Source organism: Seriola lalandi, unplaced genomic scaffold (genome assembly GCF_002814215.2).
Source record: "Seriola lalandi dorsalis isolate HSWRI2012SDOR001 ecotype SW California unplaced genomic scaffold, Sedor1 jcf7180002054703, whole genome shotgun sequence".
NCBI lineage: Eukaryota > Metazoa > Chordata > Actinopteri > Carangiformes > Carangidae > Seriola > Seriola lalandi.
In genome coordinates, this window is record NW_019525256.1 from 1 (window position 1) to 72089 (window position 72089).

Below are 72089 nucleotides of genomic sequence, written 5' to 3' on the forward strand. Positions count from 1 at the left end.
CATTTTATAGGATGGCATAAAAATGTCAAAAAAGGTCAGAGTATAGTATGGCAAAAAATTCAAAATAACATCAGAATATATTAAGGCATAAAAGGTCATTAAAACGTCATGGTATGCCAAGGCATTAAGCTGCATAGTATAGTAAGGCATAAATATGTCAAAAAACATCATTTCATAGGATGGCATAAAAATGTCAAAAAAGGTCAGAGCATAGTATGGCAAAAAATTCAAAATAACATCAGAATATATTAAGGCATAAAAGGTCATAAAAACATCATAGTATGGCAAGGAATTAAGCTACATAGTATAGTAAGGCATAAATATGCCAAAAAACATCATTTCATAGGATGGCATAAAAATGTCAAAAAAGGTCATAGCATAGTATGGCAAAAAATTCAAAAAAACATCAGAATATATTAAGGCATAAAAGGTCATAAAAACATCATAGTATGGCAAGGCATGAACCTACATAGTACAGTAGGCCAAAAAAAATCATATTATAGGATGGCTTAAAAATGTCAAAAAAGGTCATAGTATAGTATGGCAAAAAATTAAAAAAAACATCAGAATATATTAAGGCATAAAAGGTCATAAAAACGTCATAGTATGTCAAGGAATTAAGCTACATAGTATAGTAAGGCATAAATATGCCAAAAAACATCATTTTATAGGATGGCATAAAAATGTCAAAAAAGGTCAAAGTATAGTATGGCAAAAAATTCAAAAAAACATCATAATATATTAAGGCATAAAAGGCCATAAAAACGTCATAGTATGGCAAGGCATCAACCTACATAGTATAGTAAGGTATAAAAATGATAAAAAAAAACATCATAGTATAATAAGGCAAAAAATGTCAAAAAACGTCATTGTATAGTAAGGCATAAAAATACTTTTTACTTTTACGTTTTATGCCTTACTATACTGTGTTGTTTTCATGCCTTACTATAATATGTCTTTTTAATAGGGAGGCAGGGTAGAACTGTCACCTCACAGTGTGAAGACCCTTCGTTTGAATTCCAGTTTGGGCCCTTTCTTTGTGGAGTTTGCATGCTCTCCCTCTTAGTGGGTTCCCTCCATGTACTACGGCTTCCTCCCATAGTGCAAAGACATGCCGATAGGTTAATTGTGACTCTTCTTTCTTTTTGTACTATGACGGTTTTACTGACATACTATACTATAACTTTTTATGCTTTACCATACTATGACTTTTTTATGACTTACTATATTATGACTTTTTATGCCTTCACATACTATCACTTTTTATGCCCTACTAAACTGAGTTTTTTATGACGTACTATACTATGACATTTTTATGCCCGAGTATACTATGACCTATGACATACATATGACATATATGTCCCTATATTAAAAGTGATGTTACCATGTGTTAAGGGGATACTGTATATTATTATGACATATATACATCCTCTGGATATATGAAGATATACGTTTGTAACATATATGAAATACTCATAGTAAAATGCAACTTTATTAAAACAACATGCTTATTAAAATTCTTTGTGTTTGCATATGATTTTCTAAATAATTTCTTAGTAAATTTAAACAAATGTGTCTATCTTTTATATTCACATATATAACATCAACATATACTGAATGGTGTTGGGATGGATATATAGCTATGTAACATATGTGTATAATATAAACAGACCTACTAAAATACATGTTTCTCTAAGCTAATCATATGTCAATTTATGATATTGTTCCAATTTCTAACAGGATTAATGTGTAATTTTTACATATAGGCTATACTTTAAATGCAGATATGATTTTACTTCATATGTACATATATTTCATATATGGACATTCAACACATGGACATACTGTATATTACATTTGTGTATGGGTATTCCTGAATGTAAATTCAGATCTGATATGTTAATAAACCATTTGGTTGAATACATTACAAAGTCAGTCTCTTTGTTTTGGAGTGGTGGCGGGGTTGTTGGGGCCTTGCAATGTTGAGACTAAACCTATGCCCTTGAGCCTCACTAAGTAGTGTTTACCTGACTGAGGATGCAGCCTGTTTTGCCGTCAGTCTTCTCCACTAGACTGAAAATCGGAAAATTCCAGTTGTTGAGTTGACTCATCACAGGCTCCAGGCCTGGCATCACTAGAGCCTCCAGGGCCAAGATCGGTTTATCCTGACAGGTAAGGTTTGGGGATGACAGAGGAGCGGTGACAGTAAGTAAAGGTTACATCATTGTGAAAATTCAATTGTTGAAACTCCTCATTCACTCTTATGGAGAAAGAAATGCATCTTCCTTGTGCAGAAATCCATTATCTTTATTTTTTGTTTTTTGGAAGAATCTTGAAGCATATTTTAAAGCTCACTATAGATAACAGAGACTTCTTAATGCCAAATGAAACCTTTTTGATCACCTACCTCTGGTGATGGCAGCAGAGGGTGAAGAAGAATGCCTTCTGTTGGATACTCCCTGCACCCTTCCCTTGCTTCAGGTGGCTTCTTGCTTACTTCTCCCTCCTCTTCATTCTGTGCAAAGTCGCTGCTGTCACTGTGGTTGGTCTCATAGGTGCTGTCGTAGGTGCTGTCATAGTCTGATGAAGCCACTGCGCGCTCATCTGGGGGGAACATTTACATTTTACATTTTACAAATATGCACTTTAATTTAACTATCCTGGTTACTGTTTAAAATTACAATGAGGACAAGTGTGGAGAAGGTCAGTATGAGTGAATCAAATTATAAACTGGGAGAATATGGTTGTAAAACATATTGTTTTCTTAATTAAGATTTACAGATGTGTCTGTTGAACTAGAAACTTCAACTTCTTAACTGGTTTTACTGCACTCTATCGAACAGGCAATTTTAAACCTTCAAGGTGACTGGGTTTATGCTTATTATTATCATGTTTTCCAGCTGAAGTGGACAGGTATGTGTAATACTGAATATAAGCCAAGAGCTTGCAGGCTGTACTCTGCTGTTTACCTGGATGGGGTATTCTGTCTCCTTTGTCGACAGATTCTACCCCATGGTTTAGTCGATTGTTGAACGGCCGGCCACAGCTGAGAGAAACAGAGCAGAGAAACACTGGCATGTTCAAAGAACAAACTCTGGTCCATCCTGTTCATTCTCTCTAGTCTGCTTATTGAAACAGCTCCTGTCCTCTCAGTAAAGACTAATGAGGTGACTTATTTCCACACAAATGTACACTCATACACATATATACTGTATAGGCACAGATGTTTTCAAAGCCGTATTCCAGTATTAGTGAATTTGATCTTTAAGATGTAATCTGATGTGTGATTGGATGCATGTTACCTGCCGCAGAGTGATGGAGGCCGCCAATGAGGGGTGGTGGAGCTTGGGGCGCTCTGGCTATGAGTTAAGGCTCTGTGATGGCTCTTCGGGGCCACAGAGCCAGGATCCCGCTCTGTTAGTGGCCCAGTCGGCTCAGGAAGCTGCACGGAACATGTCTTTATCGTAGGGCTGGAGACAGGAGTGCCCTGGACGGGAGGAGATGGGCACGGAGAGCCCAGAGGTGATACGTTGGAGGGGGGGAAACCTGAAAAAGATTGTTTTCAATTTTAAAACAAAAAAGTGATGTAAACAAAGACCTCTAATACCTTACTCAGTATACTCAACTGTTACTCAGTGTGTGAAGTAGGTTTGTACACACACACCTGGTCTTCCCAGTGGTTTGCTGTAGAGATGGTTGGAGGTGACGGAGGCAGCACAGGAGGCAGACATGGAGCGGCTCTTCGAGATGGTCATCATCACTGAGTTGTTCCATGATTCACTGGTTTGATGTAAGAAAACAGTCAGATAAATAAGTTACAGTAACTCTGTAACATCATCTTGATTTGTTTCAACTCAATCTTATTTTGTTCCTCTTGGTTCCAGTGAGTGTGTGAGTCAGTCAGTGAATGACGGTACCTGTCTGTGGTGTGTTTGATGCTGGCTGAGCGGTCTCGGCATACAGGGCCCGGCTCGATGGTGGGCAGCCCTGTAGCTGAGGTGGTTGTGGTCCACGTTGATGAGATTCTCCTCAGCAACCCTGGGGGCAGACTCCGCCTTAGACGCTGTAATGCAGATACACACAAGGCATGTAAACACATTCACAGAACTTTCACAGACGTGGATGAGACAAGAAAAGTCTTTTCACTTTTGCTCAATTTCTCCATATCCACTGACATTTAATAATCACAACTTTTGATAATCTGAAAAATATAATTTTAATGATTTCCAAATATTACAATGTCATGTCCCATAGGCTGTAGCTCTGTTTATTAGACATTTCAGCCTTAGGCCTATGTTTAAAATAGCAAATAGACCTAATTTTCTAGAGCAATTGTTGTGCCTCCTTTTCTCCTCCATCAAAAAAGTACAGACATCAAACTAGAAAGATGCCATATTTTTTCTTCCAGCTCATTCCTGTTTTTTTCATAAGCATATGGAAGACAGAATGGTGAGTGGAAAGGAGACATGTCTATTTTCCCTGTGGTGTATATCTATCCAATGTTGTAAACTTTGTTGTAAAGCCATGGGCTAAATTCAGTTATTTGTCAGCTTGTATCTTTGTACAGTTGGTATGTTTTTCTAAAATATTCTCTCTCTCGATCTCTCTCTCTCTCTCTCTCTCTCTCTCTCCCCCTCCCTCTCTCTCTCTCTCTCGCTGTCAAAAAAGCACACAAACACACACACAGATCACATGGTGAGAGAAGAATACAGAGGGCAGCAGAGGTTCAAATTTCACAAACTACAGAAATAAAAAAAAATGTTAATCTCTCTTTATCTATCCACTTCTTAGGCAGACAACTACACAAACAAGCATCACTGACATCCAAATGCACAGATACACACACATGACCTCACATTCCTTTGTGGTTTGCTTCTCTCCTACAGTGAAGGAAAAATCTAATCAAAGACCTCTAATAGTGTGTGAAAGAGTGACATATGAGGACAGAGAGAAAGGGCACATGCTGTTAATGCTCTGAACGTCGTGTCTGCTTTTGCTACTGTGAATTTTATTTTTGTTGGTAATATAGTTTAAGTGCAGGTCTGAAACACTCTGCTCTACATTATTATGCAACAATAATGTGGCTGACAAAAAAATAAAAGTAGTCATGATGCTCACTATGATGGATTGCTACATGTGATCTTTCATTAAGTCTCTGTCATATAGTCTAAGTCAAAAACTTGAGTAAAAAATGGCCCCAGGTCACCAACATTTCTGACTACCTTTATGTAACTGCTATTTCTGTCCTTACTTCAGAGCCGTACAACAGGGCAGCACAAGTCAGCTGAATCACCAACTTTAACCCATTGCCACATGCAGACTCACAAATCCCCAATGAGCTGAAATGAGGCAGCATCTCACCGAGTTCCACTACATGGGGCGAGCATTTGAGTGCACTCAGGCAGCGTTAAAGCTGCTAGTCACTTTCCTGGTAGGCTACCCTGCATTGCATCACACGCTTTATTTAGTTTCCTTACAGCCTTAAGTGCCTGCATATATTTTGAAGCACCAGTCTTGTAAAACATTAAAAAGCCCCCTGGAAGCCTGTGCGTCATTGTTAGCTACATTAGAGCCCCACACTACGCCAGGAGTGAGGGAAGAAATGGGGGTGATGTATGCAGGATGAAGTATACCTGGGCATACGTGTTTGTATATGTCCTGCAGCATACAACGAGAATAGAGCAAAAGGCAACAACGATACAGCTGGTTATATGAACACAACACATCTAACTTCTCTCATTCACAGATATTCTCCTTTACTGGTTGTGATGTTTGCTTCCAACTGGGAAACATTCTTCAACTTTAAAGGGGAACTTCACCGATTTCACACATCAAAATCTGTTTACCAGACTTGGAGAGTATTACTGTATACATGAAAAAAGTTGTATAAAGCCTTTTGGGCTCCAGAGGGAGCTGTGTGAAGTCTCATGAATTGCTCTGGTTGGGTCTGAAGACTGCAAGTTTAAAAATGAAAAAAAATCTGGAGCTGTAGAGTTAGAAAGAAATGAGGTTACCAGACTTCAGTTGCCTGCTCCTCATCTCTGCTTGAGGCTACCTGCTTGGGGCTTAGCTAGCTTAACACATCCAAATCTCTGACTAAACTGTCAGTAGTTGAGTTGCACTCTGGGTAATATAAGCGCCAGGTTTTGAAAAGGCAGAAAAATGCTTTCATATAACACTGTAAAACTGGGTGTTATATGAGTTCAATACTAATTTGATGGAGTACTCTGAATAGTGGTATCTAATCAATGGCACACATGTTGGAATAATTGCTTAATGTGAATGATCCAAAGGCCCATGGAGGTGAAGATAAGAAAAAAAAGCAAAAAATTAGACAGAATAAACTTTTTTTTCTTGTTTTTGTTGTTTTCTTGTTCCTAGTAGCTGGTGAATTTCCGGTTTGCATCCTTAATCCTTGGAATTTCAAATTGACATTCAGCCACTGGACAGTATCTCAAACACCTAATGAAAGACAAACTTTTACCTTTGGAATGGCAAGTCTCTCTGTTTTTTCGGGCCCCTCCTCAGAGTCAGAGCAGATGTGTGTGTCTGCAGGGATGCGGGGCCGGTGCAGTGGCTGGAGGCTGAACTGGGTGCTGAGGAGGTTGCTGACGGCCTTCAGAGAGCTGCAGGTGTTAGGGGGCAGCGAGGGGTCTGCCAGCAGGTCTGAGATCAAACCATGGGCCTCACCCATCACCGCGATGTCCACTACCACACTGGTGCCCGAAGACTAGAAGAGAATGTAAGAGGGAAGGAGGGGCGGTGAAAGACAATCAGATAATCATTCTTTGGTCTAATGCAATGATGATGCAGTGATCAAACATCACACCAAGACAGTATGGTTGCCCTTGTACTAGAGACAGCACATGTACCCCTGGACTGTAGGAGACTAAATCAAACATCTTACAGTTAAAAATAAGTAGTATGTAGCGTGTTGGGAGACAGCTACTCGGGTTGAACATAATAGGTAAGTACGGAGTACTGACTATGAAAATATAATTAATAGACATCCTACAACTACAACCACTCCTGCCGATAGTTAGCTGACAACGATTCAACATATTGACTGATAAGCCCAAAGGCTCATCTGTGTCAAAGGTCAACCATGTGTGGTTTCAATAATGGATTCCACTGTTAATGTCAGCATGTGCTAATCAGCTCCTCTTTAGTTTATAATCAATTTCTTCACACTCTGAAACCACACACACACACACGCACACACACACACACACAGATACACACACAATTATTATTCATGTACAGTATGTAAAAGTGCATGCATGCTAATTTAGCATATAGTAAGTAAAGTCAGTCCATATAAATGAGTCTGGAGGAAGTTAAAGACACAATTTGTCCATGAAAATTAACAAATCTCCTAACGACGCAATCAGGAAAATGTGTTTTTTTTTTTTAATAATCTAAAAAAATTTGGAAAAAAGGTTCTAACAAACTTCCCTTGAAAAGATGCAAGGCAACTGAAGACCTGAACCAATGAAAAAAAAATTCCGAAGGAAGATAATTGTTTAAATTGTGTTTTTAAAGATTTAAGATTAAGATTTAAAGATGAGTCTCATAAGACTCAGTTACTGAACTACAATATCCTCCAAAATATTTTAGGTAACAACGAATTTCCTGTTTCCGCTGTAAAAGGTGAGGGCAGCCCGAAGCTTTCCGGTGTATTTATACCCTCCACCTTTATTTAGAAACCCTACACAGCTGCAAGTGTCACTCCACACAGAGTTACACTTAGTCACAGAGTGGGAGGGTCTAGGGGCCAGATTGGAATCAGGCCTTATTATCAGTTACAGTGCAGTGTCTCGGTGTGGTTGACGTGGTTTTAAAGCAAACTTTATGCCAGGACCCTGACAGAGATGCAGCAACCTGCTCAGTCTACAGGAGGTGGTGTTGGAGGTGGTTCCAAAAGTCCTGCAGGGCGTCTGGTTGCCTTTTCCAAACACCCCCTCCAAATTGCCCCCCCCCCCCCTGCTGAAGATTTGAATGAGGAGCCTGGTCTGGAGGAGGATAGTGAATCAAACAGAGGAACAGACTGCTGTATTTACACAAGCAATTCCTCTGACCACCAATGCGGAACTTCTTGTCAACTGTAAAAAAAGCTGTATCCCTTTTCATTGTTGGCTTTTCATACACCAGACTTCTTAGAAAAAAATAATATTTATTCTGAATGAAGTAAAAGATCCGGATCTGCACCAAAATTGAATGGGGTTTTCCCTGGCCCATGACCCATCCCTCCACCAAGTTTGGTGCAAGTCTGTTCAGCACTTTTTGTGTAATCCTGCTGACAAATTAAAAAAAACAAACGCATACCTCCGCCAAGGCCAACCAATCCTACACATGTCTGTCAGATCTAGATTAGGCATTATCTGAAGTCATAGATCTCAACACCATAAATATGCCTCTATTTTTTTTTTTTACATCAAGATCCAAACATTATTTCCTGAGAAATTCATTAAAGTGTAAAAGAATGCCCTGTCTCACAGCGTTAGGAACAGTGATCTGGCCTTTTAACCGGATTTGCACCAAAATATAATGGGTTCTTCCTTGGCCCGTGCCATATCCCATTTCCAAGTTCGGTGCAAATCGGTTCAGTACTTTTTGTGTAATCCGGCTGACAAACAAACAAACCAACAAAAAGACAGGTGAAAACATAACCTCCTAGTTAGAGGTAATAATAGGAGAGCTGAATCAAGACATTCAAACTTGCCCTGATGTTTTCTCATCTTCCACCCTCACTCTCCTCCCACATCCTCTTCTCTTCCCCACTGTGCCAACTCATGAAGCAAATGAGCACACATGATCAGCCTTTACTCCCCCATCTGCCTGTCCCCTGAGGCTAATACTCTGGGCTTAACGACTCGCAGCAACCTCTCCTTTTGCCACTCTGCTTGTATCTGTTCCAAACTTTTTCACTTCGGTTGCGATTTCATTCAGTGGTTTTTCATATCCTGAGCCTTGAAGTTCTCTACTTGTACACCTTTTACCCACTCTACTCTATTGTGGTCCTCAGTTAGCTCAAGCTATCAGTTTTTCTCCTGCTCACATCCATATCTGTGCCAGGGGTAGAGCTTAATCTTTGTAGAAGAAGATAAAGATAAGTGGTCAGTGTAAAGGGGGAACATAAAAGGTAACAAGAGCAGGACCACCCCTCTGTATTCAAACAAAGTGACAGGTGATTCTCATAATCTGCTTCCTTAAACAGATTGTATTAGCTCTTCAAACATGTCAGGGCTCAGGGCTGTGATGTGATGAGTAAATGTGCATCAAGCACAAAGGAAGATAGTTTCCTGGAAGAGCACATGTCTGTATGTGTGCATGAACGAGTGTGCATGTGTCACCTCAACCTGAACAAAACCCATTAGACCACTCCAGAGCTTTATGACATCCTGCTATTGTGACATTCACCCATTACCTGGCAGTAATGGACTCTGTTCAGCTAATGTCAGGGAGAGAGCGAGATAGAGGGAGCTTGAATGTGTGTGTGTGTGTGTGTGTGTGTGTGTGTGTGTGTGTGTGTGTGTGTGTGTGTGTGTGTGTGTGTGTGTTTCAGCTGTTTTTACGGCACTTTTCTCTGTTAGAATACTTCTGATATTTATTTTTGCAGATTTTTGCATTTTAACTTAGAGTTAAAAAAAACAACCTCCAGTGTGCATGTGAATTTGCAAGTGCATTCAGTGCAACGTGCACTAGCACTTGAGCTATGGAGCGCTACAAAGTGCTGTTCTGGTAGAGCCACGGTGGAAAGGCAAGGCAAGGGAGAAGGTTATCGATTCCTCCCAGCATAAAGGCCCACAGGAGACAGCAGGGGGAGCAATGGTCAATGAGTAAATCAACAGTGGGCGCACGTAGATGAGTGTACACACGCACACACACACACACACACACAGACATGCATGTACCAGAGTTGCCCCTTGGGATCAGTCTGTCAGGCTTTCAGGGTAATACAGTACATGCTGCACACAGAAAGATGAGTCATAACCCGCAACAAATGCAGTGCACTGTAACAGAAGACAATATTAAACACTGCTCTGTGATGATGTACACAGATAAGTAAAATAAGATCTGTGTACATTAAGCCTCTAAGAATAGAACAACTGATTTGAATCACTCTCCAGGCCAGTGTTAGGCATTTAGATGGATACATACAATATGTGGTCACACTTTTACTGCATCCACAAAAACAGCTTTACAATAGTTATTGCTGGACTATTCATTGATTAAGATTGCATTATATATTTTTTTGGCCATGAAAAGTAAGAAAGCAGCAGAGAATTAAATCCTACACCACTGGAAATCTCCTTTATCATTTCTCTTACTTCATTAAAGGTGATTACCAAGGAGCTTGAATAAGCAAGTCCACACAGAAAAAGGGAACCTGCACTTGAAAATTATGTGAAGACAGCCCATGCGTTTAAAATGCTGTGTTATGTTTTCAGTTATCATCCCTGAACCATGCGTACTGTGTGACTGTTCCCTTTGAGCACACATGCATGTCTGTGCTATTATCATAGGGATGCACATTATCACAAAACTAAAGTTTAATCCAATTCAACAGAAATGGTGATGATTCAGATACCAAACAAGATTTTCAATGCTGACACTGGCTCTGAAACATAACGGCATCCCCCTTACTCTCTCCCTCTCTCTCTCTATTATTTTTTCCTCAAGTTTCCTTTTTCTTGTAGTCTTCTTCTTTTTCCTCTTGCGTATCTACTATTTCCCACTATGTCCGTTTTCCCTCTCTCCCACCACCCCTCAGCTATCTCCTGAGAGGCATTTAGGAGATATGTAGCCAGTTCAGGCATAAAGGCAGATGGTGAAAGCAGAGCGAGAGAGAGAGATAAAGAGAAAAAAGAGATAGAGCGAGAGAAAGGGAGCAATAGACACGGAGGAGCTGAGTCCACGGGCAGGCCATGGTCAGTCAAGTGAAAAAGAGAACAGCTCACTCTTGCAGGCCAGCTGAGCTCCTCCGCAGTCTCATCTACACTGTAAATACAGCACTACAGTGTGGGTCTGCCCATTGTCTCTGTACTACTACACCTATTGTACAGACAAAAAGTATCAAATATGTAGAATGCCTTTACACCTCTCTCAGCTTTAAGAATGAATGCTGAAGCAGTAGTAGCCAGCAAAGCATGCCAGAGGCCAAGTTCGTGTTCTGAATACAGGAGGATGCTTGCAGAATAGAAAACAGTTGCAGGATTGCACAGCAGGATTGCCTCACAGTTGCGAGGCTATTAATCCTTAACAAATGTATTTATTGATTTGTTAATAATGACTAGCAGGCCTGCAAGCCAGCTGAGATGTGTTGTTACTGGAGTTTGCTGAGGCGGCCAAGATGGCCGCATTTGTTTGTAACTGTCATTTTTGCAATAAATCTCGCTTCCTCTGATTTTCACGATGAGTTAGAATGATGCATAATCAATAGATATTGATGTAACTGTTCTTTCAGTTTGAGTTGAAGATTGCAAAAATACAAAATGCATAAATAGTGTTGTCTTGTGATAACACACAGATATAATGCATATAGGTGCCACATCCACCCTTACAGGACATGCTGCTCAACAAATGGCACCCATCTAAAAACAATAGTGACAGTGAATCTTTCAACAGTGGCGTCACTCTCCTGCTCCTCAACACCAGTCTCTCACATGTGTAACTGACCTCAAAACTAGGCTGTATCAAGAAGCTTAATTTAGACTTTGCTTCAAGTTGTCCTATTTAAACCATCTCATCATTACTGATTAAATGGCTTTCCTTTTTCTGCACACATGTGCGCACACACACACACACACACACACACACACACACACACACACACACACACACACACACACAAAGCAAAGCAAAGCACATGTAAATGCACATACATGCACATGTAGACAGCGGGGAATGTCTCCAATTAAACAAATACTGAACCTGTTTAGGAGGATGTGTATTGTCCTGATGGCGTCCCATGATACTTGCTGAGTGCCTCCTCTGCATCATTTGTGTTCAGTTTGAACACAACCACTCAAACTAGATTCCAATAGATGATACAATAGCTTTATGCTCACTTTCCTTCCTTCCAACTGTGGTTCAAATGTCACAGTGCTAAGAGTCTCAATCCAAAGCAACTGACATTTCAATAATGTAGCCCACAAACACTTCCTCGCACTCTCCTCTCCTCAGCTCTCCTCTCCTCTGCTGTTTCATGAACCTCCCTCTGTCCTCTCCACCCACCCCTGCCTCTGCATCTGCCAATGGCAAATGTTCACCAGTGGTTCGGTGATGAGAAGACCTGCAGTACACAGAAATCAGTTGTATTGAAAATACCTGGTTGCTAGGATACAGTGCATTGGGACAAAGATCAAAGTGACTCATCTATGGACCATAACATAGTTGTTTGGGGCTCAGTTGGCCACAGTTATGCTACGCCTACCACTTGTCAAGTGTTTCCGGTGATAGCAGGTGATGCATGACAACCGAGCCACGAGACCTGAGTATTATCATTACAGAGCTTTCTACAACAGGAAACTGAGGTACATATTGATTTATTAAAAGTCTATTAAGATGGTAGGTTTGTTGTTGCTGAATCTGAACAGGTTTGCTAGCATAAAGGCACTCTTGTATTTTTACTACCAGTAGCCTCTACCCCAGTCACAGGTTTCCACCAGCATAGTCTGAGAACCACTAAACTAAGATCAGCTGATAATCCAATATTTTTATATTAACATTTATTCAATGAAACTGTTGCTAGTATCACTGATACTACTGAAAATCAACACCTAACTTTTCTGATCTGTGCAAGTTTCAGCAGCTTTTCAGGCATTAGGTATTGTAATCATCTGGACAAGCCAAAACCAAAACAATGCTGCCTTCTATAAAACCATAGGCAGCAACTAGTAACACACGGGCTAACTCTGCTCGCAATCTGCCCATAGAGAAAAAATGGCATAGAGACTAAATAATGTCACATTATTTAGTAAGCCAAAGAGAACTGCAAAAAAGAAAAGTGAAATTGACTTAATTCAACAATCTAACAGGTAGGCATGAAGATGATTCCCACTAGTCATAACATGTATATGCACGCTATTGTGAGTTTGTTGTGATGTGTTTCTGCCCCCTAGTGGTAAAAGAATTACATAAAGCCACTTAAAACAGTTTCCATTTATGGCCAAATATGCTATAATGTTGTTCTCTCATCTCATTGTCTCAAAAAATGAATTAAAATTTGTTGTTTTAAAATGTCCTGCAGTAACAAGTAAAGTGCTACTCTACTGCAATAAGCCAAGGACAACACATACATCTCTCACACAACACACACATCCTTCCTCCCCTTTCCCTCTTGGCTGCACTGACCTGGGATCTGCTCAAAGCTCTCTTGTAGTCCCATTCTGGCTGGCACATAATCTGGAGACAGAAGAATAAAAACAGAATTTACTGTCAGAAACCTGCTCACTCCGTGACTCTGTAGAGTACTATCTGAGCACAGAACCTCTTTCACTTCTTTTGTCTTTCCTTTACTTACGCCTCCCTACATCCCTCTCTCTGTTAACCCAATGAAACAAATGCAGGTGCGGCCGTTGAGGAAAAAAGAAAAGGACACATCACAAGCTCAGATGGGCTTATGGCTCCCCGGACACCCCACCCAACACCACCCTGTGGTGCTCCTCTCAGTGCAATGACTTTTCATTTTTCTTCAATATGAGAAAAGTGTAATTTAATTTCACAGACAGGCGATGAGTTTCTGATGGGGTTTTATGGTTGCTTTGAAACTTTTGGATGGCACCTTTAACAAAGCTGGAAAGCCTGGTTTCAGGCTTTGTTCTGAGCTAGACTAAACACAACACATCCCAGACTGGACACATAAGGATGAATTTGATAGTCTTCACTGATAAAATGACCACCAAGGGTACTTCCCAAAATATAAAAGGGTTCAATTAAAGCTGTAATAGACAGCTAGTGGCAATAAATGTCAGCAAGAGGTAACGGTTTGAATTTAGACACATAGAATAAAGTGTACACTCCTCCCACATACATTTCATGTTTGTAACAGCTGGTGTAGAGGGGATGAAATGGAGAACTAACAGCTGCTCTTTCGGAAGAAGTTGAGCTTTTTGCACAAGTTTTGATTAATCATTTCATGTATGAAGAGATGGCTTTGTGCTGGTTAATCATATCTGACAGCAGAAGTTAATTTGGAAGTTATGGCATCTCAGTTAGGATCAGCAGGATGTTCTTTTTCTGTTGCATCCCCACTGTGCGATACGGCCAGATAAAATGAGTTTATTTTTGTATTGTAAAAATTTGTGTAGTGTAGCTTTAAACTGCACTGCATTCAATTATTTTTGTTCCTTGCCTAACAGGGCCTGTCACCACAACTAGGAACAAATGTTGACATAATAATCACCAGCTTGTGACCTTCTTAACGTCCTGTCACTGGATTTAAAATAAATAACATAACATAAAATAACAAAGCCAATGGAAGTGCATTGTGGTTTTTTTGCAAGTATTGAACAAGTCTTGTACCAGACCAAAATTACACCAAGCAAATGGATGACATGCATCATGCATACCTTCTCACAACAGACAGAATGGACAGAATGCCCGAAGCCCCCACAGCTGCTTGTGTTTGTTTTGAAAATAGCAGGTGAATAAACCATTCACATTTTGACTTATAGTGGGTGGTACCTAAAATCATTGCCCTAGGACTTTCCCATGGCTTCGGGCCAGAGTCATGACAAGGGAGAAACTGTCATAATTTTTTCAAATTTTTGTGCTTCCTGTCTTCACTCGCCCTCCTAGGGTGAAAGCTCAACAGAACATTGTGGAGACACTTCCAATTTGTAGGTAGCAAACTAACCAAAACAAGCATACCTAAGGTCCCCCAGCCGGAACTTGAAAAATTGTTGTCATGTTGGAAAAAGCGAAGAAGAAGAAGTTGCCTACTGGTGAGTATTGTAACAGTAGTCTACAGGAAGGACATATAATTATTTGTTGTCCTCAGAACCAGCAGGAAGATTTTCAAATACAGACTGGAAAAACATTGTATCAAACTTGATGGGGCTATATTTATTTTTTTTGGAAAAGACCGGACTTAGCAGAAGAATGTAATTTACTAGGATCATTTTGATCCACACTCAGAAGGTGGCAGTAATGCACCTAAAAGCTGTTTGTCAACCGTGAAAAAAAACAACATCAGAGGAAGAAGGAGAAGAACAAGAAATAAAGAAGAAGTTGCCCGACTATCTGCAATGGAATACTTTTATGAAAAAACCATTATAGCTTTTGATCTGTGGATCCTTACAGACTGAGAGAATATAAATAATCAAGGAACAGACAGACAATCCGACTTCACCGCCACTTCAAAGGTATGGAGTCGCCAATGTTTCACTGTCTTGCTTGTTTGGTGGGTTGTGAATTCTCAGCCATCATCACCAGACAGTTGTTGCAGCTTGACATACGTTTCATTTTTAGTCAGTGAAAGTGACGTTGTGTGACTCCTGTCCATCATGCAGTCCAGTGCAGTGGCCTGTGCCCTCGCAGAAGTCAAGGGAGACAGCCACAGTAGAGCTGCTATTTTCTCCAATCAAATATTAATTCTGACAATCAAATGTCTGGATTTTTTACAATTGGATTACACAGTTTAATTGAATTTAGAAGAATTGTTGACAGCGTTAGAGCAATTAGCTAGGTTCCTCTTAAAATATCAAAATGATATGGAGTGGCTTTTTGAGAGGCTAGCAAATTTTACAGACAAAAGCTAAGAGCTTTGTTTTGTGGCATGGACAACTCACATAATTATGTTAATTAGCTTCAGCTGGTCATGAAGCTCATTTGTGATTTCAGCTGGACATAAATAAGATTGCCCTGTTCAATTACATTGAATGTGGTTAGAACAAGTACTCTAATCTTTTATTCAAACAAACATTAACCAGTCTCAATGGCATCCATATGAAGGCAAGCTTGACATATTTATTCTTAAGGTTTAAACATAGCTTTGGCTGTATCCTCTACTTAAGTGATGACATAAGGTCAATGTGCAGAATGTTTCACGTACAAAAAGAAATGCCTAATTTAATAATAGATATTGCCTAATTCTTGATAATAATAATAATTATTTAATTACTGGTCCCAGGCCTAGTGTGCATGTCAGTGTGTGTCTGTGAGTGTGTGCTGCGTCTGTGGACTGCCCTAGCTGTCATAGTTCATAGGCTGATGTCATAAAATGAGATGACCTGACAGTGCAACTGTCATCCACAGGAGATGACTTTGCATCTTGAATGGCAGATGAGATAATCTGTCTAATACAGCGGATTCATGTTTTATGTGAGCCCCTCAGGATGGGAGGGAGGTTGTTTGGAAGAATAAAAGCACTGTAATGCTGAATCACATTGAGCTTCTTGATCATGTAAAACATATGTGCTTCATTTTTAAATACTGTGTGAGTCTTTTTTGTTTATAACGCTTGTTGAAGAGTTGGGTCAGTAAACAAGGTGTTATATTAAAGTAAGGATGCAGTCAAAGTGCCACACCATGGCAGAAATCAGACCTGAGAAAACCAAATGAGTGTCCTTTCTTTCTATCACAATCTACACACACATTTCAGCTTCTGTCAATCCTATCCTCCTCTGTGCTCTGCTGTCCCGTGATGGCCTCCATTACGCTTCAAAAGCACTTCTCAAGTCAAGTATATAAGAGGCTGGGAAATTACAGAGACCTAATGCACATCTGAGCCACATAATCTTTGACAGCTCCATCATTCAGTCTTAAGTAGACTGCTACTAATTTCGCTCATGCAAATATAAGCATAGCTTAACGGTATCCTCACGCAAGAATTTGTGTCATAAAAAAAAGAAACCTAAACATTATGTGCAAGTAGGGGTGGTTCATCTTAACCCACATACCTGCATTTTATATTGCTGGGATAGTCAACACATGCATAAACACACTGCACACTGCAGGGGGAGCTCTTTTTATTCACATGACCACTGCCAGTCTCAGGGGTGTTTTTGTGGTATGCAGAACTTAAATCTGTTCATGGGGACAAGCCTTGTGTGCTAAAGCGGCACAATTAAACTAAAAGCGAAACAAACACCAAAATGCATTTAAAAATTTTATACAATTATACAGTTAATGTCATATTTTTTATACATAACCTGAATGGACACAAATACCCTCTGAATTCACAACAGTCATTACATTTATGGACAGACTTATGAAAACACCTTTTTATAATGCCTTTCCATTAAAATTTTTCAGGTCCTAAGAAGGTCCCAGCATCCACTGAACTGCACCCTTGACAATTAGTTCACCAGTCCATGACAATACAAACACAGACACCAAAACTTTTTATTTACCTTAGTACCTTTAATTTAACCTGATTTGCATGTATTTGTAATTTAAAGAAAATTAGCACTTAAAGTACCACTTATCCAAACTTTGTCGCGCTACAAACCATTTATAAATTATCATCAGTTACAAATTAGGGATTTTTCCTAGGGAGACATTAATAATCAAATTCTCCCATGTAAACAAGAATGTAAGAAATAAGACATAAAATACCAATACTGTTTGTTAATCTTGACTACTTATAAATGAACATTAAAAATTAGTCTACGAATGCATATCCTTCATCAGTCGTATCATTACAAGGTAAATATTATTCAAAACCATAATAATCGCAACCATGATGTTGTGACCCACTCCTCCTTAAAAAGAAAACTAGAATTACCACCTCGCAGTTGTATGCCTCGCCCATGCAGACAAGTTTCAGGTTACATCCCTGTTATCAACATTCATTTAAAATATCCATTTATGTAAAACTTTTTCATAATTGCTGTGTGAATTCTTGATATGGCTAAAAATGTATTTTGTGCGGTCACAGAGAGCTTGACCTTTGACCACCAAAATTTTATCAGTTTGTTCTTGAGTCCAAGTGAATGTTTGTGCCAATTTTGAGGGGATTTTCTTTGAGGAGTTCCAGAGATATCGCGTTCACAAGTCCAAAATCGTATTTTCTCGCCATGACCTTAACATTTTACCTTAAACCACCAAAATTTTGTAGCCTTGTAGCCTTATAACCCTAACCCCTAACTCAAATGCACTAACTCCCTAGTCACCATTTCTGATTGGTAGGTTTGTAGCTGTGTTCTGATTGGTCAGTTTGTAGACACACTCTGATTGGTCAGTTTGTAGCTACGTTCTGATCGGTCAATTTGTGGCCATGCTCTGATTGTTGATTTGTAGCCATGTTGGTTGACTTGTAGCAATGTGTATCAACCAATCAGAACGTGGCTACAAACCAACCAATCAGAATACAGTTAAAAACAAACCAATAAAAATATGACTACACACCAACCAATCAGAATACGGCTCCAAACAACCAAAAAAATCAGAATACAGCTACAAATCAACAAAACAACTGCCTGAGAGCTAAAAATAAAAATAAATTTCTCAGCTGCCCAAAAACATTAAAGAAAACAAAATTAATACTTTAAATAAATATGATGAAATATGACGTATTTCATTGTGTATTTTGACAACACCTACCCCTTTTTTCCTGAAACTGCTCTTCAAGTACTGAACATGAAATCCACTCTGGCAATATTAAGCCATTCGGGATTATTTACAGGAGTTGTAGATCTTGTTCACACCATGTGACCTGTCCTTAACCCTGGGTTCTTATTTAAACTAACAGCAGTGAGTGTGTAACTGAGCATGTTATGACTTCCAGTGATAAAGCCATGTAAGGGATAAAGGGACAAAAGATCTGACTGGATGAATGTCTGTGAGTCTGTCTTTAAACATGCACACCCACACACTTGCATACACGCAAAGGCACAAGCACACACACATTAACACACAGACTCTCTGTTTGTCACGACTCAGACACTCCACTCCTGAAGAACCCAGCAAGCCGGACCCAAACCCCTACTGGCCAGCAACTGTTCTTACTAGATCCCATCTGAGGCAGAAAAAGAGAGAGGAGGAGAGACATAACACTGAGAGAGACAGAGAAAGAGTGATGATGATAAATTGAAATTTAAAGAATCATTTCCTCATCTCTCCTTATCTAATCTCGCCACCTTTGATTTCATCAAGTGATATAGTAGCATTTGTAGAAGTAAAATAAAAATGAATAAAAAATAATAATAAATGATGCTGCTCTGTTTTACCCTGATGGATAGTGATAAATATTTTAATTTTTGATTACTGGTTCTGATTACTGGGCAAATCATTATTATGATATTAATACAAATGTATTCCAGAGATCAATGCTGTGGCTAATTTGTGCAAAATGGTACAATTGTGCATTACATTAGACAAAGCAATTTTACCACAAAAATGTTATGTGAAATTTGCTTGAAATCATTCATTCATAATTTTTGCCCTGCACTTCTGTGATAGATAAGGTAAGATGATCTGAGGGAAGGCTCATCCCTGTGTTATAGTGCTGTTGCTCAATACCTTAATTCTGTTGTACCTCATAGGGCAGCAGATTGTTTCATTCATGGTACAGCACATAATGTTTTCTATAAAAACTGATTCATCGTGACCCCAAGAATCACCATTTACCCACTCAACACAGCGAGCTTGCCAAATGGATTTGGCAAAGCTTGCCTGTGTATGCATGGTTTGGCCTGTGCGTGTTTATGAAAGTGCGTGTGTGTGTGTGTGTGTGTGTGTTAGAGAGAGAGAGAGCAAGAGAGAGAGACAGTTGGGACTCCTGGACTGGATGATGATGACTCACCCACCCACACACTCACGCACGTGAATTCAGATATGCTCTCATCATCGTCATCACTCAAAACCATGTTAACGCCGCTCACTGACGTTAATTGTTCCCAATCAGTGTATCAGGGGTCCTGTCAATGCACTGTGAAACCAGACCACACCAGCGATTGCTTATTGATCTCATTACACGCTCGCGTCACTCGGTCAAGCAAGTGTTTGTGTGTGTGCATGTGTGAGGTGCAGACTGACATCCATTAGACCTGTATACCCTAGCCAACAACGCTACAGCTATTTAAAACTAAGAATGCTATAAGCATGTAATAAATAACCACGTGAGCTGTTTTATTTATTGAAGCAAGACTAAGAGTCTACAGCTATGCTAACATTTATGAGGTCATACTGTACATCTAAATGCTAACATGCTGATTTTTAGCAGGTATAGAGTTTAACATTGTCACCCTCTAAGCTTAGTGTTAGCATGCTAACATGCACTAATTGACACTAAACATACAGTACAACAAGGACTTGGGGGAATGTGTAATTCTGCAGATTTAAAATAAAAAATTAGACTTAGTGAAATTTCAGCCTGATGATGGTGCTGGATGAAGATCACCAATGTTAACAATTTTCTGCAGGGACATACAGTAGGGTAAATGTCTGTACCAAATTCACAATCCATCCAATAGTTGTTTAAATATTTCACAAAAAATCACATATATCAGCCTCAGGGTGACGCTAGAGGAAAATCCATGAGGCTCAAAAAGTCAGTTGGCTTCATTTTCTGGGCACCACAAATGTAAATATTAGTATAAAAATACTGCAGTTGTCAAAATATTTCACTCTGGACCAAAATGTAATTGGCAGACATTGTCATCCATCAGCCACTGCAACAAAAAAAAAAGACACATGGCAAAAAAAAAAAAAAAAACTATTTAAAAGTACTTAGTAAAACTGTTCTTTTATGGTTTAGGAATGGTTACTGGTTAGTTTCCCCAATTCAGACTGCAAATTTAAAAGTGTTAGCATAGAATTACTAAGACTTAAAATAACGCCAGCCACAACTTTACATCTCTACCTCTGCACCTCTCTCTAGTCGAACTTATCATTCATGAACTTCTCGTTAAGACTGGAATGACACAACAGGGTAAGAGGAAAAGGCAGGTGAACTTTTGTGTATATTTTACAATCTTCATCACAAGAAATGTAGTTTTGTAGTATCGCTTTAATAACTAGTGCAAGGTCCCATAAATTCACTGCATTCCCAGAAGTCACAGTAAGATGACTTGTTACGGTTGCTATGAATAAGTAAAAGTAGGCTAGAGAGCTGGGGGAAACGCAGCTTTTGACAGCTTCACACTTTGTAGACACAGTTTACTGTAGGATATGTGTTTAAATGAAAAATTAGTTAATGCTGACAGAAAATATACTGATAAAATATTAGGGTTTAAATTGTAGAAAAGAAATAACATTATTTTCATCATTTCATTTATATCTTTACTCTTTTTTCTGTCCCGTGTGAATGAATTATGCTGATGGCAGCCACCAACACAGTCTCAGGCAAGTATGTGTGTGTGTTTCACAGCGGAGTTGCATGACTAAGGCTTTGCATGTACTGTCAAGTAGATGCATGCGTGCATCTGTCAGCAAAATGAGATGTGTACATCTCATCCTTGCATTCTCCTTTTCATGTTTGACGCATGAGCTGTAGCATGTGATCATATGTCCTGTAGCATGATGCCTTGTATCCGCTGATGTGTTTAATGTTTAATATAACTGCACCTTGAGTAATGAGACAACATGCTCAGAAGTACAACACTGTAAATTGATGAAAGCACACAGGCCTTACAAAGGACCATGAACAGAAAATGACAAGTTGTCTATGTTAACTGTCTCATAGAATCAAAATGCAAAATCTTTAATCACGAAGTGATCAATAGCAGTAAAACTAATATGAGATTCCTGTTAAGGTCAAAATGTTCACATTGTTAGTCTTATGAAGTATTATAATGCTGCACTAAAACTATCTTCAAGTTTAAATAACACAAAAACATGTCATATACCCAGCACAGGGAAAAAAAAGTATGATACCTGCGTAACACCACAGAGAGCGAAGTGACTGGTGAAGGCAGCTGAACATGCAGTAAGCCAAAAACAGATATTTGTGTCAAGTGTTGACAGACAGAAACTGGAACAAAAACATCAGTAAACAAATGGTTTACGTTCAGTGATGCCAGTACTTCTTTTGACAACTTCCTTTGCTTTTTCTCTATGAAAAACCTTTTTCAGAAATCAGGGAGGAGGCCAGATATTTGTGTTGTTAGACAACTATCCTCAAACAAAGTAATTTTATCTAATTTCTAACACCAAATGTGGTATAGTATATTAAGCCACAGGGATAACCCTGTATCTAAACACATTTAAGCACATTTTCATATTGTTTAATATGCTTGAACAATGAAAATTGAGAATATAGAGATATGTCAACGAATTAATTGATTGTGCCACATCATTTCCACTGATATCCCTGTAATATCTGTAGCTGTATTAGGTATGCAATGTTGCAAATGGGTATTGTAATGTGTGACTCAAAGCATTTTTGCATCCTTATGATGAACTTCCTTTTTTTTTTTTTAGGTTTTTAACTATTATTTTATCTGTAAATGGTTCCTCAATTGAATTTCCAATGTGCATTCACATTCTTGCACTTTCTACTTGTCATCTTTACTTCACAGAGTTAGCTGCATCACACGCAAATGGGCCCTCATGCATGCACAAAACTCATCTGAAACACACACACCATTTCATCCCAGTTGTCCGCCTCCCCTCCCCTCTTTCTTCCTCCCTCCCTCCAAGGCTCCATGGCTAAGTGGAATGCTTTTCCTTCGTGTTGTTGTACCCATGTTAGGCTACTGACGCCAGCTTGTCATTCTCTACTCCCATTACTGTGAGAGGAGAGTGCATCACAGCTCCCACAACCCACTTCTCTCTGTCAGCTTTCTGCTCTCGCTGATTGACACTGACGTTGTTGGGCGTTAGTATTTCAGGCTGAGTCCCATGGGAACAACGTGAGCGTCCAGACACTGGTCTTCCATTTGGAGCTGCATGCATAATGACTGACATCCCATTCTGTGTCTGTACTTCCCAAAGTTTTGCTCTTTTATGTGTCCCCTCCGAAATCGGACAACAGACATCTCTGTTGAAGCAACACTTTCTACTGTACTTAACATTTAGATTTGTCGCTCTAATATTTCTATGGAATCACGTTGCATTCACCAAAGTCAAAAAAATTGAAATTTTTTTTTTTTACTTATCTATGAAAATTAGCTTAAATTTCAATATAATTTAATGTTTTTCATATTTATTTTGTAAATGATACATTAAACATTAAAAGTCTTCACTTGTGTGAACAGAAACTTTTACAATTACAAGTATAGTTTAATGTTGCCATGGATTCTGTCTGCTTCACTGTGGGCAACAACTGGAGCCCCATTTTTTTTAAGCCTCTGTTTGTTTACATATTGGAAAATGAAGGACGCTGAACTAGCTATTACGTATGCTGAATTAGCTACTGTTCCTTTTTGCTGCGTGGAGCTCAGAATCATGAGACATACAAAACAAGCAGAGAGTGCTTGTTGTGAGAATTGATCGCCAGTTCAAGGCTCAGTACATGTATGCTGGTAAAACACTTTTGTTCATCCTATACTGTGGTATCATGCTGACTGTGATCTCATAAGATCAAGGTAGTTGCAGTAATCAGAGCGTGCAACTGTGTGGGTGTGCTAGGGTTGTGTAGGGGGGTTTCATATTATTATCTAAGCAAGAATCGTGTCTGTATCCAAAGTTATAAATTATTCAAACTAATATTCTTCTGCAACCAAAAGCCTATTAGTCCTAGATTCTAGGGCTATTGCCACTTGCAAAAACCCACAGGAAACAACCATTTTATGGCTGTTTATCTGAGCAATTTCTCCTGGGAAACATTTACCCAGACTCCTTAGCAGAGGCCTGTAAATACAAAGTGTCCACTAATAGCACAAAGAGGATATGACTATTTCTCTATATCAGTTCTTTCCATCTCACCCAGTGATGCATACACAGGCTATTGTATAGACCATACAAAACCTATGATTCTTGTTGGTGTGTGTGTGTGTGTGTGTGTGTGTGTGTGTGTGTATAGAAAAGACAACACTTAGTAAACACTGATCTGAGAGACCAACAAGAAACAGAAAGACACCAAATAGGAAATTTGAAGGAGAACAAATCCATAGAAAGAAAGCAGCTCTTCTGGGTAGACTTGTCTTCAGGCAAAACCAAACTCACTCAACATGTTTCACACCAGAGCAGCTTCATCCAATAAGGACTTACTCATTGAATTCCTTGTTGAATGAGATTGGAGAGAGAGAAAGAGAGAGAGAGAGAGAGAGAGAGAGAGAGAGAGAGAGAGAGAGAGAGAGAGAGAGAGGTAAAGAAGGAAAAAAGTGGGAGGAGGGTAAAGCGAGAGAAAGAAGGAGAAAATAAGCTGAATGAAAGAATGGAACACGTTGACATTAGCACAAGCTGCATCAAGCCTAAAGGAACCAAAAGGCCACACATATGTGTTGTGTGTATGTGTGTGTGTGTGTGTGTGTGTGTGTGTGTGGCTGATCGTGAGTGAGCGACCAAGACAGAGAGGGAGAGAGAGAGAGTGCGTGTGTGTGTGTGTGTGCGCGAACCATCCTGTACACACATCGCAGCCCAAGGCCAACTCCTTCGTCTGCTCTTCAGATGAGAACCAAGCGCTCACTTTGTGATGCTTTACCACAGCTCAGAGAGAAAACAGACTGCCATTTATAGAATGGATCCAATTATTTCTGAATATTGAAACTTGACCTGAAATAAACTCTCTGCTCCATACCTGAAAGAGAAGTCCTGATAAAACTTAAAGGTTTTTAACTGGTGCATTTAAGTTATTTTATGATGCAGTTCTGTATTTTCTTTTTTTTTCACCATATCCCAATTAACGGGCTAAGTCATTTCAGCAGCACACTGCAATGTAAACATGTATGAATATGGAGATGTCACGTTGAAAGGAATGCAATGTAATAAGGCAAATTAGGCCAGCACGGTACACTACACAAACCACTTCACTACTTCATAGAAAATGAGAACTGGTTAAGTTTTGTTTTTCGTGGCTAATCTCAAAGACAGTATGAGATACCTTGATTTTGGCTAATTACACTTTGGTTTCATGTTTCCATGCATGCATGCTGAATAATAAATCATAATCATGTTAACAGTCGAGTGATTTATTACGTGTAACAAAAAAACAAAACAAAAAACAATAAAACAAGTGTCTGGTGGAGTTTTTCATCAACCTTTAGTGAAAAAGATGAAAAAGCCCCTAAAAACTGAAGTGAAATAAAATGACAGATGATGCAATGTTGAAATGCTGGATGTATTCCAAATTTATTCCAAAAGCTTGGATCTAAAACATTTAGTTGGCCACAACATGTCTATTGACTAATTTTATTGAAGTGCTTTTAGCTAAAGACAATAACCAGAAATACTCACAGAACATGACATGACAGTCTGTATGTTGTAATTTGGCATTGGTCTGGTTTGGATTGGTTTGGTTTTTTTTGACGTGGACTGAAATCTTCTGCCAAATATGGACCATAACCTGGATCATTCAGGAGCTTTACTCCCTCCACCGCGCTGCTGCTGATATAGATTTAAAACATAGCATGGCCAAAGCTCAAGAGGTCAAGGCTGAAACACACCATACATCTGTAGAGCTGAAACTGGTGTGGCCCCAGCTTGGGTACGCTGGGATGATTGCGAATTCAGGGAAGGCACATCAGGACCGAGGCCAGGCAAAAACACAAGCACACATGCACAGACACACACGCGCACACATCAGCAGTGTCTTACATAACACAGTGAGTGATGGCAGCTGAGGACACAATAATACTGCCTTTGGCATTTGTCCTGTGAAAGTTGGACAGAGAGGAAATCGGGTGAGTGGGAGAGAAAACAGAGAGGGACAGGCAGACAAAAAAGCGCCAAAAAGCGACAGAAAGTGAGAGAGAGAGACAGAGAGAGGCTGAGAGAGAGAAAGAGATACAAAGAGAGAAAGAGAGAGGGATTTTGTTTGACTACAGATGCCCATGGCCTGAAGCGAAATGCCCCGAGGGAAAATATTACCCAAATTAATGCTGCAGTCCAGTCATTTTCATGTCTTCTCATTTTTTTTGTTTTATCAAGAGTCACTAAAGCTTTTCCCCATAGACTTTTATACAGCAGCTTGAGACTATGAAATAATGCACCAACGATGTTTTTACATGACTATATATCTTCCACCTTTTCAAAGCTTGAAGCAAGTTCTAATCAAATACAAACTACACAGCCTTTGAGGTGAGGTTTGAACTCTAGTGCATAGATGATAGATTTGCAATCAAATTAAGGATACTTAACAAATGAGCAATAGCAGACAAAGCTTATGTTGTGTATTCTGTCTGAGTTAATGTATAGGTCGAAAAATTGTTTCGAACATTCAAACATTTTTTTTAAATAAGCAGTTTCAGAGTATCTACACTTCCTGTACAAATCAAGGTTTGTAAAGGAGATGATAAGAGGAAAAGCTAAAAAATATGTGGAGTCACATGTTCTTTCCTCTGTAAAACTATATATTTACTAATGTATTCAGATGCATAGGTTACTCCTGAGATAAGACAAGACATAATGAGGAAATGCTATTCATTTACAGAGTTGGGCTAAGCAAATGTTGAATTTAAGATGACTCCTCTTGAATGTTTCATCATAGTTTTACTTTGCATGTCCCTTTAAAAAAAAAAAGCACTTCATTTTAATTTTAAGACATGAGATCAGATGAATCCCACTTTATACCGCAGGGACTTGTAATGTAGGCTTACCTAATAGCTGTTTAGCTTTGCGCCGAATTTCAGATTTCATGCTTTCAAAAAGTGTTGTAACCCAGAATGAGGTACATGTTATAGCAACACACGTGCAAGAAAAGATCTTTTATTATTGTTATTATTATAATGTATTGCAGTGGTGTGTAATATGTGTGAGAACAAATAAGTGTTTTTTGGGGGGTTTTTTGTGTATCCATGTTATGGTTCTAAAAATAGCCCCTGTATTTAAAGACCTGCCAACAGATTTGGTAATGATGTTCCTTTAGGACATGATTTGGGTCTTGAAGATTTGTCCCTTTATTTCCTATAAAATGTGAGTGTGTGTAAAGTTATAAAATAAATGTCTGTAACTTTTATCACCTCACAAAATTTGGCATTGCATTTGGTAATCAATTATGTACGTCGTAAGATAAACATGAGCCTGATTGCAGTAAGTAAGTAATAAATGTCTTCAAGTAATAGACCGAATCTTGAAAATGTATAAATTATAAAAATAAAAAAAAAGAGGGAAGAAAAAAGCTAGTACATTAGTACAATGTAATAAAATGAGTCCATTGGATCACCCTTTGGAAAAGACGTACTGAAAAAACTGAAATCAGAAGCAAAGTAACATTGTACTCTCTTATCCATCATTTCATGGCCCACTTCCCCATCATTATAATATCCTCAGACCCAGTTTCAAAGGAACAGGTACGCCAGCCTGTCTCTTGAAACAGTTTTAGCTCTCAGTGACGCTCGGCTGTCGAAACAGAGAACAGCAGCTTTTGCATTTTTATGTCCAGATGAAACTACAAGTAGAGTTATTGTCTTTCAACACAGACAACCCCTGGCAATTAGCTGCTGAATGCACGTCATCAATGTGTGTCTGTAGCAAATGTGTGTATGTGTGTGTGTGTGTGTGTGTGTGTGTGTGTGTGACATGTATGTGTGCATTATGAGGGATAATGGAAGGGAAAAACACTCCCAGATGCATGTGATGCAATTATACCCTTGATTATCTGATTGGGTAATCTACAGGCAGGCTGGAGGCGTCCAAGACAAACACGCTGTCGGCAGACTGTTGACCGAGCATAAACCACTAAGAAGGACACACACATACACACACCTGTATTTGAGCAAGTGCCCAACGATGCATAGATATACTGAACGCCAAACAGAAGGGCTGTGATGAAAGTAGCCTTGATTTGCATTCATCACAAAAAAAAATTGTATTTCTGTGTCTTCTGTACATATAGTCAAGTATATCGTGTGTGTGTGTGTGTGTGTGTGTGTGTGTGTGTGTGTGTGTGAAAGAGAAAGAAAAATAAAGTTTAATACGCTGTTTCCTGGATGCTGTGTAGTATGGAAGCAACTGAGGAAATTGAGCTGCTTATTGTGTTGCAACATTTGTGACAAACATACAATACACATGAGGCTGACAGCAAGCAAGTGTCGTGTGTGTCTGTGCATGTGTGTGCGTGTGTGTGTGACTGCGAGAAAGAGAGACATTGCTTGACTGGGTCAGTGATCTAACCCTCAATGACACTTCAATTCAATCTGAATAGAGGTCCTGATTTATGAGGACACAGCACATCTGGGAGCTTCAACAAGGCCAAGCTCTGTGTATGTGCACGTGTGTGTGTTTGTGTGTGTGTGTGTGTGTGTGTGTACATACAGTGTGTGTTTCCACACGTGTCTTTAGGCAGTGTTTGTTATGCACACATAATTAACAATGCAGAACACCCACCAAATAAAAGGAAAGAGGTATAACATGAATCTTGCCATGAGGACGTTTGAGGCAGAGTATATGCAAAAAAAGCTGTGACTCTTTATGAGGAACACAGCAGAGTAAGGGTTAAATTCTCTTCCTTGCAAAGACATCACCTCATCTTAATATGTGGATTTTAAACACCCTTATCTCTATGATCACCAGACTTGGCAAAAATGGAATAAATATCTTTATTAAAAATATAAAAATAATATAACTATATCTATACTATAATATACTACATATCATATCATTTAGAGAGTAGCCCCATTCACTCCCAGTCATTTTTCTCAGCTTCACAGTTATTGATACTTGGGCTTTAGAACTTGAGTGCAGTCTCCGGCTTGAGATGTTTTTTCCTGTCGTCCTGGTTTCAGTTTTATGTGTTTTTCAACTAACAGAGTCACGGGTTGAACTCACTAATGGCCTAACGTTTACTGAATCCTGGGAGTGCTTAAGTGTAGTGCATAAATAATCTCACTTATCTATCTGAAGGAACTCAGGTTTGGAGAAATTTTCTTCATAAAAAGCAAGGTAACAAGGGCCAAAGGCAGAATTTTTAATTGGTTCTACATTTAAATGAGGATTCTCGCACACGTCCCCCGAAATGGTGTCACTGTGCAAGATTACTGAATAAGTAATGTCCTCTGCTCCAAGATCAACTAGTACTTCTTTTAAAGTGTGAGGCTGGCGTCGTTTTCTTTTTATTACTATCAACAACATTTCTATCATATTCTTTATTTTACTCTACATTTGAATGTAGTTTTAGACTCTTGCTCAGCTTCTGTAACACCTGAACCCCCATAGCGATTGATAAGGTCTTTTCTTTTCTTTTTCTTGCTAAATACAAACAATGACTTTACCTTGCTAACTAGTCTGGAGCCACAGCTTGACAAAGGCCCTTACATAATATAGAATTCTATAGTCTTCCTGAAACTATGGCTGGAATATTCCTTCCTCACGATGACAAAGACCAGTGTAGTTTATTCTGAAAAAACAACATCAACAGCTGATTTTCTTTATCCTCGTTAAGTACAGTATGTCAGTGTTGGGCTGACCTACTGTCTGAGCACAGACATGCTGTTCAGTGTTTACAGTACTTTGCTATTCTGTTTTCCTACTTATTACAGCGAGCTTGCGCTTACGTTTAAAGGAAGTCACAATTTCTCTGGGTCTAACTCTGCTCAGCTTGAATATGCAGCTAACAACAGTCAAGAATACTCAGGTTTTCTGGTAGTGCTCTATAAGCTACAGTGTGTTAGTTGAAGGAATCTACAGTACATGTAGCACAGATTAGCTGAGAGTCAACTGCATTGTCAGTGTTCGTCATAGGTGCCTCAGTCAGTAACACTGTAACACTGTAGTGCTATTGGGCAGCTCACAGGTATGTCAGTAGGTGTTAACTGAGTCTGCAGACCAAGGGCACAGTTGTGAAAGAACACATAGAGGAGTACATGCCAACCATCCCTGCATAAATACAAACCCTCTAACTTATTCTAGGGTTCCCAAACATACTGCACAGAGGAGAGGGGGCGGTGAGGGTGGGGAATCCCTAATTATGCCTTGTGAAATGGAACCTACACTTCAGATTCTCTTAAAAGCTCAAACTGACAAATGTCATGAAAGTGAAGCGCTCAAACAAAACAGTCAGAGCAGAACGGTGTGGCACTCTCTCGTGCTGACTGTCCATTACATTGTTAAGAGTGTTTACTGTAGTGCAAGAGAAGAGGAGACAGACGGACAGAGGTATGGACAGATCTAGATTCTGCTCATTGATGCTGCCCCCTGCCCAGGCTGACCAGTCTCCCCCCTCTCACCAAGCATATTTTGGAGCTAAAACACACCATTGAATAGAGTAACAAGGCAATCCTTGTCCAAGGCCACCAAACCTCATGTGGACAGCCAGCAGAGAAGCCACTGTATGTGTGTGTGTGTGTCTGCGTGTGTGTGTGAATGTGTGAGCACGTGTATACAGTAGTGGCCAGGCCAGGTTAAAATTATTTGCTGGTGCCTTTCAACAGCAAGCTGTGGAGATTACTCTTACACGTTTTTGTTTTTTTTTTTGCTCTTGCTCTCTTTTCCTCTCCCTCTCTGTGGGAGCATATGGCATAGAGCCATATTCACGCACATGCATGCAATGTCTGTCACACAAACCATATGCAATCGACACAAACCTGCCTCGACAGTGTGTCTGTGAGTCCAAGTGAGAGCTCAGAGCGACGGTGTGTTTAGAACAGCAGCAGAGAGGCAGGACACAGGGACCAGATAGTTGTCCTTTTACCATCAACACTTCTGCTGCGCTTGGCAGCAAAACCTCCTCTCACTCCCCCTCTTTTTCCTCACCCTCCCCAGCAAATCTTTCAACACTCTCTCTTTCCCCTCCTCTCCCTCCCTCTCTCTCTCTCTCTCTCTCTCTCTCACGCAGTAGCTCCTGCATTAGGTCCCCTCAAGCAAGACTGTCCCCCTCCTCTCTCTCTCACACACACACACTCACTCACCCTCGTTTGGCTATTTGACTGCTGCTTGGGGCTGGATGCAGCCTGTGCTAATGCCAGTGTGTTCTTTTCTTTCAATCACTGTTTTTTTTTTTAACCCATCTTTAATTCTCTCTTCCACCATCTTCACTGTCTGTCACTCTGTTGACCTTTGCTGTTTTTCCTCATTGTTTCTTTTGGATGAAATGGTCCATTCAAGAAGGCTACAAGCTGCACCTCCGGTGACACAGAGCTGGCCACTGAATTCACACTTCACACTCTAACTTTCTTTTTCTTTTTCTTTGCCTAATATCTGCAAATCTCACTCCACTTCTTTCCTCCTTTCTCTGCTCAACATTACTCTTTGAAGGCTCAGTTTATCTATTTAACATTTTTTCATTATCTTCCTCTAGCAATGAACAATCAAGAGTCCATAAAAGCAGGACAGCTGATATTTCATCTGATTATGCACTGCTGCTTTTGGCCCCTGATTGAATTTGCATTCATCTGTCTTTTTATATCTATAACTGATTTACATGCATTTAGGATACAAGTATAATCCTTTCTGCTGTGTTTCCTACTGAAACTGATGGAAGTTCCCAGAGAGGAGTGTATACATAATACCTACATGCTGTTTGTTATATATAAAAGATGCGTGTAATTGCATAGTTGACAACAGTGTAGTGATATGAATGAAAATAACTCCCTATCTATCTTTTTTCTCTACGCCTGTCTGAAACACATACACATGTACACACACATGCACACACACACAGAAGTACAAGCATGTGTCCGTTTCATATCTTGGTTGTATGATGTGTACAACAAGCAGATGATGAATGTCTTGGTGTGTTTCTGCACTCAATCCACTAGGAGCAAACTCATAGAGAATTTAAAAGCGACCTATTATGCTTTTCTGAGTTTTCCCTTACTTATAAAGTGTTATATAGGTTTTTGTGCATGTAAATGGTCTACAGAGTCACAAGGAGCAAAGTTTACACCAAAACCCAATTTTCTCTTTTGTATGAAACACCTTGTTGGGGGTCCAGACATTACTTCCAATTCAGGACTAATAACGTCAATACGTCTCTTGGTCCAGCCCACCTGCAAGCTGGACACTCCCTGCAAGCTTGGCACGCCCCTACACAAGGCACAGCACATAACTACTTATAATAAAGACTTTTCTTTATTTAAGAAACCCCAAACAATTAGATGCTTCATTTTCATAACGGTCATTTCTTTAATTGACACTGGATGTGGCCGAACAGGGGACTCAGTCTCACAGCCTGTCAGTCTGCATTGTGATGTTTTGTGATGTTAACCGCGTTGCATTAGTAAGAAGCAGCACAGCAAAGATATAAATGCTTAAACGTTTGTCAGTATTGACATGCTGCACCTCGTTAGCTGAGATAAATTATCCATAATTTAACCTCTGAGTTAATTTTTCAGTAACTATGCCTACTAAAGTTGAATTAATTCAGATTTACCGGCAACGTAAACCAGCAGGAGGTGAAGCGGTGGAGACTCCCTGCCTGTCACTGTTGGTCTGTTTCTCCATTATTTATATTTCTTTAATCCGGAAGTGTCCACACATAAAAAATCAAAAGTTTCTCATTATTCCAGTTTATGAAAATTGTCATCCGAAGTCTTTGCAGGCTGTCAAGTGTCATGATTCGCAGCACTCTTCATATTTCTCCTTCCTTCCGGCTGCGGGACAGTGGGTACGCTTGTTTTCTGCTCCAGTCCAGCTGGTGAGGGTCGATCGGGTCTATAATCTTCTGGTTCAGGATCGGACTCTTGCTCAAAACGATAAGGCAGATCCAAAGCCGCCACAACCGTTTGTTTACACAAGACATGGAAACATGTCATTGCCATGGTAGCTGCCGGCAAGCTGACCAATCAGAGCCCAGTGTGCTCTGATTGGTCAGCTTGTTCAGAGGGAGGAGGAGGGCAATATGAATACAGTATAAAATGTACAGAAGAAAAATAATGTCTTTTCAGAACATTAGAGCATGTAAATCTATTTTAGTCGACATCAAAAATGAATAAAAGCTATAAAAATGGCCATAATATGTCCTCTTTAAAGAGCTGAAACAGTGTTTACCTCAGATCCAATATATTAAAATAACATGTTAATGTTAAGATATACAGTGGGGGGAAGTAACAGCAAAAACAACCTTACAAGCCTAATACTTAATTTACACATAATCTACACACAGGCAGCTGGTTTTCCTGCAAGTGTATCAAAGTTAATGGAAAACATCTAGTAAGAGTTCTGCAAATTCTGACCTAGAACTTTTGGGACACATTGGAGACACATTAAACCTTTAAAGATGCTATATGTACGTTATCTTTTTCACAGAACATGGTTTCTTGCAGGAGGATGGCGGTGGTGACAGTGTTGATAAATATAGCTTGCCAAAAGCTTCAGCCATTGTTGTGTTTACAAGACAAGAAGTCAGACTGGACGCCACAATGACTCACTATGGCAATGTAGTGCTACAAGACAGGCTTCCCAGGCCAGGGCTAGCTGCTTAGTATGCTAACATCAGTAGAAGAAAAGAAGTGATAGAAATAGAAAAAAAAGAGTTAAAATTGCCGTTCCTTTCCACCGCAGGAGACAGCTCTAGGTGAGAAAAGGTATAACGTTTGATGCTGAACATTTCTTCTACCCTGGTAAATAAACAGCTGTCAATGCTAACGCTGGCTATGTAGCAATAGCAAAAACTTATAAATATAGCACCTTTAAGTTCTGCCCCTTTGTGCAAACTGCAAAATGGTTATGGAGGTGTCTGGATTACTTCTTTGACTGGTGCTGCACTGGCAGATCATTGTTAGTATCTAGGGTGCCCTTTTAAGTGTCTGCCTCATAAGAGTTTTAGAGGTAGCATCTGCAAGAAATAAAGAAAAACAAGATGTGAATGTAATAACATAAACTTAAATCATTAAATTGCCTGATTAAAAAAATACAGAAATTATCTGACTACATCTGTTTGTGTTTGTTGGTAATAAATAAATCATCGATTTATTAGACATAAAAACAATGTTCTTCATTATTTCATGGAAGAGATTATAAGCCTGAATGCCACTCAAAGTAAGATAGCTCTGGCAACGGGAACAGTTTGTGTGTCTCACTGGAAATGTATGTACGTCAGTGGAAGAATGTGGGCCCTCCCTCAAATAGATTTTAGAGCACGTCTCTGCTTTAAAATCTGTCTCCCTCCCTCCTTCCCCCCCTCCCATCTGACACGGATACTGTATATGATGATGAGATGATGAATATGTTATGCAACACAGTATAGCCTTATTCGAGGTCTGACCTCCATTTCCCAATGAGCAAAGACTTCACAATTACAAAAAAACTAATTTGTTTTACCCTGCTAAGCCTTTGTACTTTAACATGGTATGATGTAGCGCCGCTTATCTGAACTTTTTTTTTTTTTACTATTTTGTTGGTCTTGTGTTAACATTTGTGTAATGAACACTGCATGATACTTAGGAAAAGAAAACTGCATGGTGAAACATCAAAAAACAAAACACTTGGAAATATTGCTGATTTTTTTTAGACTTTCTATTTATGGCTGTTGTTATCTTGTATAGCGCGAGTGCTCTTCAATTGCATGTGACCCAAAAACCACTAGCAGAGGCCTTCTCCCCCGAAATCCCAATCCCACTGAGACCCTGGCTAAAACACAAACAACTTCTGTCAAAACACAAGGCCTCTGTGTGGAGCTATTCCAGAAACATCATAACCAAGTAAAATTCATGTCAAAATCCTTGAATAATATGACTAAATACCACATCATGTTGATAGTGTAGAAACTTCTCATTATTTTAAAATGAGCTCATCTGTTCTACATAACAGTGCAACAGCAAAACAATAAATGCCATTCACCTTAAAAAGAAAAAAAAAACACAGAAATAAAGCCACGGAGCCAAGCCAGTGCTATTTTCCAGCTTCAAGTTCAGCAGAGTGCCTGTCTTGCCTCTGGCTTGGCAGGCTGCACCAGCCTGCTTCATAAATACTGCACAACCAACGCTTGATGAAAACCCCCACTTCTCTCAGGTACAACTGCACTCTGGAGAGCTTCATTATCTACAGTATGGATAAACTGTACCTACAATCTGTGTGTGTTGTGTCAGGGAGAGACTTTGAGAGAGAGGGAAAGACGGGGGAAGAGAGAGAGAATGTGAGTAACTGATTTGACTAATTTGTTGGATGCCTTGAAATTTCTGCTCTATCTATAATATCTAAAGTGAAAGGATAAATGATTGGTTCCAAAATAGTCAATGACTGAAATAAAGCGCGTGAGTGTGTTCATGCAAAGGTAGAATCAGTCAGTTTGACAACATGTCGTAGTAGGCATAGGGAACGTCAAATATATCCTTTGGGACCTGATCTGATCCCATATGGGGTTGTTTGATAAGCAGACTGGTGTAATGTTGCACAAATTTAACTCACAAATCCAAGAAAGGTATATAATTGCATTGTCACATGTTAACTAATCTAACCATCGGTGAAACTAACAACCAGTAATTTAAGTAACATTTTTATATTAACAGTGAAGCAGTGAAAATGTGAAAGGGGTGGCCGACATGGATTTATTACCCAACTCTTCAGCATTTTAGCATTTTTTAATATTTGCTAATTGTTGTGGCCTTACAGACTGCACCAGTTCAAGCTCACTACTCTCATCAAAACTGTTTACAGCTGCAGCAGGCAACTGCTTTTAGCATGCAAGCTCTGACAAAGTGTTGTATATTATTCAGCACCAAACAGAAGATATCAAGGAAGGTAATGACCGCACGAGAGCTGAAAGGAGACGAAATCTTTTGGACATCAGCACAACTTGTTATATTAAATTGTGTATATACAGGCTGTAAAGGTCTTTATATTTACAACTACACTTATTACAAAGCGTACAATGAATCAGCAGTCTAGAACATGGTATATTTTGGTAGCAGTTTGGTGGCACCCAAAGTAAAATCCATTTGTTTGTGTTTCTCCCCCTCTGCATCCTACATCAATCTCCATGTTCCTCTCCCTGGTCCCACAGATTACACAGCGGTGCTACATGAGGACACGCTGTCCTCAGCATCTGGTCAATTGTGAGTTTTTTCTTTTTTTTTTTTAAGTTTTAAAGTTCAATTTGTCATCACTGCTGTTCCAGACTAGACGGGGTACAATGGCTAATGGAGCTGTTCTAATAGTTCAGATAGTCCACTAAGTCAGCGTTCCCTGGATACCAGTTAGCAATGAACAACCAAGCATTGAGAGTTGGACAGCCGATGTGGGATCGGCTTAAGTTTCCAGATAAGCGAATGAAATTTGAGAGATGGGACAAAGTGTGTGATTCCGGGACACTCTAAAAGTTGAATGTGCTCTGCAGTAATGGGGTCCTTGGTAGCTCATCATCACCCACATAGAATTTGTACAATCTGAGATAACTACTCTTCAAATTCTTCATAAAAAGGCTAAATCTATGGGAATGGCTCTACAATATGAGTGATTCGCCTAACACCTTGATTAGAAACACCACAAAAGTGGCTTTATTTAAAGAGATAAGTAAGACAGGTGTAGTTCTTTTTTTTATCTGGATAATTATTTTGCAAAACAAAATTTTGCCAAAAAAATCAATCCTGGAAATATTTCTATGGAAAAAAATGATAATAGTATAAAAATCGAGTTTAAAATAGGATTTTGAAAACACCAATAATGCATTTTTCTTATGAGCTTGGTAACTGTAAACTGTGATGACCCATGTCCTCTTTGCAGTGGGAAACATAACAATGGTTTCCAGTGGTTTCGGGACATGAAATCACTTTAAACTGATCTGCTTCTTTTCAAAAAATTCCAGGAAATCTTCATTAAAAAAAAATCTATATAGACTAAACCAAAAATGGCAATGCTACAAAGAGCCACCAAAGTTTAAATACTACTGTGCAAGCACACCTCTAACAATTAACAGACCCATCACCCCATTGAGTACTGAACTATTGTGCAAGGTGTCATTTAACCTGTCAACTATGATTACACCACAAATCAACAGAAGAGAACTGATGAGCCATGTAATTACTGCTATTAAGCTTTTCTTTCTTTTTTCCCATGTGTGGCTCTCTAGCTATGTCATAGATGGATGATTGTGAAACAAGCTCTCACCAGCACACATCACCACAACATCACCAGGTTCTCTTTTATTCCCCCAACATCTCTTGGTATTATCTCAGTCTGTCACTAGAGGGCATGAGCACAATCAGGGGCAAAAGAATAACCTTCAATAGAGGAGACTGGGGTGTGAAGGGCTGATCAGTTTCAGGTATCTCTTGCTTAGTGAGTGAGTGAGTGAGTGAGTGAGTGAGTGAGTGAGTGAGTGAATATATCATGCTATTGTCAGATAACTGCAAGTTGTGTAAATCTTGTGCGAGATTTGTTCAATACATAACATACTGTAACTTCCTTTATTTGATGGGAGACTGCTCTGCAACATGCACCTGCACATCTGAGTCAAAACATGAACCAGATGTTGACATGTTGATTCACAGGAATATTCCTAAATAGAGCAGCATGAGTATTTTTCAATGAAAAATACAGGAGTAAGTGTGTTCGGGGCTGAAATCAGTGCTATTTTGGGGATGTGAGCGACTTCTGCTTCAATCTCCAAGTTAGCTCATTGAGCCAGTATTCAGGGCATGCGGAGCACATCCACCTTATTCATGGATTTCTGGTCACAGCCGGCTAAATATCATGGGTGACATTAAACATCTCCCCTACTCATCCTCTACACTGATAGTTTCAAAAAATGTCCACGGACCTCCAAGATCAGCGAGTTATACAACAGGGTTACTTAGGTTTCCCTTTAACTGACACATCACATCATCAGGAACAGAATGATACACAATCCAGTTTCGACTATTCACAACGCTCTCCTTCCACTGACACTGCAGCAACGATCTGAGCAGCAAACACCACAGGAGCTTCTTATAAGGACACATCAGTTGGATGATCAAATTTGGCTCCATAATGTTCAAAGTTTGGGAACACGTGCGACACACCACTGGCCAGCGCCGAGGATAAACAAAGGCTTTCAAAAATATTTAGATGTGACCTCACACCTCGCGGGCACACAGCAACTTGGCATGCTAAGTGCACCATCCATTTGCTTATCAGTAGCACAAACATAGCGCACAGCACAATGATGATGACCACATGAACAGCGGTGTCAGAGTGAAGCGTTTGCACAGTGAGGAAGGTGTTGCTATTCGGGACAACATATGATGCGTAAATCACAAGAATGCTAGACTAATTATGTGTCTTAGAAACTGTAGAAACTGACGCGGGCCTACGGAGCAAACCAGTCATTAGTCTCATAATAATAAAGCTTGATAGCACAATCTCTATTATCCCGGCTGGCTCGATGTCATAAAGGAAAGGCGCGTAAAGCTGTCACACATGCCATCACAGAAAGAGAGAGCAAACCAAAAGGCATCATAGGCCTGCGGCGGTTGAAAGGTCATAAGCAGAGCAATATCAAAACATTCACTATGCTCTGGTTCAGACGCCCAAAGTTGGACATGTCTTACCTGGTCCCGCGGAATGCAGGGCAGCGAAGTCCTGCGGTGGGACTTGCTGTTGCTCTGACAATGAGCCATCATTTCCGAGGCCGCTATGGAGCTGGACCTCCGTCTCCTTTTGAAGACAGGGATGTCCTCCTCCTTCGCCCCGGTCACAGAGCCACAGCACCCCGTCCCGCTGGTCCCTGAGGCCGGCAGGAGCCGGTCAGCATACCTCGCAAGCAAAACCCCCAGCAGCCCCAGCAGGTAGGCCAGGTAGGGTCTCCAGCTGGCCCGGACTCTGCTCAGAGAGACGAGGGAGACGGCCCTGATGACGCTAATGAAGATGAGGATCGACACTCCCTGACCCACCCGGACGACCAGCAGAGCCCCGCTGCCCAGGCAGCCGAGGACTACCAGGGTTGCGGGGAGGGACAGCAGCTGCTCCTCTGCGCCGCGCAGGAGGGACTGCGCCGCGGCTTCGCCCAAGTGGCACACCGCTAACAAAAAAAACGCGGTACGGATGAGCACCCCGCAGCGAATCAGATACAGCCCGACCCAGAAGAAGGCACATACGAGCGTAAAAACTGGGGAGACGCAGTAACACGCAGTCAGAAGCAGCTCCACTGCACAGCCCGCCGCGAAATGAAGACGAGAGTCAGAGCTGCTTCTATTTCCGTTGCTGCTGCTGCTGCTGCTGCTGCCTGCATCCCAGTCGACCAATCTGAGCAGCAGAGCGAGAATAACGGAGACGGAGGCAACGCAGACCGCAGACGACACTCCTCGGCAAGTCCATGTCACGGCGAGTCTCAGCCACGACTGGCTCCCTGCGTCCTGGTGCAACGGGGTGACACATGTCTTCACGTAGCCGTTGCGCTCCAACGCTGCCCGGGGATATTTTTCATGAGCGCTTCTTGATGAACCTCTGTCGCTGTCTGCCTCCAAGGCCATGGCTATCAGTCAAGCGGAATACTGCCCTGACCGTCCGGGGGGAAAAAATGATAGATTTAGTCTCTGTGTGAGTGTCTCAGTCTAGTCTACATATTCCACCTATGATTCCCATGATAATGCGTGTTGTCTGTGCGCAGCTGACACCAAAATACTGGTCAGTGATGCTTGCCTCCCAAAACAAAAGTTCAAGAAGTATGCATATAATTTAAAAACTGCCAAATTATGTGGTTAAGAACTTTTCTTTTGGTTTTGCTGTTCAGAACTTCCCCATTACATTTGGTCTACTATTGAGTTGCCCCTGGTAGTCAACCAGTGAACCAAAAAAGCAACCCCTGGCGTTTCACACATCTAGGCCACTGCCTCCACTCCTCCACATAGTCTCTCTCTCACCCTCCCTCGCTTTCTCTCCCCTCCCACTATAGACACTATCCCTTTTTTTGTGCCGCTCCGGTGATTCCTCCGTCACGTTTTAGCTCTTCTCAGTGTTTCTGTTCAGTCTGCCCTGGATGTGACTCAGTTCGCTGTGGATGTCTGCCATGTTTACACGAAGATTTCCTGGCTTGTTCTGGAAGATGGAGCAGCACATTATAAGAATGAACTGTAGTAATCCTCTAATACATTTTGGAGATACACTACACATATGACAGGGGGATCTAAAAGGAATCTCATCCTGGTCCCACACGACTTTAAACAATATCATTCATCAGTCTAAGGTCACTCAGAACTCACATGTCCACCACAACTTACTATAGAGGGAACCTGTGTGAATTTCTAATTTATATAAGATCCTCGATGCCTGGTGAAGTTACTTTTTCACCTCCAAAAAACAGACACAGCATTAAAAAAAAGAAAAGTGCAGTCCAACATACAACAAGCAGAATGTAGCTCTGGTAATAATCATGTTGCTACCCATATTTTTTTTTTTTTCCTGGATTAAAATCCTAAATCACATCATCCTCTGCCTCCTGTGTGGCCTAGGACAAGTTAGCAGCCTTCACCTGTTTGCCCTACTTTTTATGAGGATTTTAAAGGATGCAATGCAGTCACATAAAGCTATTTCAAGTCTGATTCAACTATATGAATTTGTTCTCTGAAAAGAAAGGCATCACAGATGGTCTATTATGTCTGAAACATCTGCCAAAACATCTGTCTGATAGATCAGGTACTATTTGTTTTGCGTACGCATCAAAAATTTATGAGGTGTCTTCTTTCACCCATTAGTAGTTTGAGTTATGATGTAACGTAGGAACAGTGTTTTATTACAGTGGTGTTATACAACATGGGTCAGTGCAATCAGTCAAATGCAATCAGGGCATAAATCTCATGTTTCAGTCATCCCATCACAGTGGACAGTGGGCGTTTGCCAGTATGAGTTGCTCTTTTTTACTGAAGCTCTGTTGAAACCTTTGGATGTCAGTGGGGCTGAGGGGGGAGTTAAATGCAGAAAAGGCTAAACAGTCTTTGCTTTATTTCATTTATTTACACAGTTATTTAGCCCTTGCTGAATATTTACAAGTCAGTCGGCAAGTGTGCAACCATTTTAAAGACACAAAAAAAATCACTGAACTGTGATGTGGTCCAATATATGGCAACCCACAGGTGCACTAAAGGAACAAACTGAGTCTGGGCTGGCTCCAGCAGGGTTCAGCTCTGTCTTTGCTGTACATCAGCAATAACACCCAATAAATCACGTTTTTGGCAAAGGTAGCCATGCTAATAACATTCTTTGCCCTTTGCCCTCAGAGATGTTGTCCAGACACACTCCTCTAGTTGTACGGAGGAAGTGTTGTAACAGTGTCATCTATCATTGTGAAGTGCGTGAAGAGAACTGGATGTGTGTGTGTGTGTGTGTGTGTGTGTGTGTGTGTGTGTGTGTGTGTCATTGTTGGCTTTCATCAGGTTATCTGTGGCTGCTTACAGAACCACACGTACACTGTACTTCCTGTAAGTATACATTAAGCCTGTCGTTCTATGTAAACGATCCGCTTCATGTTCTGACCTGTCACAGTGGATGACAAGACTTCATCACCAAATGTTCCTGTAAGCTTGTGTAATGTCTACGGTATATAACAGGTCATAATGTGTGCTGGAGCTGTATAGTCAAGTATTCATCTACACATTCTTATGAATAAATGTGTATTTGGATTCTCTGCATTGCTAACACAGTAGCCATGCAACCAATATAAAGTTACAGAGAACTTAAGTTAATTTTTTCATGTAGCCTATCATGTGTTACATGCTAAACTGTGTCAAACTAGAATTACCGCCTCACCGGTTGTATGCCTCCACAAACCAGTCAGGTTGAAGGTCACAATCTCCCCTGCTGTTCCTGAGTTACAGTGTTTAACAATGTGCCAGAAGCATTTCTGCAGAACATTATGATGTCACAGTGAAGTTGACCTGGGACCTTCTGTATACAAAACATCATCACTTCATTATATTATCAGTATTATACATTTGTTCAAATCTCCATTCAAAAAAGGTAAACAAGCCTTAACAGCTGTTGTATCACTTATAACATGTTATAGAATTTCATTAAATTGTTAAAAAAAAATCTAATTTCTTTGGATGGCTCATTAGATGACTATTTTTTCTAAATGACAGCCTTTCTTAACTTCTTTAAAAAAAAAAAATATCCAGCTAAAATGCATATATCCTTTGTGTCTTTTAGTGAACCCCCCCCCACTCTTTTTAAGAACACAATTTTCTTTCTTTACTTTCCTCTTTACCTTTATAATTGATGATCCCTCTTTCTTGAGTTAAGGTCAAAAATGTGTTTTGTGAAGTCACAGTGACCTTGACCCTTGACCTTTAACCACCAAATTGGTTCTTCCTCGAGACCAAGTGAAGGTCTGTGCAAACTTTGAAGAAATTCCCTCAAGTCGTTCCTTAGATATCACATTCACAAGAATGGGATGTACTCTTCTTGAGCTCGCAGTTTCATACATTTTTTGCAATCAAATGTGACTAGGGTTGAATAACTAACCCCGCCCATCATTATCGAACCACACTTGACCGTTAGAGAGTGGGCAGCTCGCTACAAGAGCTATATCATCGTAGCAGGTGTGTGTTTGCACAAAACTTAGGTTTACATTTCCAAACAATGTGATTGAGGTCTAATTTATTATACTCCCATCCTTCTCCTCCTGATCTAACAATGTAGGTGGAGGTGGATGGTCCTCTACAGCTCTGGATGAGCCTGTATTCACTAAATCACGCCCAGTTCTGGGCAAACAATGTAATCACATCTGAAGGATTTAATTTTAAATTCATCCTTTTGCATCAGGAAGTGTTTATGTGTCCTGGGAAAAATCTGTAGCCTGAAAGAAATGATGCATTATAAATTAGAGGCACCAGTGTTGGTTTGGACTAAAGAGAAGAAGAAGATGTGAGCAGTTCAAGAGCAAATTGACAGTTACTGAAAATCTTTTCCACTTCTCACCTGGCTGCAGTGATGTAGAAGTGTACTCCAGGGTGTGTCGGTACACCATGGCATCATTGATGGGTGTGGTTACAGGTTCAACAAAGCACACTTTTCCATCCAACCAGGTGTGCAACAGATCTGAAACTTTCAACGACAGAGGGTGGTGAAACATGACTTCTCTGCCTGCTGTTCAGTTCACTTAGTCTTTAACCGCATCTCAGGGATTAAAGTTAAAGTGCTCACCACATAGACTTACACACACAGCAAGAACAAGAGCAAGCAGTACGTGTTCCTCATCTGCATCAACACTGCATTATTTAGTATTTAGGTTGCAGTATCAAAATCAGTTCAGTAATGATCGTAATTTTCACATTATTAACCATGACATAGTAAATGGTGTTCCAGATATAGATCCCAACCCCCAAAATTAGAGTACCAAATATTTTCTAGACACATGGCTCCCATTACTCGTAACACTGTACACACAACTAGCAGTATTAAACAGCCAAAATTTTCAAAACACTTTAAAATTTCCAATTACATGTTGAATGATGAAAGTTTTTTTTTTAACTTTTTTAGAGCTGACTGATTAACTTTGCCATGGTTAACTTGGACCTCACAGAGAGGAGCAAGAGATGCAGCACTTTTTAAGAACTTAAAAATACCATCTACACCACACAGAAGACATCTCTTCTCTCCTCTCCTCTCCTCTTCTCTCCTCTCCTCTCCTCTCCTCGGGTTTTAAGTTTAAATAGCTGTACTTGTGAGGAATAGAAAAAAAATGTAGAAAAGTACAAAACACGTCAGTTCAAGGAATCGCATAACTGCTGTTAATGAGGCAGGAATTTCCAACTGTCTCTCGTACTTACACCCACTCACACATCCAAACAAACGCATGCAGAACGCATTGTTACGCATTTCACTGACACATTAATATGTTTTATGTTGTGGCTGTGAAAATATAAACCAAAACTGAGCATGTCACTGCTTTTGGTTTATCGCCAAGTTATACAAATGTGTACAGTTTACAGCGTTGTGCTACTGTTAAGTGTTCTTGAATAAACTTCTGCTTTTTAGACATCACAGGATGTGCTTCTGTTGTCATAACCTTTTTGGATAATGGCACATAAAGCTATCCGTCATGTTCTGACACACAGAGAGACGTCATTGGCTGGTTGTTTGGCTGCCAGAGACAACAGGCCGCCTGTGCTTGCGCCTGTTAAAGGAGAACACAGGCTATGCTATGCTGTACATGTGTGTGCCACAGTGTGTGTACATGTGCGAATGGGAGGAGAGAGGAGGGACTATGTCTCTCAGGGCTATGCAGCAGCGAAATGACTGTTCTCTCTCATGTCTTCCCTCTTGCCTCTCCGTGTTTTGCTAAACACCAGAAATGTTATTTGAAGGTGCTGCTCTGACCCTTTTCCTGCTCCGAGGGGGAAACTCTTTACATGCGCCTGTGGCACTCTACAGTTTTGGGTGCAGTGGCACACTCCAACAGTGACTGAGCAGAGCCTGTACTCCAAGGACACACGACTCACTGCTCTAAACAATGCACACCAAATTAGTGATTGCCTGCGGATGTCACAGAAAAAGCTGATCATACAAGCGGTTCAGAAAAAAGCAGCTCTTACACAAGGCCCTTGACACATGGGAAAGGGGGGGGGAGTACAGTTTTTAATGATTTATGTGGAGCCGGGGCAATAAAAACGTGTGGATGTGGAAGCAAAACATACATCTTTGGGGACTATATATCAAATATCTCTGTAAGTACTGCTCTAAAATGTTGAAGGAAAAGTGCATCTTCTGTGGCAAATTCGTGAGTCAACATATTCTGGGCAAACAGATTTAGATGCCCATTACACAACATATGCAAAGGTCATTTCAAAAGACCTGTAAAAGGTTGCATAAGTCAAACTTACATAGCCAACTAAACCAATCAGAAACAAGGTTATTGCTTTCATTGTTTATTAGTGACCAAGGCAGATGAAAAACAAAAACATTTGGTAATGGCTCATGGTGACAGGTAACAGAAAAGGAAGATAAAAGTCTTAGCTTCAGAGTGACTGACTGATCCGTCTAGGCAAGAAGTGCAGTAACATATCATGTCATCTTCCTTTTGGCTCTACACCAAAATGTGTTGTGATGCTGGTCACTTGCTCGTAGCACCATCTGCCATCTCTGAGCAGCTGAAAATGCGCAGGATGCAAAACTGACAGCATGAAGAAAATTTGTCTTTAGAGCCAGAAATCTGATCACGAAGATATTTTGTTTTTCCATTCAAAGAGCGAACAAGAGCACGTCAGATGACATGGGTAAAAGTCAACGAATTGTGACTCAAAGTTTTACTATCAGCTACAATGATCAAATGACACTGTCGGGATTGGGATGGACAGACATGTTAACAAAATATCTCTCTGAATTCTCACTAAATCTTTAACCACAATAAAAACAATTAAAAAATAAGAGATTCAATTAGTGTTACATGAAACAAGTAGTGTTTTATGCATAAGTAAGAAACATAAATGCTACCTTAAAAATAATGAAACATAATTATGTCCTCCCAAAGTCATGCCCTATAGTCTAAGATTTAGACTTAAATTCATCAGAGACATCTACAATGATGTAGATGTTGTTTTTCAAATGTCAAATAATGCCAACTTTTCAAACTTCATTTTCTTCAGTTTCATCAGATGGAGCTGCTTTGCCAAAAAGGAAAATATCATAATTACACTGATGTGCACACGTACAATACCCCAACAGGCAATCCACTCACTCACACACCTTCTTCCATCTAGCTCCGTCTCTCCTTAATTGTTACCATATGATGGATGAGGAGTTGTTTATGAGTTAGTGCAGCAGAAAATGTGCCATATCCTGTTTGTTTCTCTCCACCAGAGATAAATCTCCAACAGTGGCCTGTTCACACCAGTAATGACTTGGAATATGTAGCTCAAATACTCTTTATAGTGTGTGTGTGTGTGTGTGTGTGTGTGTGTGTGTGTGTGTGTGCGGCGTAGCCATGAAGAAAAAATTATATTGTGATCACGCAATATGCGTTTAAATGTTCTTGTGTCTTGTGTCCAAGTCTTTACAAGAAGGGAAGAAAAACTTACTATAAATCTGGGACACTAGAGGAGAAGCCACAGCATGGTCTGCTCAACCCTTTTCTTTCAAACTGAAACAGACGTCCAGTCTAACACAGGCTCGTGCTGGTCCCTTGATCTCATCAGGCCAGATCAGGAAAAAACAACCAAACCAGTCAGTCCCTGTTGGTCAAACTAGAAAGAGTCTCTTTACTGGGCCGCAGGATGGCCTTGCGTCAGCAGCGTGATAAGCTGTGTCTGCTAACCCTTCAGGAATCCATGGATAAAAAAACCTGCTTATCAGGACCATGATAGCAGCCTCAGCGTGTGTGTGTGTGTGTGTGTGTGTGTGTGTGTGTGTGTGTGTGTGTCACTTTAACTCAGGTAGTCAAAGGCCTGAGAACAGGAAAGAGCCAGACTGGAAAAAATTCAGAGCACCTCCATGCCTGCAATTGTACATATATAGACTGTTTGCATAAATGTAGGTATGTAGCATGGAAGTTTGGAAGTGTTTGCTTTATATGTGTGTGTGTGCGTGTGTGTGTGTGTGTGTGTGTGTGTGTGTGTGTGTGTGTGTGTGTGTGTATCCATGGGCTTACAGGTGAAAAGGAGATGTGGTTGAAGTATTCACCTGCTCCTTTATTTGTATGCACGGTTGTGAGACCGCACCGTATAAAGAGACAGAAAAAAAAATAGAAATGTGTTATCAGGAGTTGTACCTGTGCTTCACCGCTGGTCTCAGTCCAATTTATTTGCACACGGTCTCTCCATTCTCGTGTGTCTCTCTCTCTTTCACATCTGCCACCTCTCACTGACCCTTTCACTCGTGTGTTTGTGCGGATATCTACACACAAAGAAGGACTATTCATCCTACTTTGCTTTACAAATCCCACTTAAACAGAGCAAATATCAGGTCCAACCTGGTGTGATTGCATTAGTGGTTGGAGATGAAGAGATGCAAAGTGTGGCTGCCTACAGAAAATATTATAAATTATATAGAAAGGCCTGATGTTATGAATATTTGATATATTTGAATATTATATTTGTCTGTAACCTTATATGTTAGCTACAAGATCAACTAATGCTACAAGTTGAGGCCGCTGAACAGTTTTCACACTTTTATGTAGCATGAGGTCTATAAGGGTTCACTACATGCGCATGTGTTGTGCGTTTGCGAGTGAACAGAGTGATAGAGGAGAAACCGACAGTTTCCTATCCTTCCATGTGATTGGACAGAACGCCGCAGCACCAGAGAGCAGGCTTGTTATTCCAAACTCTGTTCTGGCTACTTCTCAAGCTGTAAGTATGTGTTCATTGTCCACATGTAAATCATATATATTAAACATATGGCAACACAAGCATGTAAGCATACACCACATGTGTACACACACACACACACACACACACACAGCAACCAATCATCTTAGTTCTTCTCTACACAAAAGTGAATTCAGTTTTAGAGACACAGCTCGTTGTGTCACTAAGTTAAATACCATACATCAGTTCAATAATAAAACAACATTAAAACATGAACAGGTCACGGCACCAACTCTTCCATTAATATGTAAAGACAACATTTTGCATTTACGTGGAACATGCGTCTAAGTGGTCTAACAAAAACAACAGAAGGAAAGCACCAGAAAGGAGGGACTTGGACGTGTATCAGAACGGTGTTGTTCACAGGCCGTGAGTCAGTGTGTTTGTGTTTATGTATGTGTGCGACTCCAAGGGCCTCTTGTCGTCCTCCAAGACAAGTGTCCCATCCAGTGTGAGTTGTTCTTTGCTTTTGAACCTTATGCTAATAGACTATTTATACCTGTTTGCTATTCACAATAATCTTTTGTTTGTTGTTTGTCCCACTACAGCATCTGTTGCTGTACATGGGCAGCTGATTGAATAATTGTCAGTACTTACGTAATGATGTGGTTTCACAATAATCAGATCATCACATTGTAATAACTGCCAAGCTTCTTTTATATTGGTAATTTTGTTGGTGGCAGTTCTCAAGACCAAGCTGTGTAGAAAAGACAAAACACAAATAGTAGATCATTCTGCGTACTCCTTTTTGTCAGCACTTTTTCTGACTCAGCTCTAAGTTTGCATGAGTTTTGTCTTTATGTTTCTTTCCAATAGGTTATTTTTACATGTAAAGGATGACTATCGAAGGAGTAGTTGGACATTTTGGGAAATACGCAAGAAATCTGGCATCTGCCATTTTGTGGGGTGTTATGTGAAGGACTATTTTATCTATATGAATTGTTTTCCCATTTTCCCCCCTTAAAATCACTGCTATCAAGAGGATGGCTATAATAACACTCTCATAAGGTACAAATATCCCTCCTTAAAATGTCCACTGAAAATGATCGCTGTAGCTCGATGACATCACAGCACGCAGCCATAGTCTGAGGCTTTTCCTGACAAAGACAAAGTGCTCAAATGAAGATGTACTCAAGCAGATATGGAAAGACACTTGTACACGTGCATGCATGGTTGCACCTGCTTGAACAGAAACACCAGCACACACACAAAAAAAAAAATACACACAACTAACGACACGCAGACGTGGACACGGACGCAAACGCGCGCACACACTAAGAGAAAAGTGGAGGAACAGCTCCTGCTCTAAGGTCAGAAGCAGCCGAGGGCATTGATGCTAAACGTCTGTCTTTCCGTAACAATTATCCCTCCAGACAGTCTTTGTTTATGTGTGCTTCTATGTAAGTGCGCGGTTGTGTGTGTGTGTGTGTGTGTATATCCCTGCTGATCTTACTGGTAGTGACAGAACCAGTCCATTTAGCACAGTCCTCCCGTCGTCTTAACATTGTGCCCTCCCCTCTCTGTCCCCGGTTGAACTCCGGTCAGCGCAGTCCAAGCTTTCATGTCTGTCTTTATGATGCTGGGCCCTCCCTGTCTTCAATTGCCTTACCTCACTGACTTAAGCTCCTTTGTTATCTTCTGGTTCTCACCCACCCACATCACACCCCCCCTATGCTGCACCATGGCACTTACAGGATGTTACCACACATTGCTCTTACTTCACTGACACCACTAACACACACACACACACACACACACATAGGATACAAAACGCTGGAATACAAACCAATGACAGCCAAAAGCTCTAGGAAAAGCTATTATTTCTAATTCCCATAACTCATCCCACTGCAAGCTTTAATAAAGCTGCTAATGTGATATGAGGAGCCCAGCACTGAAATCCTGAATGACAGGCAACACAAAAATGCAATCACGGCTGCACACTATGCTGCTCGAATCCTTCTGTAAATACAGAGGTTGAGGTGTGTGACAAGCCTCCTAGGGAAATCTATTTGCAGACACATCAACTAGTGTTTCCTATGGATTGCATTGATTCTAGTACATAAGTCAGAGTGCAACAGCCATGGAGAAAAGTAAGGTGATTTTAAGTCACTAGAAAGGATCATCGTCCAGTAGTAGGTTTTCAAAATTAGATTTTCTTTAGCCCACAGTTTGTCACTGTTGCTTGAACGTGACTCCATCTACAGCTTGTCTCATCTTCTCCAAGCACAGCTCATTCTCCCAAAACAGACTGCTTAAGTATAGGCATATTATAGGCATTTAATGTGCTCCAGCACACAAATAACCGACGGTGCAGGTTTACTATACAGTCGTTTGGGGACAGCAGAACAACATTTTATTAGCGATATTAGTTTTTGTATTTCCTGACAGCAGGCGTTTTCCACTTCGGACACATTCCCCTCATGTACAACTATCAACGGGGGCAAAGAAAGCTTATAAAGTATATGCATTGTGATTGAAAGACTAAATCCACTGTTATGTCACACAATAAGCAGATAATGGGTGTAATAGTTTCCAAATAGGGACTCGCTGCTGTTGTCATTTCCACCTACTAGTTACTAGTTACCAGTTACTAGTTACTTAGTTTTACAGTTTGCTTTCAGAATCTCCACACTGGTAAGAGAAAAGGTGATGCACACAAGAACTGAGTGCACTGCCCCTCAGCAGGTTTTTGAACGTTCGCCCAAACAGGCTTTTAAGGAGGCCTTTTAAGGAGGCCTGAGCCTATCAGGATAACTGAGGGGCTGCGTAACAGGCAGTTTGAGATAAATAAGGACTTTGTATGAACTCATGCAAAGCTACTCTAGTGGAGTTTCAGAATAAAAAATATAGAGCTGGAAATGAGCATAATAGTTTCCCTTTAACAACCAGACAGACTCGCCAAGCAGGTTCTGTCTGGGATAAAAAATTCCTGTCTCTCTCCTCTACAAACCTTGTCCAATCACCTCTTCCATATCCATTGGCAGACAGTGTGCTTATACTGAAATAGAAACTGTTACTGATGGACAGTGTAGAGGTTGAGCTTCTGCAGCACTTTCTATTCTGGACAGCTACCAATAACACTGCTGTGTGACTGCACTACGGATGTTTTAGTTTAGTTGATTTCCAGATGAAAGTGTGAAATGCTGCCACAGCAGACCAGAGCTTTACTAGTGTGTCATTGGTTATGATAGATGAGGTCATTAGCAGTAAAAAAAAAAAAAAAAAAAGGCTACTCCCTGGAAACAAGTATTCATGACTTTGATGGTCAACACTGGCCAAGTCTGTTGAGTGACTATACGGTCCTTCTAAGGGGTGACTGTCTGGTACAGTCTGGTAGAACTGCTTGGATGCTGCAGGAAACACTAGTATGTTCATCTCTTCTTCTCTACTGAATTTATGTGCCACATTGCTCCACATATTGCCTCATAAAAGCATTGAAATGCATATGCGTGGAGAACTGAATTCCATCATACACCCAGTCCTTTATTGCAGTAATTTGTTATACCCTGACAACTTCCACCAAAAGAAAGGAAGAATCATCATTCTAAACCACATTCATCTTTTATTGGTCATCTTATGGAACTACTCTTTACAGAACATATACTAAACATGACGTATAGAATTTCTATTCTTATTCCAGTCAAATGCTGAACTTCAGGTTCCAAATTAATTATGCACTCTGCATCCTGCCAGTTGAACTGTGTACAACCTGTATACTGAGACTGAGTGCTGTGCTGTGAGTAAAGCATGTTGAAAGTGGCTATCATAATTTAGAAAAAGACCTTACTCCCACTCTCATTAATGAGGTGCATTGTCCAGGGGGCAGCTACGGTCTGCATACTACTCATTTTGGTGACATAAGGATGACTTCACTTTTTTTATGTTGTTGGACTAAGATCTCTAAGATGCAGTATGACCAGCTCCAGCAAGTCTGAAGTGAGAAAACAGGGGCTTTCCCCTCCGTGTGAAGGGTAGACATCTATCCCCAGTGCAGGACTTCAGCTGAAATGCTTATTGAATGGTTGAACAGCTTCAGAAACAGGGAAGTTTAAAAGAATTTGGCTGGGTTTAAACGTCTTTACACAACTATTTCTGTCATTTTTCCTGTGAACAACCAAGTGTAGCACTATGAATGTGTGACAATGAGAACTGATTCCCCTTCTCTCTTCAATGGCTGGCTTTTTACTGTGTCCTCCACTGTGGCCGTTTAGAACAGCTATCAACACCTTTGCCGTCCAACATGGTGGGACATCACATCGTACCATCCAGGATAAACCTGACCCTTCTACAAGTGACAGTAAGAAGAGTTGTGAATTGTATTAAATTACCAATGAAGTGGACTGGCTACAGTATAGTGACCAAAAAATTGCTGAGATTTCCCTGCATGCTGGTTGATCTGTTTCTGTTCTTGAGGCAAATAACTAAACAGATTCCCCCAGGAGCTCACTGGAAATACAGAGGGGAGGAACTGAGGGACAAAATTGATAAACTACATTCAGCTGGCCTGGCAACTGCTTGATAATACTTTACAAGAGACTGCAGGTTTCCAGTAAAAATCAAAAATCAACTGGACTGCTTGTCCAATCTGTAACGCACAGGTAAAACAGCGACAAGTCAATCATACATTTGCATTACATTTGTCTGCAGGATGAATAGAAAACACTAAATAGGAGACGCGAAAAGCAAAGCAAGTGGAGGAGAGGTATAAGGAAAAGCTTGGTCCATTCAGTCATCATTCTTATGGGCTTTTTGCCCAGGAAGAGAGCCATTATTGGCCCATTGTACCAGTGTCACACTGGCTCACAGTGAGCAGGCATACCCGGAAGCACATGTAATTGGCAATATTTGTAAAGCTGTAAACCCAGCTTTGAGCACCCAGAGAGAGGACCCTTAAAAGTCAGTCAGAGTTGGGATGTTACATCTTCTAACAAGATGTAATGGAGGGAGAGCATAGATACACAAACACAGCACAATAATACACAAAAGTGAATCGTCAGTGAATTGCCTTCACTGTAGATGTGTACAAATGATGTAAACGAAAACATCTGGGGGACAGTCTTTTCGATCTAACAGGATTCTTTCTGTGTCTCTCTCTCTCCTTAGAGGCAAAAACAAATGCACTGAAAAATCCAATTTAGAGTTATTCTATAATATATTAGAGCTGAATTAATTGACTTTTTCCCACTTGGAATCTGGGGAAAAAGCTGTGAACACAACATTTACATATTATCATTTTATCAACTAGTTCAAACCATTTGCTATGTAGCCACACAGCAGATACAGAGCAATATTAGGATTCATTTGGTGTCATGTTTCTGGCCTTGTTTCTGAAATCAAGTCACTCTCTGAAGGAAATGTATGGCTCATTAGCTGCTAAATTTTCCACTACGTTCACCAGCTAGTCGCTCACTTTGTCTGCTGTTTGGTGCTGAGTTGGTGGCGTACAGTCTGCAGAACAAGACAAAAATTTGACGCTACATCACGCCTGTCACATGTTTCCTTTTTCTTTTCTTTTTTTTTGATAAAGAAAGAAAAGAAATCTGAGAATGATAAGTAAGAATATCGCAACACCCACCCACTCACACATACACAGGCATTAGATACAGACACTACAATTTGGAAAGTAGGAGGCGGAGGTAGACACAAGGTTAAGTGCTGGGCTTCTGTCCAGAAAGTTGTTGCCTTGAATCCTCAGAGCAGCAGCAAAAAGCTACAGAGGAGAAAGTAAACAAGCAACACTCCCTGCTGCCTCACAGCTACTGTCATGATTGCACTGACTGAACGGTAAAAGAATGTGGCTGTGCTGGGCAGTTTCCAGGTTATGTAAAGCTATACACTTTTTGACTTTGATAAATAAATATATTGCAAAGCCAATGGTGATGTCATTACCTAATATGCTTCCTCCTGTTTCTCTTTTTCTCTCTTTCTGCCTCTTAGTAAAATAGTCCCTGAACACACCACATCAAAGTTACGTAGCAAAATGGATCACCTGGTAATTTGGCTCTTAAAAAGACAGTTGGCTAAATGAGAAGATACACTCACAGTACATGTAACAGTTAGCTGATATGTGCATCATGTGAATGTGTGTACTTCCACTCAACCGAGATTTGCCTCACAAACATCTGGGAATCATAAATAGAAAGAGAATAAAGCACTAGACACAGCTGTAAAGGCCCCACCACTCCACTCCTCCTCTCCCTTCCTGCCTCTCCCTGCTTTCCAGACTGTCTGTTTCTTATCGTCCCAACACCTTCCCATAGGAACTGTGGGCTCACAACAACTCAGAGTGGGAGGAAGGGTGAGAAAGAAAGAAAGTAGATGGAAATGCAGATTAATATACAGTAAAATCCCAGGGGTCTCCTCTGTAGTGGGGTATTTCACATCAGCAAATAAGTGCCCATGGAAAATTCACATCATTATTCAACATATTGAAGTTGGTGTGTACTTGATGTACATTGTTTTTACCAGTATGAGTGCAAACAGATGGGCAACGTGCACTTTGTTTCCAACATTTAGAATTGATGTAGTGTACTTGAATTTTTTTTTTTTTTTTTCTAATACATTATTGATATGAGTTCTATCCCTTATCTAGAATTATGCTACACAACTTTTGGCAGTCTCATATCTTTGCATAAAATATTTGAGCAAACATTTATGGATCACATCAACAATGTGGGAACATAACTGGACGAGTTGGCAGGCCGCTCCGATTAGCAACATCCCGGCCTCAGTGTCACTCAGCAAGTGCCCTTGTCAGAGGAATGGCTGGTTCACAGCAGTCTAGCATGACGTCATAAATTTCCCACAATTCCCAGAGGTAGTGCATACTAAGTTTGTGAATTTCTCTCATTGCTGTTTCCTGAGTCACAAGGAGCCTATAGTCGTATCCCTTTCCTGTGAGCCCTTGGCTTGATCACAATAACTGTTAAGGTTGTAATGGAACCATGAACACAAAAAATAATAATAATGATGCATAATGTTATCAAGTATTATTAATGTTGATAAATGTGATATTTAATATGCAGGCCACTTAATCCAGCAGTTTTTCATCCCTGGCTTTCTGCTGTTTGCTTGTTGTTTGCAGAGAAACTAAAGTAAGAGGGCATCAGCACACTTTGAATGTGCGGCTTGATCCTGACTCAAATAATAATCAAAGACAGCATTTTTGGGGAGTATCACATACCCCATCCACAAGTTGGGGTAAGTTTACGGGATATGTAATGGGTCTGTGATCAGATGTAATAGCTCCTGAAGTATATGTCTTGCTTTCAGATCTTGAATGTTGGCTTAAGGTGGTAGGAATGACCAAATGAACAACAAAAGATGCATTTGCAACCAACAAATCTCCTTGTTTTGCAGACGGTCGATCCCACCCATTTTTCTTAAGGCCAGTGCTTAATCCCTCCTGTGGGGGTCAGCCAACCCATAAAAGTGTAAGTGAGCGCACCTGTGTGTGTGTGTTTTGTATTGTGTCTGTGCACAAACATATCTAGAAGAGCATTTATGAGTGTGGTCACTGTCAGTACTCCAAGGATTAACAAATTACTGGTTCCTGCATAATAGGTAGGGTTTAAAAAATCATTACAAGTTGTCAGTGATTTCCATCTACTCAAAAATGAAGGTCTCAGCTCAATCAGAACCCATTCAAAAAGAACATGTCTCCCTACACCCCTTTGTCTGGGATCAATAAAGTTTTACCATCACCAGTGTTGTGACTATTGATTTACCTCCCGCAGAATACATACTATACACGCACTGCGTGCACACACGTATATCGATATTCATGAATGATGTATGTGCACACATTTATGCTTTCTGATTTGCATTGTATACAGACTTGCACACATACCTGGGGCTCAGGGGTCAAAAAAAAGTGGGGGAGGGGGTCTGAACCCTTATCAAATTCAGATTTTTCTAAAATGTATTTAATATAAGAGACACAGATGGTTGCTGTGTCAATGTCATTGTGCTGTATTTTCATGCCACAGCAGTACCTGCTCTGTTGTTGGTGACTATGGAATATGGATGGCATGAGCAACACTCAATATGAGTGTGTGTGTGTGTGTGTGTGTGTGTGTGTGTGCGTGCGCGTGTGTGTGAGAGAGTGAGTGAGTGAGTGAGTGAGTGAGTGAGTGAGTGAGTGAGTGAGTGAGTGAGTGAGAGAAAGAGTTCTTTGTTGGGGAAAGAAACATGATCTGGCTACCTGGATTCTTCTGTGGTCCTTCATGTGCGTTTGTATGTGTGTGCAAGTGTGTATGTCTAACATGCATTAGGCTTATATGTTTGTTCGTCTTGCGCCTCTCTTTGTAATAATATGGGACCTGGTGTTTCTTGAAAACAGAATATAATAATATGCATTAAGAGGTAATGCATATAATAATATGGATTTAAAAATAGAATTCAAGTTTCAAGTCATCTGTAATTACCACCAGGAATAATATTTATTTATTTATTTATCAATAAATAATATAGAGAGAGGTAAATGCAGAATGTAAATAGATTGACTGGCTATTGAAAAAAAAATTATAAATACTGCATATATATATATATATGCTGACCATAAATAGTATTAAATGAGTTAGGGTTATGGTTATAATTATAATATTGATCAATTATATGTTATAACTTTTAACAATGAAACTTAACTACGATTATTATCATTTAATGACTTATTAACCATGACCACAATCTTTCCACAACGTGTTGTTTAGCTGCTTGACCATTACTATTCTTTAATCGTACATTAGCTCCTTTTTTTGGATATTGGGAATATCCATCTAAACAAAAAATAACTTTTCACACATAAAATATGTATTCTATGTATTATGTAGAAAAAACAAAGAACATTTCTTTGCAATTATTCTTAACCCTACATTAAGTCATATGCAAAATAGTTATAGCATAGGCCATGAGTTTTTATAGAAAGGATTTTACCAAGGTTGGTAGCATCGGCACATTCACAGAGCAGACATTTTATATCCACAGTATCAAATGTTCTGCAGGATTCACCATCTGTGGGTGTTTTTCAATCTTTGTGCATCTATGTTGGGCAAATAAAGTGTGAATGAAAAAGGAAAATGGCTGGTTCAACTTCACATGAGCCAAACATGGATTATAAAGCAAAAAGCGTGTGGGCTGTGTTTTTGTACTGCTGATGACTGGAGTATCACTGTATGCTCACGCCGTCTGTCTACTCATTGGAAAGCTCCCTCATGCAGGCAACTCTCATCCCATGCCAGCGCTGATGTCATAGGTGGCCCCATTTTCAAGCCTCCTATTGGTCCATCCAGAATGACACAGCTCTCCTGCTTGACGTACAGTTAACAAATTCACGTCACTGTAGTAAGTGGACTGATCTCTCTCCCTTCCTCCCTCTCTCCCCGTCACACACACACACCTTTGAGCGTTTCTTTTTCCTTTTCAGCCTTTTGTTTCTGCCCTCTTCTTCTTCCCTACTGCTGCAGTAAGAGGAAACACCCGGTGAGCCATTTGCTGATTGGCTCAGAGAAAACCAGGCAGTGATGCGTGTAGCTGTCAGAAACAGGAATAGACCTCAATGCAGCCAAACCCACGTTTGTGTGTGTGTGTGTGTGTGTGTGTGTGTGTGTGTGTGTGTGTGTGTGTGTGTGTGTGTGTATTCGGAGTTTGTTTATATCACAGTTACATCATGATTTACGTCATGATTACAGGTGATGATATGTGCATAAATCATACCTCACAATCTGTGTGTGTATGCGTGTGGTTATGGGTGCTTGGCTTCTTGGATGATACATCCTTGATTCACTATTGTATTTATGTTTCTATATCCACTGTGCTTTAATCCTTGGTTTACCGCAAAGGTCGAGTGAGTCATTATAATAACCTATAGTTCCCTGCTTGTAACATTTTTTAAATTTTTTTAATGTGCGAGGGACCAGAGGCACTTTAAGACAGAAGCCAGATGGGCAATAAAATAACAAAGCAGGATTTACTGCAAAAACATATATTATAAAACAATCTTTAGAACCGATTGGAAATCAATTTCCCTTGTATCATTTCATAAAAAATCCTTTCAATCATGGATGAGACATGATCTAGTTGATTGTTTGGGGTTACCATCTCTGCATTTTCCATGTGCAGTGCATGAACAAGAGTGTGTTTTTGGCATATTGGTGCAAAACTATCTACAAAAATATTACACATAGTAGTCCTAGAACAACAGGACCTTAAGTTAACAGCAGGCATTTAGAAATCAGGTTAGTTGGGAAAAACTGACGATACACCGAGTCATTCATGTTGTCCTTTCAAACATTTACAGCAAAGGTTCAGCCAAAGGAGTCACCACCACTGGATTCTTCAGTTTAATATTTGTATAAAATAAAATATTTTATGCCTTTCTCTTCTATTAAATACCACCAGCTCAAAATAGCTACAAGCTACAGTGTATTCTCCCATTGACTGTATATGTTTAATCTACTTCAGTCAGGGCAGAGGGACTGAAGACAGGCTATAAAGGTATATGTATAGACAGGATTGGTAAGGCGTAGACTGTAGCTGCAGGACAGTTAAAATGGACAAGACGAAAGAATTTAGTGCCTTTGAATGGGACATCAGGAACTATAGTTCAGTTTTCCTGAGTGTCTCAAAAATGGCCAATCATTCAGTTGTCAACCGGATTACAGCAGGCCTGCAGGCAAAAACATATCGATCATGTCGCTCAGACTGTGTGTGACGAGTTGTGTTTTCAAGAAACACAGGCCCCTTGATAAAAGGGGAGTTCACGCTTGAATAGCCACAGGACATCTTAACATTATTGCCAATGAAATGCATTGCCATATTGCTGCTTACATTGTATCTGTCTGTAGATAAAACATTTTTTAGTCAGTGGTGTTATGATTCTGAAAAGATTTGAGGATATTTAAGTTGCATCTGATCCGTTTGTACCAAAGCTCTAATTTCAGTGGTCCATATTATCCTGTGATGTGAATTCATATCATATGGTCTGACTCAGTTTCAGATGAGGAAGACCGCATTATTTAGCTTCGATGCACATGGTTTACAACTGATATTGAGGCAATGTGCACTGGGGGACTGCTGGTGCATCTGTGTGTGTCCGTGTGTGTTTGCGTGTGTGTGTGTGTGTGCGTGAATTGTGAATGTCGGAACTCGCACGAGAGGTGCATTGCATGTTGGTCTGCTTTAGCACTCATGCATATGTGAGTAAACGTTAGCATGGCACAAGATGAGGACATGCATGAGGAAGCACTAGCCTGCACATGGTAGCCTATATGCAAATCAAGGGTGGTGACTTAACAGATCAAGTAATCTCATAATGTACTCAATTTTAGATTAATTACTCTCAGTGGGAAGATACTGTGGATACTTTTTCTATTTAAATAGTGCTTCAGCAGACTTCCCTACTGGTTCATCCAATCAGCTGGTAGAACACCCTGTAGATGACTGGCAACCCGGCTGCTTTTGAACTCAGTGAACCAGGAACAAGTGGGGCAGCTGGCTGCATAATGTATGTATTACTAGAATCAAAGTTACATCCTGGTAACTTCTGTTTATATTTCATACACACTCCACCCTGATGTTAGTTTAAACCAGAAGTGAAGGTGAAGAGATAACTCCACAAAGCTAGTGCAATATGCTTCATCTAGAGTGCACTCAGAGTCTCTCAGGAAATTGAAAGCCAAAATTTGAAGTGCTTTATAATTGTCCACATGATGGCACTACTGTTGTCACTGTCAAATATCTCTGTGTCATAATTTCTTCACTCTGTATAGTGCATACATATATGTGTTTTTACAAAGCCCATATAAGATGTTTGATTAAAAGCTAAATATCTTAGAAACCACTGAGGAAATAAAAAGCTTAACATGGTTAAATATGGATAGAGTTCCTATCTGAAACCAAATGCAAGCACTACAGAAAAATAAGGGGAAGATTAAAGAGGAAATAGAACACTGTGTGATGCACATGATAAAAAGAATAACACAGTCTGCTCCTTCACACAGAGATAAGCATCTTCACATCTATTTGTTCTTTTTTTATTTCAATTTGTTTGTTTCCAGACCAACGTGTAGTTGCTGCCTCAGCCACAGTAACAGTAATGAGCTGCCCCGAGGTGACTCACTGCTGGAAAGGAAAAAGATTATGCTTCCCCCTAATGGCAAACTGAAACAAAAAGCAAGCATATTTTCAATCTAACTTAAACAATTTGACCAATTTATCAGTCACTAATTGTATTGACATATTAAATTAAAAACTCAGTGTTCAGTGCAATACATTTTCAAAAGGATAGGCTCCTCAAAATATAATTAAAGTAAGAAAGTGTCTGATTATGGTTAGGGTAATTAGGGATGAAGTCTTTTTTAATCTTTCTTTTTATTTCTACACTTTTATTTCTGTGTTGCCTACACTCAAAGCGTCAACCAAGCATGCAGTGACATTTTCATGGGTCAGAGTACATATAACCTGAGAAAATGTCAGTGAATTAATCTTTCTATATTCTCAAAGCACACGCCATACATACTACAATACTAATGCACATAATGGCCACTTATAGTATTGTGTCAGCCTAAATGGCCTGTCTTTTCTAAACGAACTGAAAGTAGACATTTAGACCTTTAAAGTGAACTAGCAAATCAGGCAGTTTACATGCAGCAAAAGATAGTTACGCTTGACAGATGATTAGAAGATAATTGTCGAAATACAATATTTCTCTTCATATGATTCTTATGATTTCTATAGAGTATCTAAATCCCCTTAATGTGTCTTGGCGCTATAAAGTTACACCTTTTTTTAAGTACAAGCAGGTCACATACATTTAATTCATTATAATTTGATTCAGGAACCAACGGATGGAGGTAAGCTGCTTTGACAACACATATCCACTAGATGTTGCTACAGGACTAAGCACACGCACAGATGTCAGTGAGCCGTGTTAAATTTGTCTCCAAAAAACAAAGCATGTTACACTTGCTAATAGTTCCCATAAAAAACAAATGACCCTATTCTGTGGTTAATTTTCTTCTGTATGTTTTTAAATTTTTCATTTTGGCATCACACAATATGTGACAAATATGATATGTAGCTGAAATACTCAATGTATTCAACACTGACTCCATAAGAATGAAACGTACTGTAGCTTCCTTCATTGGCTCATAGAGAGAGGTTTGCAACAGTTGCAGTTCGTGTGAGTTAACAACAGGCCTTTGACCCAATTTTGTAGTTCCAGCCAACAAAGTAAAAATCACTCTATCAACAGCGCAGTCATATACACCTTGTCCTCCTTTAATTTGGAATTTCACAAGTGAATCTGTGCTGAACACAAAAATAGACTATATACAATAATTTCCTCTGAGCTGTTTAAGTGGAGATGCACAGTTAATGACAGGTTTGATTGTTGTGGTCCTTTGGCTAATTATGGTCTTTAACAGTATCTCTGTATTTACCTCGAGAGCAATTATTTCATAGATTGTAACCATTAATCTTACTTGAACATTTCACCAAATAAATATCCTTGATGGTTCTTTGCTTTAGTGATCCAGGTGATATTTAGAGAAAGATCTTCCAGGTATGTTAGAAATCTCAATGATCTGTTATGACTTTCTGTGGAGCTTACCTTCAACTATAGATTTAGGTTTTAACTTACGCTACTCATCAATACACTCTTATTTTAAGCTATATCATTACCGTTAAAACGAGGAAAATGACGTGAATGTTAATGATTGCTGTTTTGCACGTTCTCATTGAAATTTGTATTTTTGATTAGCCTCTTTCAGCAGCAAGGCCTTAATCAAATGGTGTTATACCAACCAATAGGCAACCTTTCAATTTTTCCATTTCACACAGTTAACGAGTGAATGTGAATGTATTTGTGTGTGTCTGTGGCTGTGTGTTCGCAGTGTCCAGATCAATGAGTGTCCTCATTCTTCCCCAATTGCAGACAGCAGTTTGATGTCCCACTCTGATACACACATGGGAGTATCAGGTGGCTGTGGATACACACACACACACAGTCAGAGAGACACTCAAGAAAAGCAAACATGAACAACACCACGCACACCTAGATAGATGGCGTAAATAGCCGTCGTAATTACACAGCAATTTTCATCTGCCTTTTTTCTCTTCTTTGTGTGTCTAATTGCTTGTTTGGCTGCAGATGGGATCTACCATCCTCCCTCGGGTCCCTCAGTGCTCCCCACCTGCTCTCACTGCTGCCCAGGGACACTAATGAAGTTACGCCACCCCTCATTCAGGCTCTTAAAAGCTCCAGCAGCCACCCTGATGGCAGGCCAAAGTGCTCCCCATTGCTTTCCCTTTGCCCTCTCTTGCCTCAGTAAACAGCCTGTCATTTCACATCAGCCAGCACACTCACTGCTACTGTGCCTCGACTGTGTCTACTGCTCATGAACTAACCTCTCTGTCTGTCTGTGTCTTTTGTCTTCATTTAGTTTTTCATAGATCTGTCACTAGTTAAGTGTCAATGCTGTGTTATTCTATTTGATTCTATTATGCTGTGTTTCAGGGGGTTTCGCTGTTTTTGGATCTACAGGGGCTGCTTGATTTCTTCACCTCTGTCTCAATGCTCATGGCAGTTGTGAAGTGTATGCGACTTTTGCTCTATTTTACACTTGAGGCTTATGTTGGTCCAGTGTTGAGCCCCTGGTGAGCCACAGTGCAGGTGTGGGGAAAAAACGTAATTTGTGTTCTAATGCAAGGTTAGTCCAATTCTTTTGTTTCATGTCACATCTTTTGTTTTCATATTTGTGTTTCCTCTGCTGTATGTGGAGCTAGTGGAGAGTTCCATTTAAAACCCTGTAACACATCACAACTGATAGACTTAAGTGTCTCAAAAGTGTCAAAATCGGCCCTAACATAGTTTTAAACCACATTTTAATGAGAGTACTTTCACAAATCCTCTAACACTGTGAACCCACACTCACCTCACACTCTGCAGGAAAGCTGCCATACACTCTACAGTCCTGGGATGGTGGTAATGCACTGCAGGCACCTCAGATGCTGTTAACTAAATTTCACTCTTCCGGTGTCCTGCTAGTCCTGAATATATTCAGTATGGAAATGGGGTCATAAAAAAGAGGTTGACTGAATTATTTCAAGGAACAAGATAAAACATTAATTAATACAGCAGTAGCGTCCAGTGTGGGGCATTTTCTTAGCTGGATATTTATTCTTTGGGAAAAAATGACTACATCTATTCCCCAATGCACAAACATGGTTGATAGACATAAAGTACATAATTGGCAATTTCATGCAAGTTTAGTGCAATCAGCGTCTTCAGTTGTGTTGCTAGAGCTTTCGCATGATTGAGTTTAAGAAGAAAAGCTATTTTGTCTCTTACATCCCTAAAGGTACCAAGTGTTTGTCTACTGCATACAGATTCTGCATCTCCACATGCCCGAGCAAACATTTTAAAGTAACAGACAGAAACAGAAAGCCATGCTCTCAGAAAATTATAACTTAAATAATAAGTTTACTGTAATGTTAGTAATGATCACATGCTCCTTGCACTGTCCTCAGTGACTCAATTTAGTCCACATGCATCCAAATCCTATTCACAATATTACTAAGTAATCAAAAGTAACATAAATGTTGAACACTGTCTCACTGCAAAGAATTTAAGTGAACATTACCGTTAAGATTTTCCTTCCTTTATGGTTTATGACAATGTAAATACACAACACGCAGCTCTGCCACATTCACTCCACTGATGACCATAACAGTCAGCCTACTAAAACTGTACACACCGCCTTTACAGTAATAATATAAGTTGTTAGATTAAATTTCAAACATTCTTGTCACAAAAACATGTTTTTTTTGTTGTTGTTTTTTCATTTTTTCAAACATTTTGATGTATTAGATGGTGAGTCTGTTTTTGCCATACTATCACTGACAGCTTCCCTCAGAGAACACAGTTAATGGATGTCAGTTTTGTGAGTCCATTAGTTTTTACAATCTATGGCCCATACTATACCTATCTGTCTTCCTAATTATGGAGCCCTTATCATGCTGTTCAGAGACGCTGCAGGAGAGAGGATGTCTGGGCCATTGCCCATGGCGAATAGAGCTCTTAGTAAACTATAGCCCTTTTCCAGCTCATTACCTTGACCTCTGTGGCTCTAACTAACAGGAGGTTTGATTTAGCAGCGTCAGCCCAGAGAGGAAGCTCTGCTTTTGTGACAGAATCGTTCCGAGGACCAAAGAAAGACCTTCTTTTGTTCCCTCCTATATATTGTTGAATGAATGAGATGGAAATAAACAGGGAATTGAATAATAACACTGTATCACTTTGCAACTACTGTTATAGGAGCTTGACCTATTGTTACCTTTGCACAAAGATCATACACATCCCATGTGTCGTTCTCAATTACATCTGTGCCTGCCCCACTGAATGGGTAACAGAGCATAGAAGTAATGTTATGCTGTGCTGTGCTATGTTAAGCCTTCAAGGTAACCTGATACAAAACAAAACTAGATTCTAACATGGACTGAATCAGTGTGAGGTGTTTTACCTGCTGTTACAAAAAGAAAAAACAAATGATAAAGACATAATATAGTTGACATAAATTAAATATGCACTGTACATTGTGTGTTTTGAGAGTGTGGATTTTCTATAAAGCCTTAATGTGAAAGGTTTTTGTATTTTTCCCATCATGCTAAGAGCCACTGTGTCCAAATAGGAGATTGGGATTGTTGCTGAAAGATTAACTCACATTTGTGACAGAAAGGTGTGCAAGTGAGTGTATTTATGTGACAGTGTGTGTATGAATATGTGTTTTTTATCCATGAGTATACGTTTTTCAGCACTGGGCTTATATGTGAAAGATGTAAAAAGGTCTTTTGCTGATTAATTTTCAAATGCATAGAAATTATCTGAATCAGCAATATTATTCCTATAGCAATATAACAATATAATTCCTTGAAACCTTTTGCGAGCGTCAACCGATTTGTGTATATAGAGTACCCTGATCCATTACAAGACATTCAACATTAAGGTCACACATTATTAATAGTCACATATAGGTGACCTTTAAATTTGACATTTTACCTCCACAGAAAAAAACATGGCTTTCAGTAGTTATTAGCATAGTTTACAATTTGCAGCCTAATAAATGTGTGTGGGTTCGCAAGGATCACAGCTCACAGTAAGCTACAGTCTATTAATGAACACCTGTTTCTGCATTGCATCCCAGTGTCTGGAACACAGGTGCATGAATATTAGTTTTTGAGCAGGTGTCATTGTGATGGTAATATGTAAGAGGTTTCCAGGCTCCATGTCCTTTAATTTGGATGAATGTTCTCTTTGTCTCTCGTGAGCTCAGTGTTTCTCTCCTTCACTTTCTCTCTCCCTTGCACACTGCTGCTGACTTCACTTTCTATTTTTGGAACGTTGATCTCGTCAGCTAGTGCTGGTTCTCTCCCATATATTATAAAGTGCATCAGTCTGATGTCGAAGTCCTTCAATATCATTAATTATGAACAGTAGAGGTATTTCAAGAGGGGTGTAGCCTACATTAAAGCATTAAAACTCTGGAAAGAAAAAGTAAGTCATTCTTACGTCAGCTTGTAAAAAAAAAAACAAAAAAAAAAAAACATGCCTTGCTGTGCTCAATACACATGAGGGTTTTGCTGCTACAGCCTTACTTGCTGTGGTATGAGCAGAAGCTTATGGTGGCGAATGTTAGCTAATGTTAGCAAACTGAAAACTGCCTCTTGTTACAAAGGGTCGCTTTAAAGTTAAAGTCTTTTTTCACAAGATTGTTTCCATGTAACAAATGAATCTGAGTCTGCTTACAGTATACGGAGAGAAATAGCATGACCCAAAATAAATATTTTCTCTCTGTCTTCACTGTTCTCTTGTTTCTGTTTCCATATTATAAATTTCAAATGGTTTCCTTGTATAATAACTTATTATGCAAGCTCACCCTACATGTGGGTGGCAACATGTTTACTTTCTCCAAAACGATAAGAAAATGACATCAGATACTGAGCTCCCAATAGAATAGAGCAGGTCCTTCACACTGACTGGCTTATCTTAACCTCCGGCTTATGTTGTTATAATGTTAAACACTATAAGGAACAGAGAACTAGTTATCCTAAACTATGGCACAAGGTCAACCAAAGCAAGAGTGTGAATTTCCCTGGGCACTTAACCTGTTTTTGTGACATGAATGTATTTTGTACCAAATATACATGTGGTTGCATCTGCTATTTTTTGGGGGTACACCCAGAACACTTGAATAAAACAGCAGTGTCATTTCAGTGTTCACAGCTTTAGCCGTGACTTGCGCCCCTGTGTGTTTAACAAGATCAGATTCATCTGGGAATATTTGTTTCCTTGAGTTGAAGAGTGGAGGCTGAAGACTGTAAATCTGTCTTTCTGTTTCACAGGACACACTTATCTTCCTATTTAGTCAGAGCGTCTCTGTCATACACAAACACACACACCGTGTCCACTCCTCTGTCTGTCACACACACACACACACACACACACACACACACACACACAATAGCTGACCCAAATTTAACAAATTCTTTGATGCGTCATTTTTCAAAGTGGACAGTAGGGTCATACTGTAAATACCCACTATGTGGAAATGGTTCTTTTTTATCTATATGCAATGGCACTGAATTTACTGGAACTACAAGTACAAAGCTTCATCTCATATCATGCACACATGGTAGAATTATCTACTCAGTGCATTTGGTGCATGACTGTGTATGTGGTCTGTTTACATACGAGACCTGCAGTGCATGCAGCTCGTATCTCTACTTCTCAGAAAATCCTACAGTATTTGTCCCTCTGGAGTAAAATAAACCATCTCATTATCACAACAAGCACTTAATTCCTGCTCTGACCCATGAAGATCTGTGTGTGTTTATGCACAGCTTACAGCAGGCTAAAGTTTTAATGGGCGCTAAGTGATATAAACAATGCATCCACAGGCAGGATGCGTGTGTGTCAAAGAGAGAGCAGGAGAGACAGAATGTGCGTTGTAGAGATACCAGGAAATATTGTTTACTAAGGCAGGATGCCAACAAGGGCAATGTCAATCCTCATGACTGTTGCCCTGGAGTTAGCGTGTGTTTGTATCTACAACTACACATTGAGTGGATGAAGTTTAGAGCTTTATTTGCATGCAAACCCACGTGGGAAAAACAAATAGGTCTCTATGACAGATGCTCTTTGCTGTGATGAATATGAAATGCAACAAAAACAGAAAGCAGGCTGGCAAACTGTTCACATACACAGCATGTTGTTTTAAACTTGTAAATGCCTAGAGATTTCCAAATAAACTGATACTAGACACCTAATGAGGTATGTATGCATGTAAATAATGTGAAAATGTAATGAAGTACGTATATTTACTCACGTTTTGAGGAACTTATGTCTATTTTATGCTTCTTTATGCTTCTACTCCGCAACATGTCAGAGAAAAATATTGTGCCTTTTCTACACAGCCTTGATCTGACAAGTATAGTTATAGTAAATTATAGCTTTAAGCAGCCTGTGGAACATAATGCATTGTTATAAAGGCAAGTATGCAACAATATATAAATGAGTTTTATATATATATATATATATATATATATATATATATATATAAATTAGTTTCACCTCAACCAACTACCACAAAGAAGTACTGCTTACACATTAACACATTTGAAATAATATTCCAATGATATAATATGACACTGAAAGAGGGATTGATGAGTACTTTTACTTTTGATACCTGTACTACTTTTGTACTTCTAAGTAAGTGAAATTATGGATGCTTCAAGTTTAACTTACATTTAAAAAATTTTTATCTACAATGAAACTACTGAGAAGTAGTGGGAAAGAAAGTGAGAAAGTTTATTCCCATGTCAGTAATGAAGTAATGGCCAAGAAGGTTAGAGTTTTTAATCAAAAAAAAAAAAAAAGATAAAAAAGTATAAAATCATGAGGAAAGTCAGTGACCTTATATTCAGCTGTTATCTCAGTTTTCATATGTTCTCACACTCTTAAAAGGGCATACATCATGTGTCCATCAGGATTATTAAATAACATCTCAAAGGGTTGCTTTTGTTGGTATTAATGCAGGGCTGCTCCAGTGAGACTTGTCACTAGAGATAAACTGAGACCACAAACTGAACATAAAAGTCTTTTTTCAAAGTTTTCTACAACAGAGAAAAGCAATTTTTCTTGTTCTTCAAATCTCAGCTGTGAATCAGGTCAGCACTAGAGGTTTGTGTATGCTGCGCCATTGGCTGCAAAGTGGCTGTGGGCTTTTATTGTTGTTTTTCTGTATCACATCATTGTCGGGATGGGATGGGCTCGTGTGGCTCTATTGTTGTCCGAGACTCTGTTAAAGGCCATTTTCTATGTGCATTCACCCCTTCATGCTGGGACTTCCTTCCTACCATTCACTGCTGATGTCATTGGTACTATTTCAAGAGTACATCATGAACTGTCACCAAACAAATGTTTGCCCATGGGCATGGGAGGGGTTAAAACTCCACTAATTGAGCTGATCTGGTTGATATGTGCAGACAACATGCAGCAGAGAAATCTGGGAGAAAAATTAGGCAGGATCAACAACGTACAAAAAATACAACAGTCATAGCAATGTGAAATTTTAAAAAATGACCCATTCCTTCTACAGCTTTTGGAAAATTTTGATTGACTGAAAGAGTGAACAGAAAGATATTGGAGCACAAATATCATCTCTGCCCCTCTTTGTTCACAGCTCCATGTTCGAAATAATGGACAAATGTTGGATTAAGTAAAGTCTCATGTCCGGTTGCTGGTAAGCTACACATGCTCTTATCATGCCCTTTATTCACCATCAGAGTCTGCCAACATGTTGTTATCTGGGCACTTTGTTTACATAGGTAGCTATGGTCAAACTATAAAAAATACAACAAATCAAGTGCCTGGGATTTACCGCTGACAGTCACAGGACTAATGTCATATTCCAATTTAAGTTCAGAAATTTTAACAGGGTCAAGGCAACAAAAAGCAATCATATGTTCCACCGCTGTTCATAAGTCTGTGTCTCAAAGAATGTAATTTTATTCATTTTGTAGATTTCTCTCAAATATAACAGAGGCATGGAGACCGATGTTTGAGTACTGTGCAAAAACATAGTAGTGCCAACTTGAGGGAACAGACATGTGCAAATAATTCTGTGTGACAAAAAAAATATAATCTAATAAATTCAAGACAGTTGTCATTTTGCTGCTCATTCAAGAACCAACAAAAACCTCCAGTCACACAGTTGTGATCAATGTGTCAGTTTCTGTCAAGACTGTCAGATTGTTCCAGATTCAGTGTGGATTTGAACACTGGTTATTTGCACCTTTTTAATACAAATACATAAGTAAATCAAGTGTCAGAGCCCGAAGCCCAATGATGCCTGTTGGTCCCGACCTGACCGAAGATATCCTCTGACTTAAAACTCATGTTGCGGCGATTCATTATCATCTGCACATTAAATATCATTGAGGAGACCTTTGCCCAAGTTACTGATCCCTGCACGCCATTATTCATTGTCAGGCCTCTTCAGCCTCTACTGGGGCTGAGGGGTCATGCTGTGTTTACTGTACATTTAGTGCTAGTACAAAGGGCACACACACACACACACACACACACACACACACACACACAAACGAACTCACAACATATAAACAGCACACTGCACCCTCAAAGAGAACCTGCTCAGCTATGTAGCTCAAACAGAGTGACCATCCGTGAAAAAGATAAACAAAACAGCTTGGATTTACCAATGCGCCTCGGCTGTAATTGGATGAGACCCAGTATAAACATATGGGATTGGCTTTCATCTTGTTAATTGCATATGCTGCAGTGACAAAAGCTAATGGAGATTTAATGAGCATTGTGCTTCCTATGTTTATCATTGCAACTGTCATCCATAGCCATAACCAGGGTAAAGGTCAGCTTTGATCTTGACAGTGATATTCTCTATAGGCCTGACATGGTGAATTATCATTCTAAAAATCTCTTACACCTGATAAGTGCATTTTTAAACTGACTTTCCTGTATCAGGAAGGCGGCCGCCTCTTAAAGCGAGATATATCACCATAGTAACCTGCACATTGAGTTCAGTGTCAGATCCAAATGCCTCCTCACTGATCAACTCTATGGGGCTCGGGTCACATGCAGGCTTGATTAAAATAACATCGAGAAGAACTCATGTGATGAAGAAACCAGACAAAAAGATAAAAGTATGAAATAAACAGTAAGAAGAAGTGCAGAGGGGAAGTGACAGATGGTATGTGGACTGTTTAGGCAGAAATCAGAATATTTATACAGTGTCAGTGTCTTGCATCAATAAATCATCTATAAACACTGTAAATGTCAATTCTTTGAATGGTTATTTTTTTCCACAATTGCTCATACTATTAATACGACTTAGAATAAGAATAAACTTTAACAGTTTAGTTTAATAGTTAAATATTACTCTCACACAAAACCCTTGACAAAAAGGCATAACTGCAACATTTTGTTATGACTTGATATTCAACTGACTAATCCTCTATGGAAATCTGGCAGTCTTTATTAGCACTATGGGTGAATGAGGCATCAGCAGCTGATGAGGGTCCCTCGGAGACTTACTGACAACTGACAGGTCTTGATCCAGGCTCATGGGGAAACTCAGATATATGAAAATGCTCAGAAACACTGGAATCACCTATTACCGCTTGACTGACAGCTCTTTTGCAGGTGTTCAAATATTTTTTTTCGGTACTTAGTATTCTGTACTAATGGCACCAAGGTCACTGTGAAAACACAACACCTGATCTGGCCGTTCTCCAAACCTACAGTAGAAATATTATTAATGGAAAATATCCTCTGCAGTGTAATCTGGTCGGTGACTGCATCCTGGGCTTACTTTTTAATGTGATTTCTTATCTCACTTTCCTGATAGACACATGTGCAAATCACCACAATGCAGATGCCAAAGAAACTGGTGAAGTCAAATAAATACAGTACAGCTGAGTAGAAGTCATAGGATTTTGATTACTGCTCTATAGTCTGTAAAACTGTCCTTACTCCTAAGAACACATAGTTTATTGTTTCTACCTACCACAGGCTTACAGTTTAGAATCATTTAATCAGTTTAGGAGGTTAGCTAAAAATGCCATATTTTCTTTTTTATACAGAGCAGTCAATCAATATTTCTCCAAACACCCAATTCTGCTGCCAAGTTGGACCGCGACATGTTTTGACTTGTTCTTTTTTTACTAAAAAAAGCTGAGTCAAGGACCCCACATTAGAGGACTTTTAATATTTTATGAGACCATCCTGTTCCCTGCAGCGCTCTCCTGCTGCGTTTCCCCAGTTGTGTTTTGAATCAACCGGACAATTGAGATGATATCAAAACACTGGGAAGAGTTCAAATGTTTAATGAATATTTGACTTTTTTTCTTATTGTTGATTGTTTGAATCTTAAGTAATTCTCTATAACACTAAATATTAATAATTAAATATACAATAATCAATGTTATATTTTGGAATAGAAGACTTTATTGCTTGTCATTTATGTAGGATTTTAATTGATTAAATCGTTGCTTATTGGTGAAATGAAAAGCGTTCAAAGAGTTGAGGGTATCTTTCCACTGAGTGAACCATAGGGATTAATTTATAAAAGATTGCAGTATCTGCTTGTGCACATACATTTAATGCTTAATAACACTTGTCGTAAGCACGTGTGGGCAGGCTTGGTGTGCTCTCCTGGTGGTTTAGTTGAGAGAATGAGACCACGAGAATAGCAGGAGAAAAGACACCCAAGACCTGCTAATCTCCATCTAATCTATTTTCCAAGAGGCAACTCACTCAGCTTTATTGAGAAGAAGGTCAAGAGGCAAAAAAAAAAGGCAGTCAGGGCACATCTGCATAATTCTGCATAATTTTCCTTTTTGTTGTCCCTACCATTTGTACTACCTCAGCATTTGTACATCACCTAACTTCTCTCTTATTCCTTACCCCCTCTCTTTTTCCTCTTCCTGTATTATTTTACTCTCTATCCCTCCACCCTCCCTTCCTTGGCTTTCTGCCAACAATCAACAGCTTCTCTCATCTTTCCCCTCATTTGTCATCCCATAATTAGAAAATAAATATGTCTGAGAATAAGTCTCAGGTCAGCTTTCCTGTTGGCTAGCTTTAAAATTAGAGCAGGGCATTGGGGGTTGACATATTGCAGTTGACTGGGTATTTATTTCTGCTGCACTTGCACTGCCAATATTTCCAGTAGTGTCATCTATCAACTTAAGCCATCGCAGATTATGTGAAAAAATAAAAATAAAACAACTGGGCAATACCTCGCACATCAAAAAAGTGGTAAAGTAAAAAAGGTTTGAAATCCAAGTTGCTGTGTTTTTAAAGCCTGGGTGGCTTCTGTCTTACTGTTCAGTCTTTACCTTGATGGTTTAGCCAGTCACATCCCTTCACACACCATTGCCTTTTCTGAAAGTTCTACTGGTAGGCTTTTTTTACGTCTCTGCTGAAATGTAAATTTTCGTGTCACAGGAAGTTTAAATGGGGCAGGAAGGCCGCTACTGAGGATGTGGTCATGTATTGACATATGCAAGAGGGCGGTAATGCAACATTGTGGCTGGATGGTGGTGGTGCTGCTCGTAGAAAACTGCAGTTAACGTGATATATTTATTCTCTGGGACACTTGTGGAGGACAGTGTTTATGTTCTAAATTCACACACGATTTACTGATGCTACTAAAGCAAGAGTTTAAAAATGGAGACATTCATTTGGGTTTGTTTCTGTTTGCCCAGCACTTCACGCAGACTGCAGCACATCAAATATTCAACCAGAGAAGTGGACATGTCAGTTTGATCATGGGCATGACTCAAGTCAACACTAGA

The 72089-nt window shown here is 39.8% G+C and overlaps 1 protein-coding gene across 1 annotated transcript; it reads right to left on the reverse strand.

Moving 5' to 3' along the window:
* Window positions 1-2027: 2027 nt before the first annotated feature.
* On the reverse strand, window positions 2028-39371 carry LOC111668131 (cGMP-inhibited 3',5'-cyclic phosphodiesterase 3A-like; the record flags this gene model as incomplete). The annotated part of the gene is made up of 9 exons (XM_087178719.1): window positions 38451-39371; window positions 13357-13407; window positions 6485-6730; window positions 3918-4063; window positions 3665-3780; window positions 3303-3546; window positions 2970-3046; window positions 2408-2604; window positions 2028-2165 (listed from the first exon to the last, which is right to left on the reverse strand). Coding segments are annotated over exons 1-9 (2136 nt in total), but the record flags the coding sequence as incomplete, so codon positions are not given.
* Window positions 39372-72089: the final 32718 nt, after the last annotated feature.